Source organism: Dama dama, chromosome 6 (assembly GCF_033118175.1).
Source record: "Dama dama isolate Ldn47 chromosome 6, ASM3311817v1, whole genome shotgun sequence".
NCBI classification, from domain to species: Eukaryota; Metazoa; Chordata; class Mammalia; order Artiodactyla; family Cervidae; genus Dama; species Dama dama.
The window spans coordinates 26853511-26925599 of NC_083686.1; the positions used below are offsets into that span (position 1 = coordinate 26853511).

At 38.4% G+C, this 72089-nt stretch overlaps 2 protein-coding genes and 2 non-coding genes across 4 annotated transcripts; 3 read left to right on the forward strand and 1 right to left on the reverse strand.

Annotated features, from left to right (window-relative positions):
* Positions 1 to 23801: 23801 nt before the first annotated feature.
* On the reverse strand, positions 23802 to 33448 carry AREG (amphiregulin). Its single transcript, XM_061145787.1, has 6 exons — positions 33190 to 33448; positions 31702 to 31932; positions 28848 to 29049; positions 27958 to 28113; positions 25892 to 25991; positions 23802 to 24057 (listed from the first exon to the last, which is right to left on the reverse strand). The coding sequence occupies exons 1-5, from the start codon at positions 33248 to 33250 to the stop codon at positions 25898 to 25900; spliced, it is 744 nt and encodes a 247-aa protein (XP_061001770.1). The 5' UTR covers positions 33251 to 33448; the 3' UTR covers positions 23802 to 24057; positions 25892 to 25897.
* A 2903-nt stretch (positions 33449 to 36351) lies between these two features.
* Positions 36352 to 36458, forward strand: LOC133058937 (U6 spliceosomal RNA). The gene has a single exon (XR_009693445.1). It is a non-coding gene; the product is annotated as a U6 spliceosomal RNA (small nuclear RNA).
* Positions 36459 to 36827: 369 nt separating this feature from the next.
* LOC133058510 (large ribosomal subunit protein uL22-like) lies at positions 36828 to 37422 on the forward strand. Its single transcript, XM_061145204.1, has one exon. It carries the CDS (start codon positions 36860 to 36862, stop codon positions 37412 to 37414), a length of 555 nt encoding a protein of 184 aa, XP_061001187.1. The 5' UTR covers positions 36828 to 36859; the 3' UTR covers positions 37415 to 37422.
* Positions 37423 to 40075: 2653 nt separating this feature from the next.
* TRNAC-GCA (transfer RNA cysteine (anticodon GCA)) lies at positions 40076 to 40147 on the forward strand. Its single transcript has one exon. It is a non-coding gene; the product is annotated as a tRNA-Cys (tRNA).
* Positions 40148 to 72089: the final 31942 nt, after the last annotated feature.

Sequence of the window (72089 nt, forward strand, 5' to 3'; positions counted from 1 at the left end):
CTCGTTACAAACTTGATGAGGATGTTGTTACTGTTGTTGTTGATTTTCCCCACTCTCTATTTTCTTTTTTTATAGTTTTATTTATTTATTTAGGCTGCACTAGGCCTTTGTTACTACATGAACTTATCTCTAGTTGTGGCGAGTGGGGGCTACTCTCCAGTTGCAGTGCATGGACTTCTTATTGCAGTTTTCTTTTATTGTGGAGCACCGGATCTAGAGTGTGCAGGCTTCAGTAGTCGTGGCACGTGGCCTCAGCAGTTTCGGCTCTCAGGCTCTAGAGCACAAGCTCAATAGCTGTGGTGCATGGGCTTCATTCCTCCATGGCTTCTGATCTTCCCACGAGACCCAGAACCAATTGAATCTGTGTCTCCTGAATTGACAGGCACTGAGCCATCAGGAAGTCCCCAGCTCTATTTTCTATCCCTCTTCTGAAATCGTTTAGCTGTCTTTACTGCCTTCTTAACATATTATACTAACTTGTGAAACTTGTCCCATCACTGTGTTACCTTAACTCTTGTTTTTGTTTCTTTAATTGTAACTAGACTGCTGATTCATGGAGACCTTTGAATCCCAAGAAACTCATCACAAAGTATAACATCCTTTTGTTCTTGTGTAATTCTTTGTATTAGCCACCTGCTCACACTGAACATATAGACATGGACCAAAAATGAAAGATAGGGCCAGCCATAGTTCTTTGTCTCAGTCCTTCCTTACTCAACTGAACACTGAAGGTAGAGTGTTGACAGAATGTGGGCATAACAAGGAGTGAAACAAACACAGTAGAGTTAGTTTGGCCCGGTGTTTCTCCTATTCTGGAAACAAAGAATTACATATGTGTGTATAGAAAAACTGTACAATTTCAGTGATTCAGCAAATAATGAAGTAGCTATATTTGATTTTAAAACTAAGCATTGCACAATAGATGCATGAATGGTAAAATCCAAGCTAGTAATATACAATTTTAAATTTTGTTTTACTTAGACACTTAAAAACACCGTGATAGGTCAAAAGGAAGACTGCAGAAGTAATGAAAAACTTTGTATCTTGGTTCCTTTAATGGAACTATTTTCCTGCTCTTTGAAAAAAAGGAGTCTCTCATTTCCTTGCAGCACTGGGCTCCACAAATTATGTAGCTGGTGAATATCGATGTCCATGCAATTTCATTTGGAGCTTGAGAATATTCAGATTACATATGCATCTTATACTTTGTTCTTATGATGTCAACTTACATGACTATACAAAATTTTAGGGTAAAGCCTTAAAATATATTTATATGCTGCATGTTCCTGGTTCCAGCAGAAAGGGGATTTGAGATATAGTTCTTGTTTAGTTCTGTTTTGTTTAGAAAAAAGAGAGTTATCCTAATTATTGTTTTGTTTTCTCCTTTCTGCTATCCCATTTATGTTCAAAATATTATCACATGGGTCCCTACCTTATTACAGCAAGCCTATCACCACTTTACCAACAAAGCTCATCAAGCCAGGACTATATGTGCCCCTCAGATTAAAGGATAACTGAACCACAGCAAAGCCTGCTAGAGTTGAATGGTTCTTATCCCAGAGTGACCTTCACTGCACAAACATATGTAAATATACCCAAATATATAAATTCAAGCTCCCAGGGCTTCTGACCTGCTTTTTCCTGCTCTTTGACATCCTCCTTTTGTAGCTGTTTGTAGGTGGAATATCTCTTATCTACTGATGCCAGGCCTTGCTTCTTGTGCCCGTCCCCGGAGCCCGGCCCCTTTGATGACTTGTGGTCTATGACTTCAAGACTGCGAACCTGGTGCACTCTTTCGAAACCACACCTTTCCCTGGCAAGGCCAAGGACTCAGAGCCATGAGCAAAACTCGAGTTGAGGCGGGTTACATGAGGGCACGTTGCCCTGTTTTAACAACCTGTCAACAACTCAAGTAGAATTGCAGAACATTTTAGCTGGCAAGGTGAAGAGATCAACCTAAGCTGGCAAGTGGCCTAGATTGAAGGGAGTCTTAATTACATATATAAAGGTATAAAGATCATAGGACTTTCTCTCTGTCTCTGCATCAGCCACCTCCCAGTTTTACCAATGCATTTCCTGTAGCTCATCAATTCCCGTATAACTGCTCTAAATAAGATTGAAAAGGTACCAGTAGGCTGAGCTATGAATAACAGGTTCCAGTTGGAGTACAGCTAAAGAAAGAAAATTTGGTTCCTTTCATGATTCACTGCCTGATGGTGTGGGAATGCTCCATTCATTGGAACTGGTAAGTACTCACAAAGACGACACTTCCTGGAGCGGGGCAGGCTGATGGACTGCACTTAGAATCAGATCTCATGTTAAAATGGAATCTTAGAAAATTCTGGATTTTTTATTAAAATAGCAATCCTGATGCGACACCTTGAAGGGTGGCTGACTAGACAGTCTAAGGCTAATTTCTCACATTGATCCAGCATTACTGTCCAGTCCACACCTGTCTTGAAAAACCATCATCTAAAGGAAGAACTTCCAGGCATGCTTAATTAAGCATTGTTTTGATTCCAGAAGCCAGATTATCCTGACCACATTGAAGTAGCTGGGGATGGGGATGTTGGCCTCAACTGAAAAACTTACTATCATCCTTGCAGGGTAGAAGTTGCTGTGCTGTATAGTGGCAACAGTGGTGGACTGCATCTATAGGAAAATAAGAGAGTGAGTCCCAGAAATGATACTGGAGGATACTCTCAGGGTTATATCTTTTCCATTTAAGGTTTTCAGGCAGATAATGACTATAAAGGAATAGGTAGTCATTTAAGAAATAATAGAGAATAGTGGCATTGGATATTTAACCAGGGCAATTATATGAGCAGTGATTTGTTCCAGTCATACTAACCAAGCAGTTCTATGAAAGATTAATTGGGGAGAGGGATAATAAATGATTGAGATGCAGGAAATTCATTGGAAGATTTTGTGACTATTTTAAGCAAGAGATCATTAGTGCTACACAAAAGAAGTTGGGCTGAAAAGTACAGAAAGGATGTAACAAGTTTTATTGGATAAATGAAGGAAAAAGTAGAAGCAATGAATGATTTTATTTTTGGGGACCCAAAATCACTGTGGACGGTGACTATAGCCATGAAATTAAAAGACACTTGCTCCTTGGAAGGAAAGCTTTGACAAACCTATCCAGTGTATTAAAAAGCAGAGAGTCAATTTGCCAACAAAGGTTCGTATAGTCAAAGCTATGGTTTTTCCAGTAGTCACGTACAGATGTGAGAGTTGATCATAAAGAAGGTGGAATGTTGAAGAACTGATGCTTTCAAACTGTGGTGTTGGAGAAGACTGTTGAGAGTCTTTTGGTCTTCAAGGGGATCAAACCAGTCAATTCTAAATGAAATCAGTCCTGAATATTCATTGGAAGGACTGATGCTGAAGTTAAAGCTCCAATACTTTGGCCACCTGATGCCAAGAGCTGACTCATTGAAAAAGACCCTGATGCTGGGAAAGATTGAAGGCAGGAGGCGAAGGGGCCGACAGAGGATGAGATGGTTAAATAGCATCACTGACTCAATGGACATGAATTTGAACAAATTCTGGGAGATAGTGGAGGACAGAGAAACCTGGAGTGCTACAGTCCCTGGGGTTGCAAAGAGTCAAACACAACTTAGCAACTGAACAACAACAAAAAAAAAAAAAAAAAGGAGAACACAGAGGAGGAAGTAAGTGGTGGACAGAAATAAGGAAAACAGCAGTCTTAGGAAAAAAGGTGACTGGTTCTCTTTGGGAAATACTGGTTGAGATGCCATCCCAGCATCCCAACATCAAGGTATAAGGAGGATTTGTCACAAAAAAGAATTAGAGTTAATGAGGCGATCCTTTTTTCTCCCCACTCAGAGAAGATAGCAGTGAGAGTCTGAGTGACTTGGAGTGATAGAGCCAATTCTGAAGAAAAAGAATGTGAAGAATTGGAGAGATTCCAGTGAAGAAGCTCAAGTATTTTCAGAGATGGTCTATGTTCTGAGGGAAAAAATAAAAAATAAAAATAAATAGCCTCAAATCTAGAGTTGAAGGAATATGTCCCCCAGGAAAATATTAAACCAAAGAAATGAAAAAAACTAGAAGATTTACAGAGATGGACGCAGAAACTTCTGGCTTCCTTTCAAAGCGAGACTGTGGGGCACTGAGGTTGTGTATCTGGAAGAGAAGGCAGAATGCTCAGAAGCTTCCGGAAGATTGACAGAGGGTGAGCTGGGTGCTGCCCAGTGCTGGCCACTTCCCAGTTTTGCTCTAGATGTGCACTTAGCCCCACCCAGAGTAAGAAAGCTTGTTTCTAGTCTCTGAAGATGGGGGATAGTCTGTTTCTCCTGTCTTTCCTTAAGCTTGAGGATCAACTCAGTCCTCTCTTGTCCATTGATCAGGGAGCAGCCTTTTTCTCTAGCCATGGTATTGTGTGGCTTGTCTGCTGAACATGTAATTCACCCTGTGGTCTGCTTCCCTGACTCTCTATGGGAAGTGTGGTCTGGCCAGGACCTGAATCTCTGTTTCCCTTGATCTTATAATCACCTCAAACCAACACATCCCTGGGTAATTGGTCAAAATCTCACCTAATGCTGAAAATAGGAAACATTCCAAATTTTCCCAACCCTGCTCATCTTCTAACAGAGCTGCAGACAGGGATATTGAGACCAGACCTGAAGGCAGATGGCAAGCTTCTCCCAGAGCCTGTCCAGCCCCTTTAGGGCAACTTAGTTTCAGCTGATCCCCTTTACCCTGTCTGATTCCCAGCATGCTTCAGTCAGCGTGACTCTGTTCATCCAGCAGATCAATGAGCAGAACAACTTGATCCATGGAAAAAAAACCTATGTATCTGTGGCTCAGAGAAGAAGCAGCCTCCAGTTTGTAAATGATCTAGGACCCCGAAAGAAAGTGCTCAAGCCAAGTCTAGTCAGTAGAATGCACTCAGAAGAAAAGGGTTTCAACCATTGGTGCAATGGTGCAATGGTGATGGGTGCAATGGTGGAGGGGGGTGTATGCTAGAAGGAGGGTCAGAAGCAGTGCCTGGGAAAGACTTTAATTCTTTTAATTCCTTAGACTATTGTGGAACATGACATTATGTTGTATGTGACTGGTCCATTATGTAGTATGGACTTTGTGTGTCCTGGGAGTCCAGCAATGTTGGTGATTTGCACAGTGATATAACTTAGGGCAGGGATAGGGTAAGCAAGAGCAGTGCCTCTTAAACACAATGTGAGTACCACTTCCCTGGAGATCTTGTTCGGAATGCAGATTTTTATTCATTACGTCTAGAGTAGGCCCTGAGATTCTGTGTGTCTAACTAACTCTCAGGTGCCAAGATCAAACACTGAACAATGAGCATTAGAATTATAGCTAGTTATGTGCCAGCCTTTCTCTCCTGCTAAATAAAATGTTTGGCCCCTTAATGGAGAACAGTGACTGTTTATTATTACTTATTGTTAAGCTGAGCTTTTGAGCCTTCATTTTATTATTTACAGTTAGTCATTTAATTTAATTTAAAAGTAGTTAGCTTGCTACTTTTAAATTAAATTCTGATAGAAAAGTGCATATAACCAGTTAAAATCTTGTTTGTACTTAACCTTTTTCTTTCTAAGATTTAAAATAATGTTATTCATTATACATTATTATTTTCTTAGAATGCTGAAAGGGCAGTGGGGAGGCTTCTAAAGAGAATCTTATTTGTATCTGCCTCATGAGTTTGAGTAAACTCTGGGAGTTTGTGATGGACAGGGAGGCCTGGCGTGCTGCAATTCATGGGGTTGCAAAGAGTCGTACACAACTGAGTGAACTGAACTGAACTGAACTGTTACACCTACCATAACATTCAGGGCTCAGAAGCTCTCTGTTAAAAGCCTAAGCACTTCTGCCTGATGCCTAGTTTCTTCTGTATCTGTCTGGATTCTTTTTATAAAAAGATACTCACCACCTATCCATCCCTCAAATATACAAAATATGCTTCCATTCTTATCAGTAACGATTTAAGTACAGAAAATTTCTCTTTAATAAACATTTGGAATTATTATCATTTAAAATCAGAAAACAGTTCAACTTTGCAAATATTGCAACCATTGTCTTTTAGTTTCCGTATCTCAAGAAATCTTGCTCTTTTTATAATCACTAAAATGCTTTATAAAGATGCTACCCTGTAATTTATGTTTTGATTTTTAAATAAATTAAAGATTTGGGAACAGTTGAAATTTGAGCCATTTTTGTTGTTTTTGTTGTTCAGTCACTAAGTCATGTCCAACTCTTTGCAACACCATGGACTGCAGCCAGCCAGACTCCTCTGTCCTCCACAATCTCCTGGAATTTGCTCAAATTCCTGTCCATTGAGTCAGTGATGCCATCTAACTGTCTCATCCTCTGCAGCTCCCTTCTTCTTTTGCCTTCAATCTTTCCCAGCATCAGGGGCTTTTTCAATGACTTGGCTCTTTGCATCAGGTGGTCAAAGTACTGGAGCTTCAGCATCAGTCCTTCCAATAAATATTCAGGACTGATTTCCTTTAGGATTGACTGGTTTGATCTCCTTGTGGTCCAAGGGATTCTCAAGCATCTTCTCCAGCACTACAATTTGAAAGCATCAATTCTTTGGTGCTCAGTCTTCTTTATGGTCCAACTCCCACATCCATACATGACTGCTGGAAAAACCATAGCTTTGTTAGCAAACTAATGTCTCTCTCTCGCTCTTTTTTTTTTAATAGGTTGTCTAGGTTCATCATATCTTTCCTTCTAAAGAGCAACTGCCTTTTAATTTCATGGCTGCAGTCACCATCTGCAGTGATTTTGGAGCCCAAGAAAATAAAATCCGTCATTGCTTCCACTTTTCCACTTTATATTTGCCATAAAGTGATGGGATCAGATGCCATGATCTTACTTTTTTAAAATCTTGATACCAATACAGTAAGATTCCATATGTGTCCATTCTTACCTTCAATTTGGGCTACCTCAAGGTGGCAAGTATCATGAAACATGGAGGCTTTCTCACCTCCTCTCCTCTGGCCATTATTTCCATTTGTGTGGTTTGATGACATATTGTGATGTAACATGCTACTTAGTCAATCTTATTTATTATACTATTCAAAGGATAAGAATTGAGTCTTTAATAAGAATACTGCATTAGCAGTCATTTATATAGAAAAAGAATAATAAGAGCTAACATTTGCTAAAGTCTTATCATGTGCCAGGTCCAGGGAGACATATTTTTAAATTTTATAACTTTTTAAATAAGTTTTTCTTCCCAGTTAATCTCACAATGACCTCACGAAGTAGGTACTTGACCATTTTATAACTTTCCCATTTTCTAGCTGGGAATAAAGTGTTGTATCTTATCCATGAACATATAGCTAGTAATGATAATTCAAACCTGTTCAGCCAGACCATTGGCTTAGGGGTTCAGTGAGTTCACTACTACTTATTGAGTATCCATTGTGTGCATGGAGTTTAATCACAACCATCTTGGGTGGTAATCATCATTTCCTTTGTTTTCAAAGGAAGGTTACTGCACTAACCTAGGTCACTTAGCTGGGAAGGGGGTCAAATTTGAGATGATATTTTAGATTTGAGAAAAAGAACTATTATCTGTTGTAACTTCTTGGTAGAAATCATCCCTTTAAAAACCCAGTCTATACTCTCCCATTGTTATCCCAAGGAAAACAGTGAGAAAAATTGGAGAAAACAGAAGACTAGAAAGTCAATGAACCTGCACAAATCATTGGAACTGAAGTGGTTTCTTTGGACAAGTTTGGTTTAAGTTGGTCAGATCTTTCTTTAAACCCAACCCTCCTTCCTAGTTGATCTCTTTCCTCTCACTTCTTCCTCTCCCATCCCCCTCCTTCCTCTCTCTACAACTCCTTCTACCTTCACGGCTGTTGCTGATGGTTCCATAATTTTGGCCAAATCTTCTTGTCTCTGTCCCATTTTTGTTGTTGTTGTGTTGTTACCTCCTCAGGCCTTGAAACCATTGATACAGGAGTTGTCAAAGGACTTGGGTGTGCCCCAGTGCCACTGGCAATCTCTGCTTTTAAATAGGAAGCTTTCCACTCAGGGACTTCAGTTCTACCCTGAAGAGCTTTTGTTGTGTTTGGAAAGGTAATCTAACTAATCAGCTGGGCCCTCCCAGAACAAGTTTAAACAGCACCTTACCCTGCAATGTCTTGCTAGATCTCTGGACTTTTTCCTCTCACCTGCCTCCTCCAGCTCTTCTTCCCAGTAGAGGTGTGTTGATTACCGCTGAGTTCCTCAAAATGATCACAACTGGGTGAACCCTGAGAAGAAGTTCTCTTGGGGCAGCATTTCTTAAAAAAAGGTGACTTATTTTTTTCTAACCAAGAAGAAGACAAACTTTTAAAAAGGATAGTTTTAATTCATTTTTTTAAATTTCCTGGTACAAGTATTCTCTACTTTTTCTTTAAAGGAGATACTTAAGTTTGAAGGAGCCAAAATTGAAAAAGGACTTAAAATCTATATGGGAAGGGTTTTGTTCCCAGAAAATTGTAAAAACATCTCAAAATTCATAATTATGCCTCTTCTTTCAAAAGTGTTTATGGCATTTATTAATTTCATTCTTTTTCTTCTCAAATGAAGACAATATACCTGATTCTGACCAGGGTTAAAAATTTGTCACTTGGTATCCTAAAATTTGCATATCTTTGACTTAGTTATCTTAAGTTATTGGCACTTTGATCTTTCTATATGCCATTTATCATGTGAGTTACTGACAAAAATGCAAAATATTAGTAACTTTTAATTCTTTTTTTAAGTTGCAGAAAAGTGAAAGTGAAAGTTGCTCAGTCATGTTCAACTCTTTGTGACTCCATGGAATTCTCCAGGTCAGAATACTGGAGTGGGTAGCCTTTCCCTCCTCCAAGGAATCTTCCCAACCCAGGGATCAAACCCAGGTCTCCTACATTGCAGGTGGATTCTTTACCAACTGAGCTATCAGGAAAACCCCCAGCTGCAGAAGGGTATATTCAAATGAGGACCTCCTGAGAAAGCCATTCAATACAGAAATGGAAGCAGAGATTCCTGATCAAAATGGGAACTGAGGTTATACAGCCTTATGGAATTCCCCTCAGAAGATAATTCTGAGGCCTATCCTACTTTTGTGTTCAAATACCACTACAATAAAATGTTTAAATGATGGTACCAAAAAAAGTTGCCATACTAACAACAGGGACAAATAAACTCCAAAGTGAATTCTTGGTTGACAGGAAGCCCGCCATGCCGTGACTTGAAATGTGCATAAATTAATGCATAAATGTTCAAATAAGATTTATTAAAATCTATGTAAGCTTAATATGTGTAAGTTTATAATGCATGAAAGTAGAAGTTGAAAATTAAACGCATGGAAGTTTATGTGTGTGAGTTCTCAGCTACTCACTCATGTCCAACTCTTTATGACCCCATGGACTGTACCCCACCAGGCTCCTCTGTCCATGGAATTTCCCAGGCAAGAATACTTGAGTGGGTTGCCATTTCTTCTCCAAGGGATCTTCCTAACTCAGAATTCAAACCTGCATCTCCTGTGTCTCTTGCATTGGCAAGCAGATTCTTTACCACTAGAGGCACCATGGAAATTTAGGACTGCCTTAATAAAATTGAAAACTAAACTCCATATCGCTTTTGTACAATTTTAGTATCAGGGCATCTGGCATATAGTAGATAATCAGTATATGTTTCTTAAAATGGGTTGAATAAAATTTACTTTTATGCATTTTTATAGGACTACTAGGTAATTTATTCTTTGCATATTGTATTAATGGAATGTGGGATGTATTTATTGTCATTTTATTTGAAGTGACACTAGAATACAAAAAATTGGAGACTAATGTCTCCAGTCTTTGGTAGTGTATACAATGAATGACCACATCTGTGACATTTTTGCATTATACTTCATTCTGTAGTCCCACTATGCTTCAAGAGAAGCCTTGAAGGTTGAAGTAACAGCAAAGAGAAAAAAAGGGCATGGTGCTACATGGTCTGGTAGAAATGAATATTATTTAAAGCAGAGTCTTCTTCTTAGCTTTGAGTGGGGTCAGATTAATCTTTGAGGGATGTAAGTTAAACTCTTTGAAAGAAATGACCATCAAGAATAAGAGTTTGGGGGAGCCACATTGTATATTCAAATGATCTGATGACCACAGCAACACATGCCTGACCATGTGTAATTATGCCTTACTCTTCAGGCACCTGATAATCTAGAAAAATGCTAAAATTTTGTCAAGGTATCGTCCATTCAAATGGACTGTTAACTATGACAAGGCAGCTAAAGAATTCATTTTAGTTTAAGATAAAAGTTTATGCTTTAAAAGGCTATATATATAGCCAGGACATGGAAGCAATCTAGATGCCCATCAGCAGATGAATGGATAAGGAAGCTATGGCACATATACACCATGGAATATTACTCAGCCATTAAAAAGAATTCATGTGAAGCAGTTCTAATGAGATGGATAAAACTGGAGCCCATTATACAGAGTGAAGTAAACCAGAAAGATAAACACCAATACAGTATACTAATGCATATATATGGAATTTAGAAAGATGGTAACAATAACCCTATATGCAAGACAGAAAAAGAGACACAGATGTACAGAAGACTTTTGGACTCTGTGGGAGAAGGTGAGGGTGGGATGAACTGAGAGAACAGCATTGAAACATGTATATTATCAAGTGTGAAACAGATCGCCAGTCCAGGTTGGATGCATGAGACAAGTGATTGGGGCTGGTGCACTGGGATGACCCAGAGGGATGGGGAAGGAGGTGGGAATGGGGTTTGGGATGGGGAACATATGTAAATCCATGGCTGATTCATGTCAATGTATGGCAAAAACCACTACAATATTGTAAAGTAATTAGCCTCCAACTAATAAAAATAAATGGAAAAAAATAAAAGGCTATATATAAATAATAAACAAAAATTAAGAAAGCAAGACACTTGTTCTTTATTCATCGGAGTGTGAGCAAAATAATGCTGCTTTGAATGTCCAGAAGATTTCAATTGGGTGTTGGATATTTTAGTATCATGTTATTGAGTGTCTGGATTTTGTTGCCTTCCTTTAAATTTTTTTTTTTTTTTTTTTTTGGTACAGAGGTACATTATTCGTACCTGACTAAGTCACGTCCAACTCTTTGCAACCCCAGGAACTGCAGCATTCTAGGTTTCCCTGTCCTTCACTGTCTCCTGGCGTTTGCTCAAACTCATGTCCATTGAGTCAGAAATGCCATCCAACCATCTTATCTTCTGTCACCCCCTTCTCCTCCTGCCCTCAATCGTTCCCAGCATCAGGGTCTCTTCCCATGAGTCAGCTCTTTGCATTAGGTGGCCAAAGTATTGAGAGGTACATTAATTTGGATCAATCTGTTGCATTTTTAACTTGTTGTTCAGCTTTATTTGAGCTTTTTTAGAGTGACTTCTAGTTTAGTAATGACATGATTCTACAGTCTCTATTGAATGTCTCGTGTGTTCAGTGAGGTCTTGCTGCAGTAAATGGTATGACATTGAACATCTTCTAATCCTGCTATAGCCCTGGGAATTTTCCACTCACACATATCCAGTAGCTGTTCTTTGCATAGCATGGTGGAATTTTGCTCTAATTATGCAGAGCTTAATATTTAATCAAAAGTTTGAGACCTCCATGCAGATTTCTATACCTCTTTCTCTGCATATGTTTTATCTCTATGCTATTCTGTCCCATAAGTCTCAGCTGTCTCAGACACCCTGTATGCAAATCTATGTTTTCTTAGCTTGGTGAGACTTCCATTCTCTGCTTAGGTTTCCTCTCCCTGTGATGGGACAGGACATTTAGGTAGAAATTCAGGCTAGCAGTAAAGCCTACCTCATTTGCTCTCCTTTTCTCAAGGATCAACATTCTGTATTGTCTATTGTTCATAATTTGAAAAGGGTTTTTTATTTTTTAGTTGCTAATGGCACAAGTTTAGCCCTAGTTACTAAATCATGTCTGAAAATTAAATTCTTCCCATAATTCAGGATCAAAAAGATAATTTTGCCATGGGAAGTTCTGCCATTCCAAAATGCAAAACCACTCATATCCAAGTCATAATGTTTTACATTTATTTTTCCATGATCCTATTGCTTATGGAGAACTTTTCCATAAAACCTAATAGTCACCTAGTCTTATAAATTAGAAGTTATAAATTCTGAGAGATTCTGTAAGTTGTGAAAATTTGTGTTGTGTTTAATTACAATCTATTTTATTGGCTTCCCCTTTTCAATGTTTCTGCACACACACACACACACACACACACACACACATATGTGTATATTTTTACAACAATGATAAAAATGACAACGTATTGCCCAGCTTAAATGCCCACTTTATTCTTCAGATTTTCTTTTTAATTGTTTGGATTGCTTCCAAGAATGTAATCCACACAAAACTATGAATATTTGCCATCTCTGAGTATTTTCACAGGAATGTGATGCTGTCTGTAAGGATAATTTCAGTGGAAAGTTTGAGTATTAATGGGCTAAGAATAGAGCTTCCCAGTGGGCTGACATGGGCTTTAGTAGTTAAGTTCCGATATATTTCCAAGAAAAAAAAAAATTTCCAGTGAGCTTGAGCTGCTAATGATTTCATCCTTTTCTTACGATAGCATAGACCTATAATCCCTTATCAGAAACCTTTGAAATCAATGTGCTATGAAATTTAGAATTTTTCTGTTTTGAGAAAGGTAATACTTTACATATTCCATATGTTTTATAATATCCCCATCTGTGAATGGGCAACATGGAAATCATACTCCTTGATATTTTTGCAATGAAATGAGTAAATATTCTCACTAACTGGAATAAACAAATAAAAACAACCAAAAAAGTTATTATTGGAGATTTTTAGACTTAGCAGTTGCAGAAAAGGAATTAATGATAAGTATCTAAGGTCCCTAAACTTCCCTCAGAAGGTCCCTAAGAAGTCTCTAGGAACAAAATATGTTCAGATATTGATACAGTTGTAATATGCTCATTTACATTGGCTATCTTCCCTGGTGATTCAGATAGTAAAAAATCTGCCTACAGTGTGGGAGACCCAGGTTCAATCCCTGTGTCAGGAAGATTCTCTAGAGAAGGTAGTGGCAACCCATTCCAGTATTCTTGCCTGGAGAATCCTGTGGACAGAGGAGCCTGGTGGGCTTAGTCCATGGGATTGCAAAGAGTTGGACGCGACTGAGTGACTAACACACATATACATTGTTCATTAGATTAAAATGCATGTCAGATGTATATTATCAAGGGTGAAACAGATCACCAGCCCAGGTGGGATGCATGAGACAAGTGCTCGGGCCTGGTGCACTGGGAAGACCCAGAGGAATCGGGTGGAGAGGGAGGTGGGAGGGGAGATCGGGATGGGGAATACATGTAACTCCAGGGCTGATTCATGTCAATGTATGGCAAAAACCACTACAATATTGTAAAGTAATTAGCCTCCAACTAATAAAAATAAATGGAAAAAAAAATAAAATGCATGTCAGAGAAGGTATCATTTATATTTTCATTGGAAACACAGATAAACTTTCATAGAAAACTTTTTTTCTTAATTTATGAGTTTAAGTACCTTTCTACTGAAATAAATGGACAATATTGAAAGAAATATAAAGGAGAAGTAATCCATTAGCACTGGTAATCATACTATTCAGGGTTTTACAACATCTAATCTTTTCATAATACTACTGTTTGAAAAGCATTTACAGATATTATCTGACTCTTCTCAGAATCCTCTGGGGCTTATAGGATGGGTGCTATTATCAACCTCAATTTGCACATAAGAAAACGGAGGCTTAAAAAAGCCACCTGCCTTGTCAAAGGCCTTTCAGGCCTCACAGCTGGGCAAACAGAGTGCTCACTTCACTGTATTTTTCTGTCAATCCAACTGCAGCAAAACTTTATTATAATATGTTTCTCATTGTAAAGAAGCCATTTGTTCTCTCTACATGGGTTAAGAAGCCCTCATTTATTTCTTTATTCATATATTAAAATTAAAGTGTAAAGACTTCCCTGATGGTGCAGTGGTTAAGACTCCATGCTTCTACTGTAAGGGGCATGGATTCAATCTCTGGTTGGGGAACTAAGATCCCACATGCTGCATGGTTCAGCCAAAAAATAATTAAAATGTATTGGGTATTTACCACGAGTTCTAGGCACAGCACCAGCTCCATAGGATTCTAACTTACTTAGCTGTAGGAAATGCCTTTTGGAAAGAAACAGGAACTTGATCAACTGGGAAGGCCAAAATAAAATCAAATTCCTAAAATTTTTATAAGCCTCCTTGGGGAATAATAAACTAGACTTGTGCCCAAGGAACCATTTCAGTACTAGTAGAGAGGTCCCAGATAGCACTTCTAAGGGCCTGTTTTCAGATGAGGCCAAGGTTAAGTGTTGATGTACCTGTCTGAGGTCCTATAGCTCATGACATGGCAAACAGTCTCTTTACCAGACCAACGGCCTCCAACTCAGAGTTCTGTGTTCCTCCCAGCATTCCTTTCAGTGAAGTTCAGAGTATTTTTAAAGTAGAGTTATCTTCTCTCAGTGGAGGGGCATGAACCTTTGTAAATGAGGGGGAAATGGCATGCAGAAGAGGGATGTACGAAGATCCAGACCTGACAATGGACGCAAGCTCCCTAAAGCCCCTTCTCGCCACACCGGCCCCCTTCAGCGAGCACAGGTGCCGCTATACCTGTAGGGCTCAGCGCTCTCAGCGGCTTGGTCTCTGGGCAGTCCTCTGAAGACCTGAGGGACAGATGAGCTGATTGGGATTAAATTAGGTAGTATTTCATTTTCCTTGCCCATGATTTGTCTCTAATCAAATCCTGCCCCAGTTCAGATCGTCTGTTTACTTTTTTTTTAAATTAATTTATTTTTTATTGAAGGATCATTGCTTCACAGAATTTTGCTGCTTTCTGTCAAACCTCAACATGAATCAGTCATAGATATACATATATCCCCTCCTTTTTGAAGCTCCCTCCCTCCCCATCCCACCCCTCTAGCTTGATACAGAGGCCCTGTTTGAGTTTCCTGAGCCACACAGCAAATTCCCATTGGCTATCTATTTTACATACGGTAATGTAAATTTCTGTGTTACTCTTTACATATATTTCACCCTCTCCTCCCCTCTCCCCATGTCCATAAGTCTATTCTCTATGTCTGTTTCTCATTGAAGGCTACTGAATGAGCCACATCTTTGGTCCTTGTTTCCTGCACTGAGGCTATTAGCTCTAAAAGCCTTCATGGAATGAGTCATGTGCTTAAAATGATACTTGAGGAACCCAACAGGCAGTCTGCCAAGTCATTTGCAGGTTAACTTTGACTAAGAGAAATACCTGAGAATTAGTGCCTCACCAACATCAGGCAATTCTTGGAATCGCAGAATATTTTAATTAATGACTTGTTTTACTTACTGTTCACATGGATCGTAGGTAGAGCCCATAGGCACCAATGTCCTGAAATAAGGCCTTGTTGATGTGTCCTCCCCCTTCATGGGTAAAGATTACATAGCTGTACAGTGCCTTACCCTATAGCACATATTAACATATCTGAGATAAAGTGAGTCCCATTAATTGATATGTGTATGAACATTCATGCTATATTCATGTGTGTGTGATGCTAAACTCATATAATGTAAAATGCTCTTTAAATAGTACCATATCTGTACAAGCAATATTCTTTTTCATAAATTCATTCTATCTAGGTGTATATCCAGTTATCAAAGTGAAGCACAATTTCCATCAAATTTTCAGGCAGTAAATAAGAATTCTGCAAGAAAAAAAAAACATGAAAGAAAGTGTTAGTCGCTCAGTCGTGTCCAACTCTTTGTAACCCTAAGGACTGTAGACTGCCAGACTCTGTCGATGGGATTCTCCAGGCAAGAATACTGGAGTGGGTTGCCATTCCCTTTTCCAGAGGATTTTCCCAACCCAGGGATCAAACCTGCGTCTCTTGCATTGCAGGCAGATTCTTTATTGTCTGAGCCACCAGGGAAGTCCCTTTCAAGCTGACAAAATAAAAAATTCAGGAATTATTCCTACCTGATAAGAATAGGCACCAAATGAATTGGAAAAGAGACGCATGGATGTAGAAATAGCTCGTTGATTCATACAGAACTTCAAAGGTCCTTTGTTTGGGACCTCTACAAGAATTCAGGTTGGCCCTCCTGATCTCTGGTTATTTGCCCATCCCTGTTACTCTTCACAACAAGGTACTTTGCACATTTTCAGTGGTATTTAATGTAAGGAAGAGCTTCTCTATGGCTCCTAAGTCCAGTATCATTCTTATCCTGCCCATCTTTCTGCATTTATTTCCGCCTTCATGTCATTCCTTTCTTGCTACTCTAAACTGCTAAACTTATTTACCTTTTCCCTAGTCTTGGAAATTTCCTTCAACTCTCTTCCCATAAATGGAGAAACCTGCTTCTTGTGGTTGTACTAAGCATTCTCATGTTCTGTAGAAGGGTTAGGACTAGGGTTAAAAGAGTTTTTATTTGCTTACAAAACCCTAGAATCAGAGTTGAGTTCTTGAGAATACCGGATAACTTCTGAATGCATTGGAGAGCTAAAAATATGGAGGAACATAGGACCTTTTAAAGTATTTAAATCCAGAGTTTCTTAATCCTTACCTTGCATGGTTAAAAAATTAGCTTGAAGGATTTTGTGGGTGCCCTGTAAATGGGAACAATAAAAAAGTATGAATGGATGCGGAAACCTTTTATTTATTTTCACAAGATTTTGTGATCCCAAAGGGTCCCATAGTTAACCTTTTACAGTGAAAAATTCAGCAAACCAGAATGGCTGGAGATTTGAGATTCCCGTCATTCTCTCCTCCTCCCTTCAGGCTCCTTGACAACTAAAAATAGAAAAAGGTAGTCAAATTGGTCCAGAGAATTAATAGTAAACCTTCTGAACAATGGTAGTAGCATCTGAGCTTCAAATGGGGCTTTCTGCTTCTTCCTTTATTAATTAAAGGCAGGACTAAAGGGATGGACACACCTGACCTATTCACAGGCAGAGAAACTGAATGAAGTTCAGCCTGCTTGCTCACAGTCATAGCAGGAGAAGGAAGAGAGTAAAGGCTGGCAGGCATGGGAGCCTCATCTTTGCAAGTCAGTGACAACCCTTCTGACAACCAAGGGCTTCCCTGGTGGCTCAGATGGTAAAGAATCTGCCTGAATGTGGGAGACCTGGGTTCAATCCCTGGATTGGGAAGATCCCCTGGAGAAGGAAATGGGTACCCACTCCAGTATTCTTGCCTGGAGAATCCCATGGACAGAGGAGTCTGGCGGGCTACAGTATGTGGGGTCGCAAAGAGTTGGACACGACTGAGTGACTAACACTTTCACTTTGATAACCAAGGGCCAAGGGATTTTTGCCTACCACTAATTCACCAAGTAGGCAAGTCATCACATTTGACATCTTATCTTAGGGAGAATCAAGTAAGAAGGCAAAAGAAAAAGTGGAAATATTACAATACTGAAGGGAAGTCACTTTGCCTCTGTCAATGTGGCAATGCGGTATGGGAGAAATGTTCCCAGGTAACAGGGAATGAATGAGGTGTACATCACTCACAATCCACTTTTCACTGGACCCTGTGGAAATAAATTTAGAACCTCAGAAATATAGCTTTTGCACTAACCAGAAGTGAAGGCTGCTAATGTCTGTCCTTCCTCCCTTTCAACATTGTGCCTAAGACAGCACGGCATAGTGTAATTTCCCTACTCTTATTCACCTTTCTCTACTAGGTAACCATTTTTATGTTTCATGTGACCTTTTATTTTTAATTAACATAAATATTAATATAATCTGTGACATTTGTAAAATGTATATTTAATTAACATAAGGAAATGTGAACTGTCTTGGTTTATATCTTATTTGCTTGAGCATTATCTTTGAAGTTTTTTACATTAAAAAAAAATCTACTACTACTAGAAGGGTATCTCATATTTCTCATAGCTGCACTGAATTTTCCAGGGTGCACCCACCACATCTGACTTTTCCATTATCAAGTAATAGACACCTAGATTGCTTCTAATTTCCCACTCTCATAAACAACACAACAATGAACATCCTTATGTAAGTTCCTTTGTGGGCCTCCATGTCTCAGAAATATGTTTACTCTGGGTAATGGGGTATATTTACTTTTAATCTGATCAAGTGTTATTATAATGGCAGTTCCAGGCTAATCTCCAACCAGTAAAGTTTAACTGGTTGCCAATGTTATCCATCTTTCTATTTTTGCAAATTTGTTCAGCATAAAATGACATTCATAAACATCAATTCTTTGGCACTCAGCCTTCTTTATGGTTCAACTCTCACATTTGTACACAAATACTGAAAACTTGTTTCTACCCTTATTTAAATATTTTTATTCTTACGTTCCTTGGGTTTATTCTATTGACATTTTTCTAAATTGTGAGTTAAATATTTAGCTTAAGTTGTGTCCCTTTTAAGATTATCTTATTTTCTAATAAATATACTTTAAATCTACAAACTATTAAGTACTATTTTAGCTATGCCTCACAAATTTTGACAAATAAAACATTTTCATTAGATTCTAAGTATTTTGAAATCTTCTTTAAGATAATTTTTAACTCGAGTTTTTATGTTAGTGTCCAGGCATAAAACAGTTTTTGTTATCCTTTAAAAAAAGGTTCTAGTTGTATTGCAGATGGTCTAAGCTGCCGACCTCCGCACTACCAGCATTCACACACATGTATCCAGAGCAGTTTATGATATACTTGGTCTCTCCAGAGAGTCCTGGAGGAAGCTTGGATTGCCCTGTGCAAACCATCACTATGGTTATAGCAGATGCTCAGTAAATATTTATTACATTATGATTAAATGAACATAGTATACATATGTTTGCATGTGTGTGTTTTGAGAGATAAAAGGTTAAGATGAAAATATTCACACAAAATATTACTAAAGAATTCTGTTGATTTCTAAGTCATAGAAGAAAATAAGTGTCATTACTTTTATATTAGTCACTCAGTCGTGTCTGACTCTTTACAACCCCATGGAGTGCAGCCCACCAGGTTTCACTATCCTTCACTCTCTCCTGGAGTTTGCTCAAATTCATGTCCATTGAGTCGGTGATGCCATCCAAACATCTCATGCTCTGTCACCCCCTTCTCCTCTTGCCATCAATCTTTCCCCAAATTAGGACCTTTTCCAATGAGTCCACTCTGCATCAAGTGGCCGAAGTATTGGAACTTCAGCATCAGCATCAGTTCTTCCAATGAATGTTCTGGGTTGATTAGGATGGACTGGTTGGATCTCCTTGCAGTCCAAGAGACTCTCAAGAGTATTCTCCAGCACCACAGTTCAAATGCATCAATTCTTCAGCACTCAGCCTTCTTTATGGTCCAACTTTCACATCTTTATAAGACGACTGGAAAAACTACAGCTTTGACTATATGGATCTTTGTTGGCAAAGTGATGTCTCTGCTTTTTAATATGTTGTCTGGGTTCATCATAACTTTTCTTCCAGGGATCACACGTCTTTGAATTGCATGGCTACAGTCACTGTCTGCAGTGATTTTGGAGCCCAAGAAAAATAAAAGTCTTTCACAGTTTCCATTGTTTCCCCATCTATTTGCCATGAAGTGATAAGACCTGATGCCATGATCTCAGTTTTCTGAATGTTGAGTTTTAAGCCAGTTTTTTCACTCTCCTCTTTCACCTTCATCAGGAGGCTCTTTAGCTTCTTGTTTTATGCCATAAGGGTTGTGTCATCTGCATATCTGAGGTTATTAATATTTCTCCCAGCAATCTTGATTCCAGCTTGTGCCTCATCCAGTCTGACATTTCACATGATGTACTCTGCACATAAGTTAAATAAGGAGGATGACAATTTATAGCCTTGAATTACTCCTTTCCCAGTTTGGAACCACTCTGTTGTTCCATGTCCAGTTCTAACTGTTGCTTTTTGACCTGCATACAGACTTCTCAGGAGGCAGATCAGGTGGTCTGGTATTCCCATCTCTTGAAGAATTTTCCACAATTTGTCATGATGAACACAGTCAAAGGCTTTGGTGTAGTCAATAAAGCAAAAGTAGGTGTTTTTCTGGAACTCTTGCTTTTTCCTATGATCCAATGGATTTGGCATTTTTTCTCTGGTTCCTCTGCCTTTTCTAAATCCAGCTTGCATATCTGAAAGCCCTCAGTTCACACACTGTTGAAGCCTAGCTTGAAGGATTTTGAGCATGACTTGCCAGCGTGTGAGATGAGTATAATTGTGTGGTAGTTTGAACATTCTTTGGCATTTCCTTTCTTTGGGATTGGAATGAAAACTGACCTTTTCCAGTCCTGTGGCCACTGCTGAGTTTTCCAGATTTGCTGGCATATTAACTGGAGCACTTTCACAGCATCATCTTTTAGGAATTAAAATAGCTCAACTGGAATTCCATCACCTCCACTAGCTTTGTTTATAATAATACTTCCCAAGGCCCTCTTGACTTCACACTCCAGGATGTTTGGCTCTAGGTGAATGATCACAACATTGTGATTATCTGCATCACTAAGACTTTTTTTGTATAGTTCTGTGTATTCTTGCCACTTCTTAATATCTGCTCCTTCTGTTAGGTCCATACCATTTCTGTCCTTTATTGTGCTCATCTTTGCATGCCATGTTCCCTTGGTATCTCTAACTTTCTTGAGGAGATTGCTAGTCCTTCCCATTCTATTGTTTCTTTCTATTCCTTTGCATTGATCACTAAAGAAGGCTTTCTTATCTCTCCTTGCTATTCTTTGGAACTCTGCATTCAGATGGGTATATCTTTCTTTTTTTCTCCTTTGCCTTTTGCTTCTCCTTTTTTTTTTTTTTTCCTTTTTTGCTTCTCTTCTTTACTCTGCTGTTTGTAAGGCTTCCTCAGACAACCATTTTGCCTTTTACATTTCTTTTTCTTGGGGATGGTTTTGGCCACTGTCTCCTGTACAGTGTTACAAACCTCTGTCTATAGTTCTTCAGGTACTTGGTCTATCAAATCTAATCCCTTGAATCTACTTCTCACTTCCACTGTATAATCATAAGGGATTTGATTTAAGTCATACCTGAATGGCCTGGTGGTTTTCCCTACTTTCTTCAATTTAAGTCTGAATTTTGCAATAAGAAGCTCATGATCTGAGCCACAGTCAGCTCCAGGTATTATTTTTGCTGAATCTGTAGAGCTTTTCCATCTTCGCTTGTAATCATTCAGTAGACTTTTATTTTGTTTTAAGGACTAAGAAATTACATGGAATAATAGGCAATTGCCTAGAACCTTCACAGTGACTATGGTAGCCTGAGTCATCCTTCCCAGTGTTGGTGACAACTGAAAATTTTCAATTCAAATACACTTTTCTGCAAACTCATTAGCACCTCATTTGGTAATCTTGAGCATTTTGTGGCTTCAGTTACAACATATATATTTTGACAACTCTCAATGTATAATTCTTCACCTCACTGGATTTCAAACTTGTGTATCCAACTGCTTCCTATTAATAGATATCTCCTGACATCTCAAACTCAACAGATCCAAAGCTGCATTTATAATCACACTTGTAGACCTAGTTTTTCTTCTCATCTGCTCAGTTTCAGATGGAAGGTGAGGGCCAGTGTTGATTCAGTTGAATGATTGCTCAGGTTGGTACTCATTTCTTCACAAATCCATTAAAAACTAGAAAGGATGATTTTATGAAATAGAGAAGAGACATTCTTCATTCAAGTATAACTAAAAAGCCATGCTTTCTTTTAGAATATTCAATAAGCTAGTTCAAGAGATGGCTATTTAAAATTGTGTCACTATCTTCCCAGCCACTAAAGCCAGGAACCTGAAGGCCACTCCAGATTTCTTCTCTCCTCTCACTGTCTTGTTCCCTTGGCTTTGTTTTCAGTAATACATCACCTTATTTCTGCTTTTTCAATCTACAAAAACATCTCCAAATACATCTTGGGTTTCTCATTCCCTCCCTTAACTTCCCAACTGCAACTGTTTTTCTTTTCACTCTTAGAATATTTCAACTGCTTCCAAGCTAATCTTCCTACCTCTGGCTTTGGGCTTTACCTTCACCATACGGTTGACTGTTAACCTACTTGAAATACAAATGATCAATACTATCCTTGATCAACTGGCCTGAATGGTTCCTCATTTAACTCACAGTGTAAGCTAAGTGCCCTGTGTGCCCCTGCTCTGACCAATCTAACTTCCTTTATAGCCTCTCTTGACTTTACCCTTTGTTTCAGTAATCCTGAAATTTATTTTTTTTTTTTTTTGCTGTTGGTACTTTTTTTTTTTTCCCTTTTTGAGACACACTCTTTGATGACTTTGTAATTTGCTTGTGACTCTAATGGTCTCTCTACATAACTCCTACTCATCCTTCAAAGATTATCTCAGGTGGGCCCTCTTCAAGAAACCCTTCCTGCCTCAGTCAGCCTGCTCTGGATAAGAGCTCCTCTAAATCCCATGAATTCCTGGTACATATCGTAATCCAGCTATTTACTGCACTGTATTGACAAGACACTCTCTCCTACCAGTTTGGTGGTAAATGTCTTTTTTTTTGTCTTATATCCCTAGCACTATATTTGAGTCATCAACAATAAATAATCAGTAACTGATGATGAGGAAAATGTATACTGTAGATGTGTACACAGAGGTGAACCAAAGGTTCTCAACACTGACTGTAAATAAGAATCTTTAAAAAATACAGGGACCAATGACCCACCCCTGACCATTTAAGTCAGAAACTGTGAGGAGGGTGGCAGGGTTGGGATGAGGATTGCCACTTTGACATTTAAAACTTAACTAATAATGTGTGAGACTGAGAGCCAGTTGGTTGGATGATCACTGGGCAAGGATTTGGAAATCCCAGTGGCTCAGCAGGTACAGAATCCGCCTGTAATTCCAGAGTTGCAGGAGACACGGGTTCAATCCCTGGGTCAGGAAGATTGCCTGGAGGAGGAAATGGCAACCCACTCTAGTATTCTTGCCTGAAAAATTCCATGCACAGAGGAGCCCTCAGTCCAAAGGGTCACAAAGAGTAGGACATGACTGAGCAACCACATGCATGTTAGAGACAGATGGAAGTGTTAATATTTGAGCCACCTTTCATCCATGAAATTCCATGAGATGATTACTGGAAATATGCTTATTACTGGTGAATAGTCTCAAAATATACCCTGCACAACAGAAAGGTTATTTTTTCACCCAGATAACTTGGTTGACCAGCCAGGGATGACTGAATCATTCCACAACCTTAATGCTTTTGAAAGAACATTCACCAGAAATATACAAGTATTTGTTTAAAATAATGTAAGAAAAGAGTGCAGAAAAAGAAGAGTGGGTTTTAAATGCTTTATATATTTATGTCATGATATTAGGGAAAGAAGTCTCAAATCTAAATACTTCCTGGCACATGCAAAAGGCCATATTCAAACCTTATTCCTTTCTTGTTTATGGTGATGATAATGATGGGCAATATATTTTCTCTCTTTTATAATATCTATGTCTACTGTAACAGAGAAGCTATGCCACATGTTGGTTTTAGAAGCTTTTATAATTTATGCGATTTGCAATAAGTTCTATGTGGAATAAGAAAGAGCAGTTTGGGACATCAGTATTTGTAGGAGGACTGAGTGACTCTAGTTAATAATTTTCCCATTAAGAGTACTTTCTAAGAAAACAGTTAAGTTTTGAAAAGAAACATCAAAACAGTAAAAAAAAAAAAAAAGAAGGGTGGAGGAACTCCTTTTAAAATGATCATTTAAATGTTAGAAAAATACCCTAAAGTCTTACAATCTCAAAAGTCATATTCAAACTCTCAATCTGTTTGCTTAAAAAAAAAGTTTAATGAACTGCAAAATAAATACACTTCCATTAAATATTAAATAAATTATTTACAACTTGAAAAAATACTTTTTATCTCCATGCATCTTTATGTACAGAAATAAGACTTAGAAATAAGTGACAATTGAAAGTTTAAAACCATCAGAACGAAAAGGTTCTGTTTTCTTAGGATTCGCTGAAAAGAGGAACCAATGTATCACTTGCAGTTGTGACTTTGCAGTGACTCCGATCTGATACCCTGTTGGGAAATAAAATGAACTGTTAAAGACAGCTCAATTCCAACATAGCTTTGAGATAAGGTCAAAGAATAATCATCTATCAGAATTTCTGCCAATTTTCTTTTTTTTCTAGGATGTCTTGTGGAAAGTGCTAAAAGCTTTTTAGAGACAAACTAGCCCTTCTGACTTGAATCTGTCTTTCACATCTGCTTTGGTTATATGCTTACTTGGGTAGAAGACTGTATATGTTCAAACCTGTTTCATCTAATTCTGTTTATTAAAACTGCAACACTGAGAATAGTGATGAGAAATAGTCTTCCTAACCAATCTATGAAGCGGACATAATTAAAAACAAAGATTAAGTGGCTCAGTATATTTATGACATACAGTTAATTTAGGATAATTAGTACCAAGGGCATAATAATAGTAGCTACCAGTTAATAGGCAGCCGCAATGTGCCAACACAGCGTATTCCTTTTCCTAAAGTCATTCTGGACCTCCTTTGAGAAATTTCAATTGCACTAAACAACCAAAAATAAACTCTTATTCATGCTGGTGACTTTAGCTTCAGAACATTAAGCCAATTCATTAATAACTTTTGATGAATAAGTATTGAGTATTGCATTGGCATGGATAATTATCTATTTCATGACTTACTGAGCTAATTCTGTAATAGGCTCAGAACGTAATGCCTGTTCTTAACCAATGCTAAAGATAGTGTTCTCCAAGCATCTGGAATGTTAATAAAAAATGGAATGCATAGAAATATGCATATTTAGCAAGTATCTCAAGTAATTCTTAAAGCAATTGAAGGCAGAAAATAATATTGGGCTGGCCAAAAAGTGCATTCGAGTTTTTCTGTAAGATTGTAAGGAAAAATCCTAACATACTTTTTGGCCAACCCAATAACTTAAGGATGTTGACCTCTTTCCAAAATGTCTGAGGAAATGGAGTTCCTTCTTTTGACTGACATTAAGAGTCTCCTTGATCTCCTTGCCTCCCCTCTTCCTCTGGAAGTTTGTTTCATCAGCTGTTGACTTTAGTTATCAATGAAACATCCCTCTCCATATTTTCTCCATACAACATGCTCAGCTCTCTCTCTTTACAAAATTAAAAAAAAAAAAAAGAAGAACTGCAATCTGTACACTAACCAAGTTCCTCTCAAGTGTGAGTCCCCTCCATTCCTACTTCTTTTCTGTGTAAGGATATCCCACTGATGTTTCTACTTCCTCACATTTATAATGCAGCTGCCCTAATGTTGGCTCTCCACCATGTGAGCTCAGCCTATCAGTTTAACCTTATCTTCTCCAACACCATTTGAACTAGATCATCTTTCAAACCTTTCTAGAATAATCTAGCCCATCTCACACTATCGATCTTCCTTTCCACTTATAATCACTTGTCCCACTCTCATCAGTTCTTTGAGGCTCACTTCCAATGCCATCCTCCATCGCATCTTTTTCTGTTCCCTAAATGCAGCCCACTGGATTCTCTCTCTCCTTCACTGGAAACTCTTCATATTCCATTAGTTCCTTTTTTATGACATATATTTTACTCCCCCTGATATTCTTGTTTCTGGCATTTTTTTCTATCTTCAAAACACTAAGCTCTTTGAGAACAGAATTTGTGTCTCCTTCATTTTTCTACCCCTTAGAATAGTAAGGACATGCTCCATTCTCAGTATGGAACTGCAACTCAAGCTGAAAGAATAACACTTCTGTGTAGCCAATGTTCATAGTGTACTATTAAGAAAACGTGCTTTTCTCATTTTCCTTCAGATAATAGACGTTATATTTTTTAAATTGTAAAATATTATTTAAAGATAGCTTTTAAAACTCAAACCTGCAATAATACCTTCAGTTATGCTACAGCATGTGCATTTCCATTTTCTTGTCGAAGTTTCTTTCGTTCTTCAGCGACACCTTCATATCCCCTGAGGTATCGTCTTCGAAGCCTTCAGAGAACAAGAGATTCTACTGTCATCAAGGTTCTATTCATGTATATATTGACTGGGCTTTCACAAGCACAGAGAATTTCTTTCATGAGTCCTTATGGACCACTATACACTTACGGAACCACTCCACCAAACCCAAAACTAAACCCAGCTAAAAATTATCACCAGTGTTCTTTTGAGGGAATCTTTATGTTGACTTTATATAACCATATTCCCAAAGTACTGAGATTTAAACAAATGTCCATTGGGATGCAAACTTTTAGAAGGCATGAAACACATCCATATTTTCCCCCAAAACAGCACAATTTCAGGTACAACTGGAAGAAGATAGTATAGCTTTACCATAAAAGGGCTGTATGCTTGCACAAACTAATGTAAATGCTTGTTTTTTTTTTTTTTAAACAGGCTTAAAAACAAATTGATTTTATTTCTAAATATAATAAATATTTCTAATTTTATTTATTGCCACCTGATACCAAAAAACTCAATGGTCTGAAATGTTTTAGTGTTGTTCAAGCAATTCAATTTTTATTGGCTTTTTAATCTACTAAATATTATTATTAAAATCTTAAGAACTTTTGTTGTGATGTTTGGGAAAAAACTGATTTCAATTTTGAAAAAGTAGCAACTGTGTCTTAGGCTGGTATTTGCCATGTGTTTCAAATACAGGGAAGAATACAAGAGAAAAGGAAAACATACCAAAGTTTTTCCATACTTTTCCAAAGGATTATTAAATATTTCAATTTGAATAATTATGAGTTTTTGAATAATTCTTTCAAAACATCTTCCCTAACTGGCAGTTTCTTCTTCTGTAATTCTGTGTCAAATAATAATGGTGTCTGAGTGTATTTTTCCTAAACACACTTGCATATCATATCGGGCTTGAGGTACCAACAGACCGAAATAATTTCTCAGATGTGCAAAACAAATTTAAACCACACATCAAACTTGACGTGCATCATAAAATTGTGTTTTACCTGGCATTTTATCATTAGCTGATCTGAATTTAAAATAATAGTAAACAATGCCAGAAGATAACCCCTTGTTTCCTGAATGGCAAGAGTAGTAGATCATGTATACAATCCAGTTGTTAAAAGTAATTTACCAAGACCTAAAATTAGAATAATGAGTCTTGCTTTTCCCAAGCTCCAGTAGCACATGAGTCATTACAGAGCCATTCACACCCTCCCCCAAGCTCCTTAATCTACTGACTTTTGTTTGACAGACAATGCCATTTTTACATACCCACCAGTGGCTACTACCTAGGACAGTCTAGTTCTAACATTCATTGGTCATGAAGTGAAGTAAGTGATCTGTTATTATGAGCACAGGGAAGATACTGCTAGAATGAAACAGTAATAGAATTGTCCCTGCTTCCTACGCCATGCCATATGGAGGAAATATTTTGTTTTTGTTTTTGTTTTTTTAGTAATTGAATTCCCATACTGCATTTGACAATAACAAAATAGGCATAAGCTCTAAAAAGTCAGTACCATGCTATCAAATTCCTAACTCAGAATTTTGCATTCTGACAGAAGCAGAAGACATATCTTTTCTCGGCTCCTGGTTTGAAGCTCTTTGTGAATTTTTAGTATCAAAGTAATGTCTCTGACAACCTAGGTCTTAATTAGCTTCTGGGAAGCTTGCTTACGCTTAATATACTAATAGAAGTTATCAGCAATCTGAGATTCGGAAATAGTCATGAGTAGACATATAACATGAAACAAAACCATCAATGTTTAAGTTCAAGAAAAGGGGTTCATATATTAAGTGTCAATGGTGGTCAAAGGAATACATTTAACCATATTCTGTGAACTGTCAATAAAGTGTAAAGATATGGCCAAATATCACGTACCACTAATAGAATAACTCACATAAAATATGATACCACATTAAGATAAAAATGCTGAAAAAAAATCAACCTGGCATTACTTTATTAGGGATTTTAAAGACATGCCTTACTTACAGGATTGTAATAACAACAGCAATAGTTGTGAAGGTCATGGCAGAGACGAAAGCAGCTATAGCTGCTAAAGCAATTTTTGATAAATCGCTGTCGACCAGACTCTGAGTTTTCATGGACTTTTCCCCACATCGTTCACCAAAGTACTCTGTATAACATCTGCAAACCCACATTTTAAAATTATAATCACTGAAAAGATTCCAATAAATTTTATGTTCACTTTCCAGATCACAAACCATCATTAATTCTAGCATTCAAAAAATCAGTCCAGACATTTATTAGTATTTCAAAATGAGGAGATGTAGAATGCATTCGAGCCTAAGGTCTATTAGTATAAGAACAAGTTGAGATTAGTCTGGGTGTGATATTCCAGGAAGACACGCCTTTTCATTCTTTGTACTCCTTGTATGACCAACTGATGAATTCAGTGGCTAGTTATGCAGCTAACACATTCCACTACCATTTAACGTGCTAGCAGCTTTTAGGGGGAAGGAAGCAAGAACAACATTAAGTGAAAACTACTTTAGTTCCTTTTTTATCAAGAGGTTTTGTAAAATACATATTGCAAAATGATGGTTTCCACCAGGGTTCAGCAAACTATGGCCCACGGGTCAAATCCGGCCATTTGCTAGGTCTTTTATAGCATGTAAGCCGAGAAATGTTTTTGTTTTTGTTTTTTTCCCACAGGTTTAAATGGCCATGTTTTAATTGGTTATATGATAACCATACATAATCTTGACCCACAACACCCAAAATATTTCATATCTGCTTCGTTAAGGAAGTTTGCCAACTCTTGGTTTATACATTGAAAAAAAGCAAATGGTTTTCTGCAACTAGGGGTTTCAGACACAGTGTTAGAAATATAGAATTCCACATGATTTAGGGTAACTTACTGGCATGATACTGTTTCCAGTTGCTCTAAAAATGTGCATTTTCCATGAATGCAGAAATTTTGAAATTCTGTGTCACACAGATTTTTCTTCTTTCTGTTTCTTCTATTTTTCCCATTTTTGCCTCCCTTTTTCTTTCTCTTGGGTTTATCTGAAGTCTTTTCACTTTCCGTTTTGTTTGTCTTAGGCTTAACTACCTGTTCAACTAAAAAAATAAAACGGAAAAGAAAAGATTTATTAACAGCAGTCTCTCTTTATGTGGAAGACCATTTGGAAGACATGAGAGAAAAATGTCCTAGCAATGAAAGTTCACAGGGATAACAGCCGTATCGGTCTCATTTTTTAATATAACTCATATACAATAATCGAACAAAGACAATATCTGTATTATGTGGCATTTAGAATTTGAACACATTTGTTATTTTATTAGCTTAAAAACATATTTTGATTTATTTGTGTCAGTATTATTATTACTGATAACAGGAATAATAGGAGTTACTTGTCTAGGAAAATCCATGAAATATTTTAAACATTTGTTTCTACTTCTAATACATACCAGGTTCTTGGTAACAAGCATTAATTTAATTAAACCCAAATCACAGTTGAATGTATTGTTACTATCCATATGATACAGATGAGAAAAAGTGGAGTCGAGGAAAGACAAGTAAATTATATTAAGACAGTAGCTAGAAAATGGCAGTGCTGGGATGTTAAAGCCTATTAATACTCGATTATATTCTGTTTTCTCTTGGAAAAGCTCAGTTCCATTAATTAAAGTGGGGTTTGAGTATATTTGATGATTTTTTTTTACTCATATCAGTCTTGTGCTATCATAGTTGGGAATTGGTGTGTATTACCTGAGGTGAAGAAAACTGAGAATTATACAGTAGAGTTAACTTTCTTCAACTTCCCGATTACAACAGGTTATAATTAATTGATACCTTCTGGGGGCTAATTTCTGTGATCAATCTATTTGAAAAATAGGAGTCCAGAAATATTTGTACTTGATGCTTCATGGCTTCATCCTAGCTCTTCAGAGTCACAGAAACCTTTGTTCAGTGTCATAGCTATGCAGGGTATAGTTTACTCACACATTAAATATAGGAAGGAGGAGCTTCTATGTTAGAGCTGTGAATTTCATCTTACTAATCTCTGCATAGGTTTATCTGAGCAAGTATTTAGTGAGCCCAGAGAAAAGAGTCATAAAGTCATAATAAAGTTAGTCATAATGGTTCTGCAGTGCCCAGTAAATAGAGAACTCCAGAAACATAAGGGAGGGTAGCAAAGCTGGAGCCCTGTGATCAAGGTAATGAAAAATCAAATACTTTGAGTATTTTAGCAGTTATTATATCAACATTAATAATAGTCAAACTAGGAGCAACGCTTAATAGGTGGCTATGCAATTTTTGTGTTGAAACTTCCCTCTGAAGATAAGAAAAGTACCCCAAATTAGAACAGTTCCTCTAACAGAAACATTTTAAATTGATATTACAGCACTTTATCAGATACATTACACATTTTAAACAGAGACAGTCACTATGCTGAAGTGCTACAATAGACATTATCTTCATGGCTCAATTTTCACTGTATTTTACAGTGCATTCTAATTTTGGCCCCTAGCCATTTTCATTCATCACCATCAATTCATTTGGTCTTACGAAATCCTAACTTGAAACATCTTTAAGAGAAAAATTTCTATAGTCTTAATGGTCTCATCTCATCCCCCTCCCAAAATAAGAATTAGAGATGGACCCCTTTCCCACGTTATGTAAAAGCACATAAAGGAGGTGTGGAGCAAGGGAGGAAAATGGAGTATTTGATAAAACTTTTCCCACCTGCCATTGTCTTCATGTTATCACTTGCTATTCCTTCACCAGTTCTGGGAGCTAGACAGAGGGGAGGAGTCAGGGAAACTAAGATCAGGAAAGAAGACGCTTTAAACCCTGCCTTCATAATGGATGCTCCTAGGATATTTAGATCTGATTTACTGATGACCTTGTCTGCCCTCAAACTCCAAAGTAATATGAGAGTAATGAACAATAGTGACCTCTTACCCTGGTACCCTCATTTTAAGTAAATGCTCTTTTTGAAAAATCAGATAATAGCAGAAGAGAAGAAATTGTAGGTCACTATTATTTAACTGACAAATGAGATTTGGGGTTAAACAGAGATGTTAGTGATATAAAATCCATGCATATTTGTTCTTTAATATTTCCAGAAAGTGATATTACTATTATTATTACCAATCTCGCAACACAATACACAGTGGCTAAGATTCAATCATTCTTTTCCCATTACATCTTTCTGTTCCCTTACCTGGGTCTCCTGCACTGCAGGCAGATTCTTCACCAACTGAGCTATGAGCGAAGCCCTATTTGAGTCCAACTGCAGTTATTTAGAGAAAAATGGTGGTGGGGAGTGGCTATAAAAGCTGAGATATAAAGCATATGGGATTGGTTGATGTCTATATTGGTTTCTCACATGGGGGAGTGGTCATGTGGCAGAGTATCTGAAATCCAACAGATTGGAGTTTCTCATCTGGCTGTGGAACTTTGGGCAAAATGCTTAACCTTCTTAAGCTTCAGTTATCACATCTGTAAAATGATAACAATTCCTACCTCATAAAGTTGTGAAGATTAGACTTACCAGACATGAAACGTTTGTTAGAGCTCCAGACACAAAGGTTGTGCCCACTAAAAGCTCTATTTGAGTTTCCAGCTTAACTAGCGGGATGCACAACAGTCATACACACAAGAAAGCCACTGGAAGATCCTGGAGAGGCTTTTCTTTTGAAGCAGCTTTGCTCATACAAACCACATATCTTATAGGCTATACTGTCATCTTATCCTCTACTTACCTCTGACTGAATCATCTACAATGTAGCCAGATATCTGTGGTTCATTATCATACTCTTCTGAATAGTCATAGTCGATCCCCGAGGACAGTTCGCCACCAGGAGGCGTTTCACTTGCAGAGGAAATCTCACTTTTTGAGGTCACCTCAAATCTGTCGGCACTGTGGTCCCCAGAAAATGGTTCCCCTTTTCCAGAGTAGGTGTCATTGACGTCTAATCCAGCAGTATAATGGGCTATGGGAGCGAGAATAAGAGGAGAAAAGAAAAAGTAAAGCGGGGTGACTGTTCTCTCCAGTCAATTCTGTTCGGGAGGAATGTTTATCTTCAAAGCAGTGACTGCACATGTGTTGTTGTTTGTGACTGAGTCACTTATGAAAGCTGCTTCGTACTCTGCCGACAAGGAAACTCAGCTGTCCCAATTACAGAGCTTCTTTCATTTAGGTTTTCTTTTCCACAGATAATCTACATTAATTTCCACATCAAAAACCCACCAAATAGGCAAATTAATGTAAAATAATTATTTAACATTTAATATAATTATTTAAGGGGCAACATCTAAATATGACCATAACTTCATATATAGAATAGAATGTTACCTGTTCCATTTTAATAAACAGATTCTAGAGATCAATCCAGTATCTTCTTAACACATGCTTACCTTTTAAAAAACAGTATGCGTATCAAATGTAAAAAGTAATATGAATAGTAGTTGTTAATAAATTTTCTTAGTGTCATTGTTTCTTATTATTGCTCTCACTTAGAGAAGAAACTAGGGACTAGGTAGGACTTGGGGGCCAGTTTCAAGCCCCTGCTTTATCCTTTGTTGTTTAGCGGCTAAATCATGTAGGACTATGTTGTGACCCCGTGGACTGCCAGGCTCCTCTGTTCACGGAATTTTCCAGGCAACAATACTGAAGTGGGTTATCCTTTCCTTCTCCAGGGGATCTTCCCAAAGTAGGGCTCGAACCCGCGTCTCCTGCTTGGCAGGCGCATTCTTTAGGTCTCAAAACAGTGTCAGAGTGGTGCTTTTAAGTGGAACTTCTCCCTGGGACGATGCCAGGCCCTCTAGAATGGTCAAAAGAAAATCACTTGACAGAGGAGATGGAGAATTTAGGTAGGAGGTAGAACTCCTAGGTCTGGGACTCTACTCTTCTCCAAGATCTCGGGAAATCACTTTACCGCTCTGGACCTCTGTTTATCTGTCAAAGGAAGGGTCTGGATCACAGGATCTCTAAGCTCTCCCTCCTCTGGACTAAAGTGAGAGTACAAAGATTCTCAGGCACCCTCCTGCTGGCCTGGAACCTCTAAGACACCCGGCCTCTTCTCTGCCTCCATAGGAGGGGCCGGTATGTGGATTACCTCCCACCGGACCGGGGGACACCCGGGGTGGGGGGGGGGGGCGGTTGGAGAAGCATCAGCAAAATCCAAGGGGCGACCGGTTTGGCCGCGGCGGGAGAAGCTCCGGGCAGCTCAGAGCCGGGATGTCCTCACCTGAGCCGAAGACGAGGAGGGACAGCACCACCGGCGCCAGCGGCAGCAGCGAGGCTCTCATTGGTCCCTCGGAGCGGCGGCGTCGCGGTCTCTGGGGCAACTCGGCCGGGAGCTGCGGGCGGGAAGAGGCGGTGGTGGCCGAGAGCTGGGACGCGGGGGGCCGCGTGGCCGAGCTCGCAGGCCCGGCCAGCCTGGGGCGCTGGAGGCAGCTCCTGGAGCTCGCCTCGGGATCCCTGGGCGCGGGCTCCCTGGGCTCGGGCTCGGGCGCCAGGTGTGCGAACATTCCGGAGGTGCTGCGCGCACCTGCCGCTTTATAGGCCGGGCGGCCCCGGGCATCGCCCGTGACGTCACTCCGCCGCGGAGGGTGGGGGCGGGCGGCCTCCCGGGAAGAGGTTACTACCCCAAAACCACACACGGATGCCAGGCGCCCCACCTCCCGGGAGCGCAGAGAGCCGCTGGAAGGAAGTGAAAATTAGACTTCTTGCTGCAAGCTGAAAAAAAAAAAATTACCAGATCCATACAAGGGACGGGAGTGGAGTTTGGGAGCTAGGAGCTGACATTCAAAAGTCCCGGACTTTCAACCTATCTGAAAATCCTCCTAATATACTTTGGTTGATCGTAATGTTACCACAGACAGGAATTAACTAGGAAAAAAAAAATCCATTTTAAAATGTTAAAGTACCTTAAGATCAGGAGTGACTTAACAATGGCCCGATGTCTTTAACAATAACGGTCATAATATGACTACAGAGCCCACCTCCTATGACAAGCTGCTTTATTTACCTTATCTCACTCGGGGGCCCTTCCCCACCCACTACTGTGATGTGGTCAGAATTTCCAACCACCTCCTGTCCAATTTCTTTTTGCGGCCCAGGACCCGTCCTTGTCAAAGTTATTATTTATTGATTTTTTTTTTTTTTGGCAGAACAATACACTAAAAATATTACCAATACCACCTCACTCAAAACCTAGGGAGGTCTAAGTATCATTTTCCCTGTTTTACAAGAGGGACAAATGTCAGCTTTACAAGGCAGGGAGGACTTCACACAGCTGGTCATGGCAGGAGCCAGATAGATTCATCTTCAACCTCATCTCACTCTTAAACTCTCTTTCCACTCCGATAAAGGGATTTAGACTAAACTTCTCTTTGAAAAGAGAATTTCTACCGGAGAATAATATTTAACCTAAAGGAATAATCTCTGCTGATAGCATATTGGCATTGGATGAAGAGTGGTGGCCAAGATTTTCTTCTGGAATCCCAAGACAGAATGGGCCAGCTTTGAGAGTCCATTTAGAACCTAGCAGGGCATTTTAATCATGACAAGTAGATAAAGTGAAGAGAGAGGGAAAGAGTTGATTAATTTGACTAACTTCAATGTGGCGACAACTCCAGAACTTGATTTTTCATGACTTGAAGAAGAAAAAAAAGCATTGTTCTAAGTATTTCTTTGTCCTGAAGGTACCTATCTCTTCTGTGACTGTTCCAGTAAAATAGTTCTTTTTAGGAATGTGGGTCACAGTGGCATGTGTCCTAGTTCTGGGAAACTTTTTAAAAGTTGCATATTTTTTAATGACATGTCATAATGATGTAGGCTAAATAGTACTATACATTTAGTAGGATAAAATAAAGAGTCATGACTCATGTCTTTGCTCCTATTGGACATTTGTTGAGAGCATATTTTGTGTATTTCACTTGTTTTCTGTTTTATGCAGGGAGATAATTAAACGATGACCAGTTCGCAGTAGCTCAAGGAGGTAAAAGTCAGATGCAGAGCAAAGTAGTTCTGTTATATCAGATAAGAAGGATTGAGTGCCACGAAAAACCAGGATACAGTTTAGTTTTGTTCTGTGTATCACGGAAAGCATTGTGGAAAGATGGAGAGGTCACTCAATGGTCTTCCCAGAAGCAAGTGTAAATGAAAAGAATACCTGAAGACTAGGTGTGACCGAGAGTGGAAATCAGATGAGAAAGATGACCCTGCCCATTCCAGGGTGAAGCAGGGGCCTGCATGGTCATCTTTTTTTGGTGGATGAGGTGACTGTGATTCAGAGAGACTCACATTCTTACCAGCAGATTTCAAAAGATGGTGGAGATTTTGTTTAGCATGCAGATTGTTGCCTAGACTGGTATATCTTTCTGCTCTCATAGGTTTTAATTTTGTTCTAGTCCTTCTCTTCCTCTCTTCTTACTCTTCCTTCTTATTGAAAGTAAAAGTGAAAGTTAAAGTCGCTCAGTCGTGTCTGATTCTTTGCGACCCCATGGACTATACAGTCCATGGAATTCTCCAGGCCAGAATACTGGAGTGGGTAGCCTTTCCCTTCTCCAGGGATCTTCCCGAGCCAGGGATCGAACCCAGGTCTCCTGCATTGCAGGTGGATTCTTTATCAGCTGAGCCACCAGGGAAGCCCTTCTTCTTATTGAGGTGAATACACCTATCATCAAAAGTGTTTCACTTTGAAGTGAAAGTGGGCTCTTTACATTGGAAATTGTTTTGTCTTTTTCCAGTTGGAAATTTAGAGGGTGATAATTTACATTGGGGTGGAACAAAACATAGCATCATAGGGACTGAGTGCTTGGTATGAACATGAGATTCAAACCAATTGAGTTTTCATATACAAATTCCACCATATAGTAAATTACCTAATATCTGAAAGACTCTGGATTCCTCATCTGAAAATAAGAATAAAGATACCCACATGCTGTTAAGCAGATTAAATAAAATACATAAACAATAACACAGATCCTGCTTGTAGTGAATACACAATAAATTAATAAACTTGACTGTTATTAAATATCATTAACCTTAACATTGTGATAGTTACATTATATTAATCATACTGAAGAACTAAGTGACCCTTAGAAATGTAGCTACTCACAGAGTAAGTGATCAGTAACCTCCTCCAGTGTTTTCAAGTCATGAACTTTGTACCCACTTTACATTAAGATTAAGCATTTTGACATTATAGTGCATCACAGGATATCATGGAGTGTCATAATAGTTGCATCACAAAGGCAGCACCCCTTGATGACTCATGGCATTCAGGAATATATGCTTGAGAAGGAAACCAACCCCATGGAAGTGTGGGATTCTTTACATTCTGATTGCTAAGTTGAGACCAGGAGGAGCAATTTCAAAAAACCCAAGTAAAGAAGCAACTCTTGTGCTCGCTTCGGCAGCACATATACTAAAATTGGAGCGATACAGAGAAGATTAGCATGGCCCTTGCGCAAGGATGACACGCAAATTCGTGAAGCGTTCCATATTTTTTAAAGGAAAAATAAAAAAAAAAGAAAAAGAAGCAACTCTTTTTATCCTAATAAACTGATGATTCCCTCATTGGTTTGATATTAAAGGTAGCCCCAAAGGCAAATGTTCCTAGCCAGTCACACACTCTTTTGGTTCCTAGTATCTAGAGCCTGATGATATTTTATATGTAGAGTGGAAAGCAACTCACTTTGACTCTGCTAAAAGATACTCTATAGAACCCACAGTAGAATTAGTTTTTGTTCATATAGCTGATCTTGAAATTTTACAAATAGTGTCAGGGTCTGAGTAAATATTACATCATGGTCATTTTTATGAGTCAACACATGAACTCCCAAACTAAAATTAAGAAATTCTCTAAAATACTTCCTTTTCCAGTAAGCGGCCTGAGCTGACCCTTAAAAATGGTGCGCTATTCACTCGACCCAGAAAACCCCACAAAATCATGCAAATCAAGAGGTTCAAATCTTCGTGTTCACTTTAAGAACACTCGTGAGACTGCCCAGGCCATAAAGGGTATGCATATCCGAAAAGCCACCAAGTATCTGAAGGATGTCACTTTAAAGAAGCAATGTGTGCCATTCCGTCGTTACAATGGTGTAGTTGGTAGGTGTGCACAGGCCAAACAGTGGGGCTGGACGCAGGGTCGGTGGCCCAAAAAGAGTGCTGAATTTTTACTACACATGCTCAAAAATGCAGAGAGTAATGCTGAACTTAAGGGCTTAGATGTAGATTCTCTGGTCATTGAGCACATCCAAGTGAACAAAGTCCCCAAGATGCGGCGCAGGACTTACAGAGCTCACGGTCGGATCAACCCCTACATGAGCTCTCCCTGCCACATTGAGATGATCCTTACTGAAAAAGAACAGATTGTTCCTAAACCAGAAGAGGAGGTTGCACAGAAGAAAAAGATATCCCAGAAGAAACTGAAGAAACAAAAACTTATGGCCCGGGAATAAATGCTGCAGAAAATAAATGCAAATAAAAGTTAAAAAAAAAAAAAAAGAAATTCTCTAAAATATAAGCAACACTTCATATAGTATTAACAGATACATTAGCTCCATTTAGATGTCTATAATTTTCTACTTTTCATCTTCAAAATATCCACTCTAAAGAGTATGTAATTTCTAGGTCCTTCAAAAAGAGACCTTAAATGAACTTGATCATTTTAATTTGACAGAATGAAATAAAATTTCTTGCTCTTTGTATCCTTCACATGATGACTCTTCCAGAGCAAGGACCAGAAGATGGGACTGAAAGTCATAAATGATTTGATACAGTGGGAACTGAGTAAACACAGTATATAATTACAACATACATTGATATATGTGCAAAAATCAGTCCTCTAGGTAGTTCATTTATTCATCAAGTATATTTTGAGAACTAGATATTGGGTTAGAACTTTAAATTAGTCATACTGTCCTTATTTTTAAGGTCTTTACATTCTATTAAAGAGAAACACATAGTAACCAAGGAAACAATACACAAAATAAATTTTAAAAAGTGCTAGAAAGAAATAGAAAGTGTGATATAGAGAACTTGAATGGTGGAAGAAGATGATATTAAGAAATGCAAGGTAGCCCCTATTTAAGTAGTTCATCTTTTCTCCCTAGAGGAAACATGGCAGGATAAAATGGGGAGGATTATCCTGTAGAATGATAATAACAATATGTAAGAGCAGAGAGAGACTTGTGGGCTTCCCAGATGGCGCTAGTGGTAAAGAACCCATCTGCCAATGCGGGAGACCTAAGAGATGCAGGTTTGATCTCTGGGTCAGGAAGACCCTGTGGAGAAGGAAATGGCAGCCCACTCCAGTATTCTTGCCTGGAGAACCCCATGGACAGAGGAGCCTGGAAGGCTATAGTCCATGGGGTTGCAAAGAGTCGGACACCACTGAAGTGACTTAGCACATACACACACAGAGATGCATGAGACAGGGTACTCAGGGCTGGTGCACTGGGGTGACCCAGAAGGATGGGGTGGGGAGGGTGGTGGGAGGGGGGTTCAGGATGGGGACACATGTGCACCCATGGAGGATTCAAGTCAATGTATGCCAAATTTTTTTTATTTTATTAATTAAAAATAAATTCATAAGCAGTAATGAACAATAGAGACAGGCATATACAAGAAGAATGAGGAATACAGAGGCCTTAAATTGGACCTCACAGGTGGACCATTTTAGGACATTGTAGAAGAGTCTATTCCCCTAATCATTTCTTAAACACCTTTCTTAGCAGTGCTAGACAAGAGCTGTCTTTAGTTCTTAAGCAAAGGTCAGCTGATCGGAATCATCTGAAAACCTTTACAAAATGTACTCTCCATTTTCTTCTCTTGATTCAGTATGTCCAATATGAGTACCTGGCCTGTGTGTTTTTAAAAAAAAAAAAAACTTTCAGGAAAATTCTGGTGTGTGCCTCTGACTAAGACTACTCCACTAGGGAATACATAGGCAAGAAAATCAAGGTACATTCAGAGAGATTATAAAATGGTGGGGCTGCATATTCATAGAGATGGAAGACTTGTTTGAAACATGAAGGATGGAGAAATGAATTTCAACAGGAAGCATGTAAGTGGAATGAAGACATTTATCTTATATCTAAGAAACTCATCTTACAAATTGATTTAGATACTTTTAGTAATAAATAGGGAACTATTTTAATGTAATAAAATATGTCTGAATATATGAAAAAGAAAAAATCCACTTTGCATATAGTCCTTCAAGACTCCGTTTCTCACAAGAATGGAGTCACATCTACACCAGATTATTATGGGCTCTCACTAACTCAATTCTGAATGTAAGATCAGAAAACTAGACGTCCATAACCATCATCATACACTGAGTTAGGAAGCATGCATAATTTTAGTATGCTGTCACTTCTTTATGAATTTAGGATTTTAGGATAAGATTTGGCATTTTATTATTTCTGAAAAATCTATTGAGGTCAAATGGTTGAAGTACATTAGAGTCCTATAGAAGATTTTTATAGTTTACCCATTTTAGTCAGTAAATAATGATATCCTTAATTCATTATTTCCAAAATTGTGTGTGCTTAATCTTCCTTTAATGCATTTCTACTTTCCTTAGCTTCTTGCATTTTATTTTATAAATTATCATTCCAGTTATCAAAAATTCAATATTGTGTGATGACCACTTTTTCATAGATGTGGAACTCTTGTTGTTATTGTTCAGTCGCTTAGCCATGTCCAACTCTTTGCAGCCCCATGGACTGCAGCACGCCAGGCTTCCCTGTCCTTCACCATCTCCCCGAGTTTGCTTAAACTCACGTTCATTGAGTCAGTGATGTCATCCAGCCATCTTGTCCTCTGTCATCCCTTTCTCCTCCTGCCTTCAAACTTTATTATATCTGATAATAATAAGACCCAGCATCAGGGTCTTAATGAGTTGGCTCTTCATATCAGATGGTCAAAGTATTGGAGCTTCAGCTTCAGCATCCATCCTTCCAATGAATATTCAGGGTTGATTTCCTTTAGGATTGACTGTTACTTGCCTTCTTTTACTTAAAAATTGACAGCATATGCATACATTTAGTAATTCAATGGCAATGTTATTAATGATACATATTTGATGTTTCTATTATCACTTTAGATAGTCTCCCGCTTCCCTGGTGGCTCAGAGGTTAAAGTGTCTGCCTGCAATGCAGGAGACCCAGGTTCGATTCCTGGGTTGGGAAGATCCCCTGGAGAAGGAAATGGCAACTCACTCCAGTATTCTTGCCTGGAGAATCCCATGGACAGAGAAGCCTGGTGGGTTACAGTCCATGGGGTCTCAAAGAGTCGGACACGATTGAGCGACTTCACTTACTTACTAAGCATTCATGCATTTTTAGCAAAGCTAGGTTATATTACATATAGATTTTGTTGTATTTTCCCATGATCACAACAGGCTTTTTTCCCTGAGTTCAGTAAGAATAGCAGTTTTTAAAGACCATAAGTGAAGAAAAGACTATTTTGCTGAATAGACCACTCATGTACAGTCTGTCCTAGGCAGAGACAGATTAAACCACAAATAAAATGACCTTTGTATGTCATACTTCCCAAAGCTTTCTGAATGTATGCCCTGAAATTATGTGACCAGAATAAGAAGAAGGCAATATGGAAAAATACATACACACGTGGAACTCATGGATAAAGGAGAATTGAAAAGATAGCCATACATTTTATAAACATTAAGTGCATTTTTAGTAAGCTTCCTGAAAGCAATATTTTCATCCTAAACCTGGATTTTGGGCGTCCCAGGTGGCGCTAGTGGTAAAGAATCCTCCTGCCAAAGCACGTGAAGCAACAGAAGTGGCTTTGATCCCTGGACAGGGAAGATTCCCTGGAGCAGCAAATGGCACCCATCTCCAGTATTGTGGCCTGGAAAATTCCAGGGACAGAGGAGCTTGGTGGCTACAGTCCGTGGGACTGCAGAGGGTTGGACACAACTGAGCACCCCTGGACTGATGTACTCCCAGATGATTTTGCCATCTGCAGAGGATATAATACTATTTCACTCCTAGATTTCTTTTCTTCCACAGAAACTATAAAAATCATTCCTTTTGGTCACTTCTTAAGGTAGCAGACTTTCCAAGAAGATACTTTTAATTCGCTAAACAATTTTGAGATCCTCAAGCACTATCTCGTGTGACTATAGAAAATATATTTGACTTTTCAATAGTACAACTGTCCTGAGCAAAAGTTAATAGTGGGGGAATGTTACTTACATGATAGCAAAAATTTTTGAAGAATTTTTTTAAGAAATATAAATGTGATCAAATGTTTCCATCTTAAAAATAGTATTTACTAAAATTCTTACATTTATTGAAATAGGAAAAAAAAAAAAACAAGACTTTGAAGATATGTTTTGCCTAAAATTGCTTATTTGAAGAAACCCATTTAGTCTGCACTTTTAAAAGTTACTTTAACTGCCAGATAGTTATGGATATAATAACTTAAAAAATTAACTATATTTTGTTTCTCAGTTTTCCTAATTTGGAGATTTGAAAATATGTCTATACATGTTTATAAAATTTGCTTCATTTTTTTTCCTTACAAATTGCAATCTGCACAAAATGATTACTGTAATGGTATTGTAATGGTAATGGTAATGGTAATGTAATGTAATGTACGGGGAAAAACTAAACAAGTATTGTGGCTTTATTTCTGCATTCATAGATTTTGGGAGGTAGCACACACACAAAAGGAAAAAGAAAAGAAGAGTGTTAAGTCTACATTTTTTAAAAAATCCATTGCTTATAAGAGTAAAACCAAGAAAGTTTTATAGACATATATTAACATTTTTATATAAAACATTAATAAAGCAGTGTGTTCAGTATGAAACTTTTAATAATATATTTACAAATATCTACATACATGTCATATATAAATAGGTACATGTAGATATACCTGAACAGAAACATTCTGAAAGGATATAGAAAGAATGTCAACAATGTTAGTCTGGTTAAGGAATTCATTGCTCTGTATGTTCTAAATATGTGTGCAAGGATCAAATATTACTTCTTTTTTGTTTTCTAAATTAAAAACTCCAATCCAAGGCAAGAGAATGATTTTCCAAGCAAACTGATGTGACATGATTTCTATAATCAGTTATTTTGTTTTTTCCAATTAGGATGTCAGTTTTGAAAGACAGTGATCACTGGAGCTGTCTGCTTTTCCCCACTCTTCCTTACCCTTAAACAGTTGCTCCTGCATTTGTTCTGTCCTTTGCTGGGTGATATCCAGGAGGTGAAGTGAAGAGGTTAAGACTATAAGATCTGAAGTTGAAACCACTGGATTTAAGTACTGTCTTCTTCTTTTTTAAATTTATTTGTGTTTAATTGAAAGATAATTGTTTTACAATGTTGTGTTGGTTTCTGCCATACGTCAACATAAATCAGCCATAAGTATACATATGTCCCCTCTCTCGTGAATCTGCCTCCCACCTCCCACCCCATTCCACTCCTCTAGGCTCTCACAGAGCATCAAGTTGAGCTCTGTGTATCATAAAGCAAATTCCCACTAGCTAGCTATTTTGCACATGATAATGCATATGTTTCAATGCTATACAGTCTATTTCTTACCAACAAGGGCAAATGATTTAAATGCTTTTGTGGATTTAGCTTTCTGATCTCTAAAAAAGGAGATGACAATAACCACTCCTTAATCATAGGACTGTTGTGACGTTTAAATGTGATAATGCATGTAAGACACTTGGAATGGTATCTGACCTTTCATAATTGCTCAAAGATCTTTTGTAATTTTCTTATGATTAATATTGACACAAATGAAAAAAGTACTGGAGAATCCAATGAAAAAATTTCAATGCCTATTTGTGGATGGGGATAAATAATTAAACATTGTTCTAACTGATTTCATAACTTGAAAACCTCTGCTTACTGTGACAGATAAGCCTTTAAGAATTTGAAACTTTTTTAGAATGATGAAAGCAACATGAGTGAGCCCTGTTATTAAGGTCCTGTTGCAAATAGCTTGCACTGCTGACTTCAGACGCGTGACATTTCCAGAGCATTGGATGAATGAATGTGTGTGCTGTCGTGTCTGACTCTGTGAGACCCCATGGACTGTAGCCCACAAGCTCCTCTGTTCATGGAATTGTCCAGGCAAGAATACTGTAAAGGGTTGCCAGTTCCTACTCCAGGGCATCTTCCAACCCAGGGATTGAACCCTTGTCTCTTGTGTCTCCTGCATTTGGGAAGTGAATTCTTTACCACTAACGCCAACTGGGAAGCCCTTTCCAGAGCATTACTTGTTTTTAAACATGCAAACCCTATGTTTTTTCAGCTGTGCAATATTTTCCTGCTATATGATGTCTTCATACCATGATACCATGATTTCACAGCAAAATCAGGCCATTTCTGCTGTGAGTACATTGTTTGTTGGTGAAATTTCTTTTTTCACCATAAACTAACCCAACTGAGCAATTTTTCCATACCAACTACCCCATCAATAATTTTGTCCTAGACATTACTCAGTAACCATTCCCATCTCTTTCTTTAGTAATAGAACCCTGCTGTTATTCAGGTGGCAATATGTACAATTTAAATAGAACATTTCCCAGGTTTCCCTGAAAATAGTGGTGACCATGTGACTAGGTTCTGCGAGTCATGTGTGGTGAAGTGTAAGCAGAGTATGGGTAGAATTTCCGGGAAGGCTTCTTGAAGGAATTTGGTGAAGTTAGGTGCCACACTCTTATTGTTCTCTCTTTATTCCTTTCAGTTGCCTGGAATGTGGACACTTGGCAGCATCTCCCAGAACTGTACTGAACCATGAATTGACCCTGAATCGGAAGGCATGTGCTAGAATGGTGGGAAAGACAGAAAGAGCTGAATCCCTGATTTGGAGCGGCTGCACCACCTCTGTACTCTTTACCTTAGAAGAGAAAACCTACCTTGATTAAGTGGCTGTTATTTAAGGTTTTCTGGTATGTGGTTTTCTGAGCCCAATATGAAATGATTTGGTAATCAGGCACTCTCGCATTTATAGCAATATTCCCTTCCATAGCAATGCCCTCAAGCTAAAGACCACAGGAGCACAGCTGAAGGGAGGGGGAATGCACACTGGGGTACATGGGTATATCAATAAAAGACGGTGTTGAGTCAGTGTTAGAAAGGACAGAGAGGATCTGGACTTGTGTTAAGTAATTTAGGGGAGGGCATTTTTCTCTGAATGGGAAGCTGTCAGGAAGTGGACATAAATCTATGGTTGAATATCTTGGTCTTCCAAAGAAGCAGGGAGGCTAAATCTGTTCATTGTGGAGGCATCCGCAGTCATCCAGGGAAATCAGGATAAGAGGATGTGTGGTCACTGCTGTGGCTTGAACCACATTCATGTCTTGCCTGTGTTCAGGTGTGATTGTGAAATGGTCTTGATTTTGCCATCATCCATCATAGCCATACAGTGGCCGTATTTGATGTTGCCGCTGTGTGAAATTTTTAATGTTCAGCAGGAGAACATCAAGGCCAAAGTGAGAGTAGCAGGCCAGCTCCTGCATGTCCGGAGCTGCCTTTCCTTTGTCATCTGTAAGAATAGTTGGTGTGGGTTAAGGGCTCAACTGTTGGTTGAATGAACCGAGTGAATTAACAAGTGTTTAGTGAACAAATTAAGAACCTCCAGTTACTATTTTTATTTCACAGTGACTTATGTAACATTTGGATACGCTTACATCATTTTCTAAAATAAATTTTCCACATAAGAAAGCTGCATAAGGACTAGATTAACATGGTCTCTAAAGCTAATGAAAGAGACACTTGAAAAGATACCAAGAATGAGAATTACCATATCCAACATGGGTAATATGTGAAAACAGGGGCAGGAATATATTCTCTCCATCTGTTTACCACTCTTAAATCCTAGCACAAGTTTATATGCATTGCATGTTCTCAGCAAATACTTAACATTATATGGAGGTCCTGAGATAAGAACAGAATCCATTAGGTGTTTCCTATGCTAAAAACTGAAACTATCAGTTTAGGTTTCCATTTCCTTTATAGATGCCTCTGACAGGAAAGAGTACATTTAAGCTGCAACTATTATCATATAATTTAGATAACATATATTGAGAGTCTATACTCTAAGTACATTTTAGATGTCATGTCATTTGGTCTTCATAAAATCCTTTAAAGTATGTTATCATCCCCACGTAACAGATGAGAAAATCAAAGGTTCAAATAACTTGCTAGAAGGTTGCACTTTTATTTGGTAGAAGTAGGATTCAAACCAAGGTCTCTTTGACTCAAAGCTCATGCATTTAATCATTATTGTATATCATGGTTTTTTTAATGTTTTTATTTTTGGCTGTGCTTGGTCTTCATTGCCCCGCGTGGACTTTCTTTGGTTGTGGTGAGCAGGGTTTCTCTCTAGTTGCAGTGAATGGGCTTCTCATTGCAGTGGTCTCTCCTCTTACAGAGCACTCTCACAGGTTCTAGCGTGTGGGCTTTGCTAGTTGCAGGGCACGGGCTCAGTAGTTGTGGCACACAGACTTAGTTGCCCCACAGCATATGGAATCTTCCCAGACCAGGGATCGAACCCATGTCCCCTGCATTGGCAGGTGAATTCTTAACCGCTGAACCATGAGGGAAGCCCTCAACAAATGTTTTTAAAGTTACTTGCTCGGTAAACCAAATACTAATGATATCATAATGTAAAAGAACCTAGAAATAAAATTGACTTTAAAATTTTTCTAATTGATAGAGCAGAGAGCAAACATATAAAATAACTCTAAAATAACTGAAAATAACTAAAAAATCCAAAGGACTAAAAAAATCTAAAAAATCCAAACAAATCCAAAAAAGCTCATAGGACTACATTCACTGTTTTAGTAAAACTGAAAGACAAATGTGCCAGTATCAGAAGGGTGATATAAGAATGTTAAAGTTGGCTCTGTCCATTGGAACACATTTCCAGGAAGGATTTTCTCTAGCCCAAGGAGTTCATCTCTTTCATTCTGATAGCTGACACATCATTACTGAAAAAAGAGATATATCTATTTCACTCAGTCTAATGCCCGAGTAATTTCTGATTAGAATTTGTCTTCGTAGCTTGTCCAAGGTCAGTGCAGGTCAGAAGATTCCTGGAACCAGGCATATCGGCAATCACAGTTCTCACTAGAAATTACTAAATTGACATCTGGATTTCTGCCTCACTCTGTGCAAGTTTGGTTAGACTACCTCTGAAAGTCAGATTTATCCTTCAAAAATGGCCATGATGGTGTTCTGAATGTGTAAGTCATTCATTCGTTCAACCTATTATGTATCACCTGCTACATATTATATATTATTACCTATTAGGTATTATTCTGCATTGCCTATTATATCCCAAGAATTGTGATAAGGATGTAAAAATGAAAAACAATTCTTCTAAACGGTTTACAGTGCAGCAGATGGAGACAGAGGAGAAGCAGATGACTATAATGCATTGTGGTAAGTGGCATGATCTAAGGAAAACTCATGGTACCCTGAGATCTAGAGAGTGTGGGAAAGGAAGCCTAGACTTAAGAGCTGTAGCAAGGCATCCTGGGAGAAATGATATCTGGGAAGAATGAACTGGCCTCGTCAGCTGAAGGCTAGGCGATTGCATAGATGAGTCTGCTGTGGGAATGGGGTGAGGGTGAGGAGAATGCTAGTGTTCCAGGCAAAGGTCACAGCACTCTCAAAAGCCCTCATCTCGTTGGGACCCAGGCATCAGGTACTGACAGCTCTATCTGTTTGGGCCCGTGTCAGCCGCCTTACGGCATCACAATGAAATAGATCACCTGAGACATATTTGATGTTTCATCCTTATAACAACAAATACTCTTCTTCTCTGACCTCTTCTCTTTTACCCCAGCCACATAGACAGACAGGAAGCCAAAGCCCAGCAGTCAGCGGCACTCCTCTGGACTTGATCCCCTCTGACGTCATCTGGCTTTGTTTCCTGGTGTTTAGAGAAAGCCTGTGGAACCGTTGCCGTGGCAGTTCTATTAAACATGAGTCATTCCAGACACCTTCACATGCGCAGCACTCTTCATTGAGGAGATCTCAGTATGTGTACTGTTTGCGAACTGCAGAGAGTTCAGGGGTTGGAACCTGCTCTTGGAAGCCTCAGATACGTTTCTGTAAAATGGAGGAGGGATCAAAGATTGGCTTTCACAGTGCATTCTTTAGGATTTCAACATGATAAAGGTGAATTTTAGCATAGAATAGTATTGAAAATAGTATAGCTAATAGGGAATATCGACATACCCTACCTATTAAAGCTTACTTGAGTGCCTTTTAATACTGATCTGTGTTCTTCTCAACACAAGGAACGGAGTGATGGATAATGAGGATGAGATTCTGTGATGTCTCCTTAATCTGTAACATGTCTCCATGGATTTGTTTTAAGAATATTTCAGCTTCTTATATACTCAAGATGTCCAGACTGTATCTTGGAAAAAAATAAATTTATGAAAGAAAAGACACATTTTATTAAATATAAAACCAAAAAAAAAAACCCCACACAGAACTGAGTGAGCCACCTTAAATTTTTTTTTGGAATGTCAATGAATTAAAAATAACTGACAATGACAGAAATTAAAACAAGTTGTCTCATTCATCTCATTGCTAAATTTTCAAAGTAGTTATGGGAGGTGGCTAGATCAAATCAAGAATAAAAATGTGAATTAAATAATTCAGAAAGGCCTTCTGTCTCCACTACCACTTTCCCATGCCATTTCTCTGATGTTATCACTAGGGTCATTTGGTTTTTGGCTCTGCTGGTGGTTTTTGTAGCTTTATATATTACAGTATTAGCTCTATTCTTGACTTATTAGTTTTAGGTATTGTTTAGTTCTCCAGTGAAGGAAAAGAAATGTAATATTTCACACTATCTCCCAATCCCATTTGGCCCTCAATTTTTTTAAGTTACATTGCAATTGTACTTTGTCAGTTGCCTTCATGACTTTACAACATTCTTAAAGCACTGTTTTGGATTTGTTGACTTTACATAGAGAATACTGACTCCTTTCAAGTAAAAAATTGAAATGTGTTCACTTTACTCTTTTTTCACTTTTCTCTTCTTTGTCTCCTTCCAATGATCATTATTTAAGCTTACCTCATTTTATAAATTTAAGGTCCTATTCCGTTACTATAGTTAGTGTCATTTTGAATGTTTATATACATGACTTAAAACTGAAAATACATAGGAAGAGATGTCATTTGCATTTTGCCACTCCAAAGAGGACTTTCCTAGCATCTGTCAGTCTATCTCAAAGTGTCTTCAACTTTCTTCTCTTCTTGTAGGTTACAACCAGCTGTTACTCTTTCTTGAATGGCATACCATCCTCTTTCATGTTCTCCTTATTTAGCTTTTTCTTTCCCTGGAATATCTTTTCAACTAAACTTTTCCTTTTTTTCTTTTGAACTTTTTATTTCATACTGGGGTATAGCCAATTCACAATGCTACAGTAGTGTCGGGTGAAAAGTGAAGGGACTCCATTCTCCCCTAAATCCTCCCCCCTCCTCATCCAGGCTGCCACATAACATTGAGCAGAGTTTCATGTGCTATACAGTAGGTCCTTGTTGGTTATCCATTTTAATATAGCAGTGTGTACATGACCATCCCAAACCCCTTAACTATCCCTTCCTTTTGGTAACCTTAAGTTCATTTGATAAGTCTGTGAGTCTCTTTCCACTCAAATAAACTTTCTGATATAGGGTGTGTGAGCTGTTAGTTGTCCACATTCTTATACATCTTAAAATGTATTTTCTTTTCCATTTGACTGTTAGCTGTGTATCAAATTCTAATTTCAAAATAATTCTACTCTGAACATTATAGACACTGCCCATTGCCTTCCAATGCCCAAGAGGATCACCGTCATCAGTCTGACTCTCACGCCTTTCAGGACACCTTTTGTTTGTCTCTGTGAATGCTTTCAGGATTTTTCTCTTAGGACATTTGGTTATAGATTTGAGATATTATTTATAAATTAAAAAGAAGATCAGCATTCTCTTTTAATAAGAATTGTTAACACTTTTGTATTGTATCCATTTTCTAGTTTTGATATAGTTGAGTGTCACCTGCATGATGTTAGGAGATGATTTGAGATACATTCCTGATCAGATGCAATGATTTTTTCCACAAATGATTGTTATTTAAACCAATGACCATCATATTATTGTTTCTTTCTACATGTCTCTTAATACCTTTCCATCACAGAGCTTTAACTGACTTCAAAAGCACCTCAAGATAAGGAGGAACTGTGTGGGATGCAAAGAAAGAGCCAGACTTGGCTTTCTATAAACCTACTGTGTACTATGTCTGAGTCACAACCATCTTGTTGACTGTTTACTTTCCCTGTTGTCAGCACGATAGAGCTAACACCAACGGCTTGGAAGTGAGTTACACGCTATTCTTAGTTTATTACAATCAGCTCTTAATAACTTGGGACTCATTAGGTACTCTGTGAACTGGCTTCTTTTCCTTATGTGGCCTGGAAATGGCCTTGTGCTGGAGCATTAGAGCCTTTTAAAACCAGGACTTTTATCCCAGTGTCAGAGTGTAAATAAGGGAAATGAAGAAAGACAAAATTCAGAGGACAATTGTGATGCTTAACGCAGGTTTAAAAACTTGATCAGTCTTTAGTGGGCCTAGAATTCTGTGGCCTCTGGTACTTTCTCTTAAAATTCTTTGATGTTATTAGAGTGGAGCTTTAGCTTTTGGCTAAAGTGTTGATAAAGACGATAATTAGTTTAAAAAGGGGTATCTTGATTCTTAAAAGAGAATCTAACAATTTAGAGGGGATTATACTCTTTATGTTTCTTTAATGTACATTCATCTAGTACAGAATATAGCTAATCAGTGAAATGCAAATTAAAACTGCAAAAAGCTATTGCTTCACATGTTAGAATGCCCAGTATCAAAACCACAGGCATTAAGTGTCATCAAGGATATGAAGGAAAGAGACGAGTTTTGTACTGTTGGTGGGAATGTAAATTGATAGGGCACTATGGAAAATAGCATTGAGGTTCCTCAAGAAATTAAAACTGCCATATGACTTGACACTCCCACTTCTGGGTATATATATGAAGGAAATAAAATCACCATTTTGCAAAAAAATCTCTTTTTCATGTTCAATGCAGCATTACAAACAATAGCCAAGATGTGGAAACAAGTGGCCACTTTTTGATGGCTGAGTAGATAAAAATGTGCTGTGTGTGCATGTGTGTACATATATGTATCACATACACACGCACACTGTGCTTAGTAACTCAGTCGTATCCGATTTTTGTGACCCCATGAACTGTATAGCCTGCAGGGCTCCCCTGTCCATAGACTTCTCCAGGCAAGAATACTGGAGTGGGTTGCCATGCCCTCCTCCAGGGGATCTTCCCAACCCAGGGATCAAACCCAGGTCTCCTGTATTGTGAGCAGATTCTTTATATCTGAGCCACCAGGGAATTCCATGCACACAGATATGCTCAAGCACAATGGGATGTTACTTGGTGACAAAAAAGAAGGAAATCCTGCCATTTGTAACAACATAAATGAACGTTGAGAGCATCATGCTAAGTAGAAAAAATCAGACAGAGAAAGACAAATACTGGGTGATATCACTTATATATGGAATTTAATAAGGCAAACTCATAGAAGCAGAGAACAGAATGGTGGTTGCCAGAGGTTAGGGTAGGGGTAGGAGAAATGGGAAGATGTTGATTAAAGTGTACAAACTTCCAGTTATAAAATGAAAAAGTTCTGGGAATTTAATGTACAACATGATAGGTATTAAAAATTAAAATCCAATTAAAATAAAATCCAATAGGTATTAAATATACAGAATAATGAAATAAATATCAAATATTATGAGCATTATTGAGTAGTGGATTTAAGAGCATGACTTTTGGAGAGAGGACTTCCCATGTAGCTCTGTTGTAAAGCATCTGCCTGCAATGCGGGAGACCTGGGTTCCATCCCTCGATCAGGAAGCTCCCCTAGAGAAGGAAATGGCAACCCACTCCAGTGTTCTTGCCTGGAGAATCCCAGGGATGGAGGAGCCTGGTGGGCTTCTGTCTATGGGGTCGCACAGAGTTGGACACAACTGAAGCAACTTAGCAGCAGCAGCAGCAGCCAGTATACTTGCCTGGAGAATCTCACGAGGAGCCTGGCAGGCTACAGTTCATAGGATAGCAAAAGTTGAACATGACTTAGAGCTATCTTCGGAGTGAGAGACCAATTTCAAATTTTGGTATTTCTTTTGACTACATTTATGACTTGGGTAGTTAATCCTTTATTGTTTTCATTTACTTGTCTGCAATATGGTGCTATTATTGTGCCTTGGATTATTGTTAAGTTTGATTGAAGTAGCCCATGTAAAGCATGGAATAATTGTAAGCACTCATGTATTATTTTTTTTAGATGCTTTTCTTCCTCTTCTTTTGCTTGAAATACATCTTTTCACTCTTTAACTAACGTGTTTCAGCGTTTGACCTGGAGATCAGTTCCTCTAACAAAGCCTTCTATGACTATTGCCCCTGAATCCAGATTACATGTTCTTTCTACATATGCCCAAGGCACAGATTATTTCTTCCACCATATTGTACCACATTGCAGTTCCCTGTGACTGCCACACGTTGCTAACTGCACTGAGATCTTAATGAGGGCAGGGGCAATAGTATGTATCTCAGTTGAACCTTAAATGGAGGACTCTCTATTTCTCCCAGGGTTTAGCACATTGCCTGGCACATAAAAGTACTAAATGAATAATTATTCAATATTTATATAGCTCATTAAAAATCTTTTTCATCTCTACTTATACAGTCAATTGATTTTCCATCAAGGTGCCAAATAAATTAAAGGAGAAAAGAAAGTAGTTTTAGTGAATATTGTTGCAGCAACTAGATACACACATGGAAATAAACTGATTCCTTATTCCATACATAAAAATAATTCTAGATTCATTATAAATCTAAATATGGAACCCAAACCTTAAAACTTGAATTGCTATCTACTTTAGTAGTTACTAGCCACATCTGTCTATTTAAATTTAAAAAGCTTCCTAAGTCATTGCAGGCATATATAAATTGCTTAATAGCTAGATATGCCTACAGATTACAAACTAACACAGAAAATTCAATCATCAAAGAAAACTGTATTAGATTGTGATATTTTTTAAAAAATGTATGAAAACAAGACCTTGGCATAGGCAAAGATTTTCTGGACAGGACATAAAAAGTACTAAACCATAGGAGGAGAAAAGTCAATATTTTGGACCTCAAAATTTTTGAGTCTCTAAAGTCACTATTAAGAAAATGAATAGACAAGCTACAGACAAGAAAAATATATTTTTATTGTATGTATATCTGACCAAGAGTTTGTTTTCTAGACCACATGAAAGTCCAATCAAACTGATAACACAATATCATTATACCCTTTAGAATGGCTAAAATTGAAAAGATCGACAATTCAAAATACTTTTGTTGGTGTAAATGAATGCGATCTCCCCTATATTTGCTGGTGGGAGTGTAAATCTGGTGCAAGTACTTTGGAGAACTGTTTGGCAATTTTTAATAAAACTGAATACACGTCTAATTTATGACCCAGAAATTTCATTCCTGTGTATTTACTGAAGAGAATGTACAAAGTTGTGCTGAACATCCATCTTCAAAATTGTCCCAAACTGGAAAAAAACCCAATGTTTTAGCAACAGAAGGATGGATTTTAAAAAAATGGTGGTATATTTGTATAGTAGAATGACACTTAGCAATAAAGAATGACACATACAGTAACAGAGGAACTTCAAAAGCATTTTATTAAGTGAAAGCAATGAGACAAAAAGATTTAAATGTTGTATTGTTTCAATCTTATAAGGCCCAAAGAATAGGCAAAATCAATCTATAGAGACGATTCAGAAAGTAGATGCTCTAGGAGAAGGGGAAGGGATGAATTGATTGGAAAGGGGATGAAGAAATTGGGGGGGGGGTGAATAATAAAAACATTTTTTATTTGGATTTGATGGTTACATGGATGTATTGTCCATGTCAAAACTTATGAAACTGAGATCGAGGTCCAGAGTTAAACCCTGGATGGAGATGCAGAAGAGACACAAACTCAGGGTCTCAAAAGTTTGAACAAGATAAAGGTCTAATTACTGAAACTAAGTGTATAGTTACCATAATCAGGGAGAGCTGGTCCAGCACCAACCAGAGAAGGACCAACAGCAAATATGGCTTCACGTTAGCCACCAAACAGGTGGCCAGGGACACTTTATGTCCCCTCAACCTCAGTAGAAACACAACCAATCATAGTATATAGTACAGGATGGGCCTGTTATGATGAACAGTGTCTTTGAGAGCAAAGAGCCTCCAGTTACATTGCGACCTTAAGCTTCGATTCCACACTAAAATGGCCACACTTATGCTATGTGCCCCTGCCCAGGTTAGGGAACAGTCACTTCCCTTTTATCTCTCCTTTTCCTAAGGGCTGTATTGGGAAGAAAGAGTTAATCTACTCCTTTCCAAAGTTTTCCATTTAAAATTAAGTTTCACCTCCTAATTCTTTCCTTCTATCACATTTTCTTCGCATTCCATACCCCAACTTCTTGCTAACCTTACTTAAAGATATGACTGTTTCCTAAAAAAATCTATAAAAATAGCAAATAAAAATTCATGGTTAAAAGTTGTTCAGCAAAGAATATATAAAGCAAACTGAAAGCAAGAAATTGCCTGAAAGGAGTGTGGTATCTATAGTAAGAAACACAGAATCTAAATTCATCTTGAGCCAGGGTGCAAGATATGAATGGAGAAAAATGGTCCTCTTTTTAGATTTATTTTCTGTAATAAGAGATACAGTTGTCTGTGGAAAGCAAACCAAAAAAGATTTTTTAAAAATGACAAAATCCTGGTGTCCAGATCCTTAATATATGTTTTCTTATCTGTCCTTCTTTGCTTCCTGCTTCCGTTTTTGCTTCTTCTTTTCCTTCTTCTTTTTCTTCTTCATAGTGGTAATGTTAAATTAAGTCAGAGTCACAGTGGAAATGAGAGCTCAGGGAGAAAAGCAAATAGGCAAAAGAAACAAATGATTAACCTTATCCTCCATATTTCAAGGAATTCTATCATTGCTACAAGCCATCCTGTTTAGCTACTGTGTGATGTGGAGTAAAGAGTGGGGATTGTCATAATAGAGTGGGTTTCCTTTCCACACATCATAGAAGAAAGCATTAGTTTTGGAATTAAGACCAGCTTCAGTTGAACAGGCTATTCAAAACCTTAATCTCAGTTTCCTCATCTGATAAGTGGGGATGACAAGAAATATTTTATAGGGTGGTTTCAAAAGCTTCGCTTGCACCTGATCCATGTAGATATTCTGTGTGCTGCTCCTTTGGACGATCTAGGTCCAACAGTTCCTTTTCAAATAGCCATTGTTTTCTTTATTGTCAACACATTAGGGCAAATAGAAGATGACTTGGTAATAGAAATAAAAGCATTTTCTGCTTGTAAAGTACTGCACAGTGTACAAGTGTTTTCCCATGCATAGATTAAGAGCATCTCAGGAAAAGAAATGAGAAAATACAGATGAAAGAGATCCCTTAGGACCTATTCATCTTCTCAGTTTTGGCCCATAGAAGGACCAATCTGTATATTATATTCACCCAGAATTTTCTACTTTTGTTTGCTTCATGTTTTTTGTGACTAGTGAAACAGTCACACCATCTAAACTTTATTCATTATTTCCAATGAAATTATTCTGTCAGTATAATTTACATCACATTTGTTAAGCTTATTCTTATTTAATAAATATTTATTAAATACAAATACATTTTAAAGCACTTGTGCCAGGTGTTTTTCCAGACATTGGAGATAAGTAGTGAGCTAGACATATGAGGTCCCTGCTCTGATTAAAATATAGTGACAGACAATAAACAAGTAGATAAATAAAGGTAGCAATTTAAAATGTTGGTAAGACTAAAGAAAATAAAGTGAGTTAGAGAAGGCTGAGGTGATAGTGGCTAACTGTACATTGAGTTAGATTGGATTAAAGAAGTACATTGTACAAGTACATTAGTACATTGGGTTAAAGAAGTTCTCTTTGGGTATGTGTTTGAGCTTGGATGAGTGATAAGGAGAAAACCATGCAAAGATTTAGGAGGAAAATGTTAGGAGGACAATGTTTTTAGAAGGACAAAGATTTAGGAGGACAAATGCAGAAGGAAAAGCAAGTGCAGCGTCCCTGAGGCTGGTTTTGTTTTAAATCATAACACACCTCTCTAGAAGCCCTTAAGAACAAGCATATGGGGACTTCCCTTGTGGTCCAGTGGTTAAGAACCAGTCTTCCAATGAAGGGGATGTGGGTTCTATCCCTGGTCGGGAAACTAAGATCCCACATGCCACACAGTAACTAGGCCCAGGTGCCACAGCTACTGAACTCAAGTGCTCTAGAGGCCATACACCACAACTAGAAAAGGCTACATACACTGCAACTAAAGAAAAGCCTGTGAACCACAATGAAGACCCAGCACAGTCAAATAAGTAAATTGCAAGAACAAGCATACATTGGCACTAAGTATCATACCAAATTGCGTGGTCTATGAAAAAGATAGAGTTACAAACATGTCCAGGTACACATTCCCAGCTGAATAAAATGGGCTAAGTTTTTTCAGCCTCCAAGTGAGTAATCTATGATCTATGACCCTCGTCAACAAGCAGAATCAGGTTCACGTATCTCCAGAGGAGACTTGGTGGATCACTTAACAGAGTGAGTTCTATTAAATTTTATTCTTTGACTTTTCCTACCATTTGAGGAAGGATCCGGAAGAATGTAGGGATGGACGAGTTCTGTTCACATACCCTCCTCTGCTTTCACTCCCACTTCCTTTCTTTCTCTCTATAGAGGTACTTGTGACATCCTGTATGGATAAGGAAATGATGTGTATCTTCTACCACCCACTTAGAAATACTCGGGGGCCATTGGCCATGATTGTTATTCTCTCATCCCCACCTGCATCTCTAACCCCGTCTACCTGGCATGAGAATAAGGTAATGGAAAATGTGATCTAGTGGTCCCCAAAGTGAAACTTGCTCATCCTTGGACGGTTATATTAAGGGTGAGTTTTTTTTTTTTTTTTCCACTGTGTTCTGCTGTGTTCAATTGTTTCTTACAACAAGTATCATTGGGAAGATCCCCTAGAGTAGCTTATGGCACCCACTCCACTATTCTTCCCTGGAAAATTCCATGGGCAGAGAAGCCTGGAGAGCTACAGTCCATGGGGCCACAAAGAGTTAGACCCAAGTGGGCAACTAAGCAGACACACACATAAAAAGTTATAGTTTTCTTATTTTAAAATGTATGTTGTCTCATAGAACTAGATAAAAATCAGAAAACAACATTCTGTGGTGGCTGCATCAGCCCCCCTAGTTGTAACATGCAAAAAGGGGGGTAATTTGTACTTGTGATGGCCAGGTAGCCTTGCTTTATACAGGTGTAGGCTATTTTTGCAACCCACCTATGCTAAAATCTTCACTTAGATACAAGGTGGTGGATGGGTGGGAATAACTCTCTCCATTTTTTTTTTTAAAGCATTCTTAAGAGAACTATTTTCAATAACAAAGATGTCACCGTGTGTTTAAAATAAATTTTGATTCAGTCACAAATGTGAAAAACACCCCTAGCACAAAGAGAATTAAACTTGTAACAAGGCCTAGGGAAAAGATAAACAGTTTGGGAAAGGATGTGATATCACTCATCTCTTTAGGAAAGCACTTCTCTGTCTTAGAGCTCCAGGCAGGGGAAACGGGAAGGCGGGGCGAACATGGACGCGTTCCAGAGGAGATGGTGGGTCATGGAGAATGAATGAGTCAACTGGCATCAGAGGGCGTGGAGTGAGGGATGGGGAAGAGGCAAGAAAGGAAGCAGTGGGGCCTTTGAACACCCTCACTCCCACACCTGTGTACCCACACCGGGGCTCCTGGGGTGCATGAACAGCCCTCAGTGTCAGAACACGGTGACTATGTTCCCCAAGCAGCCAAATCACTGCCAGAAACCGGCCTGACTCTGGGGAAGACTCTGACGCACCAAGTTTAGAGAGGTGATGAAAGTAGAAAATCACTGCCGTAGATGAGCCTTGTAAAGTGTCAGCGTTTTGGTCTTCTGTTTGAAGAGGGTGGGAAGGAAATGAGAAATCACTTCTTGAAAAGAAGCAATGCAAAGAAAGTAGGTGGCACTGACTTAGTTGTTGTAAGAACCCACAGAGGTCTTTCTATATCATCTGTGTGGGATATTTGAGTTATCCAGTGGACACGGAGGAGAGAAGGGCCATCATTTATGTGAGTATCTACTTCTGCACCTCAGGTCACTAGTATTAAGACCCCTGATGTTTGCCCAAGTCTTTTATCATATCTTGCTCATCATATTTACATTCCTGGCATTTAAAAATCCTTTAAACTTATGTAACACTTGATATTTCAAGGATATTAAAATTCTTTAAGAACTTTCTTACTTAATGCTTATGTACTTTTAATTAAACAAATGGAAGCACCATGTAAATTCGTATGCCATACATAGTAGCTAAATGTTATATAGCTATGTGAAACAAAAAAAATGGACAAAATATGAGCACTTAATTGTGCTCTAATTAATGTTCTATCTTTTTGACACTTTTTTTTTTTTTTGAAGTAAGGCAAAAAATGCTTGTAAACAAAAAGACTGGCTTCACCATTATCCTCTTAAAATTTCCAGAGTGATCTTAAACCATAAATGAAATTATTTTACTGCTATGATTTGGAGTTCTTCCCACTAGAGAGAACAAAGAAAGAAACTAACTAAAAATCCTAACAACTTTGTAGCCAAAAGCACTTTGCAATTTTACCCTTGCCTGCCTATCCACACTAGGGTGGTCACCATACACCTTTCTGTTGGTATTTAGTCGCTAAGTCATGCCTGACTCATTTGCAACCCCGTGGACTGCAGCACACCAGACTCCTCTGTCCATGGGATTTCCCAGGTAAGAATATGGGAGTGGGTTGCCATTTCCGACTCCAAGGGATCTTTTCCACCCAGGGATCAAACCCGCCTCTTCTGCATTGCAGGCACATTCTTTACTGCTGAGCTACTGGGGAAGCCCCATCATACACCTTGGTGTATACCTAATTGTCTTAAAGTCATTATTAGGAATGCATTCTGTTACACTCAAAAATATTGTTTTCTAGTAAGTTAGGTAGGTGGTCACTCATCTCAAATTTCATTTCTTTGCCCCTTCTAGTTTTTTCTACATTTGAGCTACACTGGTCATCTAAAAATGTCAAAGATTTCATGAGGAAGCAAAACTCTTTCATGTCTTAAGGTCCTTCTCCAAGGCACCCTTCTGCCTGGAACACATTCCTCCTTTTTGAGTGGATAACACTTAGGCATCTTTCAAGTCTGCTGAAATTCACATCTACACACCCCAGTATAAATCTTTGAGACTCTTTTATTGCTCTTCTCATTGCAATGTCAAGATTTATAATATTATCTTTGCACATGCATTTTTTGTGTGTGTTTGTCTTCTCCACAGGACTCTGAGGCAGGGACAAGACTAGTTCTCAGCTGTTTCTCTAAGGATTCCTTCATAAGCATTGCTATGGATCTGGTTTTTTCATGGCAATACCCTATTCCCATCAGTGTCTAGACTATAGTGGGCACTACATGCATTTGTTCAATAAATAAAAGGATACAAAGTCATAGCATTCCCTCATGAAATTATTTTTCAAGAATTCGATTAACATCAGTTTCTATTGAACTTTAACTCTGTGTAAGGCATGAACAGAATGGTTCAAGAGTCATCAGCATCAGTCAGCACTTGGGGGAAAGGCTGAATCTCAGTCTAAACCTTCTGAATCCAAATCTGCTATTTAACAAGATATACAGGTGATCCCAATTGTACATTAAAGTCCAAATGTACTAACTTAGTGCACACTTATGTAATAAACCTGGAAAAACAAGAAACTAAATGACTACTCATTTCATTTTTAAGGAACCTTCCTGGGCTGTCAAAATAGACCAATTCCTATTTTAAAAGTGGGTGACAATTTTGCCAATTATTCTGGACTTCTTAAATGCTATCCTTGATCTTTCTTGTAAATTATATAACAAATTAGATAACTCTGTTAGTCGGATTTCTGACTTTCTTTCTTTGTACATTGTCCTAACCTGAGCAACTATGATTTGGGATCTAGTCCAAAATAAACATAAAGATATACAGAGTACTGAAATTCTGCAGTGGTTTTAAAATAAGTATAATTTTCTCACATAAAAAATATTAGTAATTAAAGTTAAAATCATTGTGATGCATAATCAACTCATTCACATTAGTGATTCATGTGTCATTTTTGCATGCCTTCAAAGGCCCAGTGAACTTTTGCACAAAAAGAAGTTTTGCCTTTTACTTACTTCTCTAGAGTTTATTGATTTCCTGTTAACCGAGATTTTGAAACATCAACTGAGGTTTGCTCTAGAATAAACAGACAATTTAAGGAGGACCCAAGACAGTATATGGAATCCTAAAGGTGGTCAAATGAACTCTGATTCAAAGCAAATAATACTACAAGTTCCAAAGTTGATCTGGTATTCTCATTAACTGTGGGGCCTTCTTTATCAGCCAGAATGCCACAAACAGGGCAGAGAAGGCAAACTCATTCTTACATGCCAAGGCATGTTGAGCTCAGCATTTAGCATGCCAGGTAGCTGCCAAATACAAATCTTTGCACAAAATCTGAATAAATATAGTTGTCACTGTAATCATTACAATTTTTGACTCTAATACTGAAAAAATAAGGTAAAGTACAAGTTTGCCTTCCAGGCTCCAAACCCAGAATCTAAAAACATCAGGTCATACATGGATTCCTCAACTGAGTGTTTGATTGTAGTGTCCATTGATGAAGTAGGATGCTTTAGCTTGCTACTATTTGATTCTGTAAGTGCCCAAGTAAACAGAGAAGAAAGAACTAAGTTTCAATAAAGCGAATTCTGGACACTCTCCAAGTATAGAAGTGGCTAAGGCTTCAGGATGGAACCAGAAACCTGTGGAAGGCTCGAATATTCTGGAAGGGTCTAATATTGCCAAGGCAGCACAGTGGAGAGTTTACAGCTTAGGCTTTGGAATCAACAGGACTTGGCTGAAATAGTGGATTGCCTCATTTGTACTGAGCTTCAGCTCTGAGTAAACAATAAAAATTACTTTGGAATGATTTTAAAAGATTAAATCAAACCATCAGATAATACATAAGAGTTACTATTAACAATAGAAGAGGATACTAGAATTAAAATAAAACTAAAAACAAAAATTGAGGCTTTGCTGGTGGCTCAGTTGTAGAGAAACTGCCTGCCAATGCAGGAGATGTGGGTTCCATCCCTGGTTTGGGAAGATCCCTTGGAAAAGGAAATGGCAATCCACTCCAGTATTTTTGCCTGGGAAATCCCATGGACATAGGAGCCTGGCAGGCTATATACTCCATGGGGTGGCAGGATCGTCGGACATGACTTAGCGACTAAACAGAACAATTAACAAAAAATTAAGCTTTCCAGGAACCTCAGAGCATCCACAATGGCATAAACTAGCTATATTTTAACTCCATTCTTCCCAGAGGTTAGCTTGGGACAATTCATTTATTCATTCAGTGTGTATTGATTGAAAGTCCACACTATGTTGTGCCCATAGCTGGGATGCAAAATGAACTCAAAGAGCTTGTGAAATGACACTTGGAGTTTAGTGGAGATAAGCATTTTTTAATAATAGTCATACCTTCAAAAGCTATTCGAATTGTGATCGATATTACGGAAGAGAATTATAGGATGCTCAGAAAATACACCAAGAAGAGCTAACATAAATGGCAATGTCAGGGAAGTTTTCTGAGGGGAAAAAAAATGGCAATTCCCCTAAAATGTGAAGAAGGAATAGGAGCTTGCCAAGGGCAGTCCAAGCAAAGAGAACAGCATCAGTATAGTGTTGAGTTTGACAGAGTTTGCATTATTGGAAGAGCTGCTTAGGCAAAAAACGGCGGGAACTCAAATGAAGCTGGACCATGCAAAGCTCTGGGGGTCTTTTATCCTGGACACAGGGGGCTTCTGTTCAAGGGTTTTAAGCAGATGAATGATGTGGTCTGACCACCCTATCTTCCATTGGGGGATAAAATAGAAAGTGACAATATTGGAAGCAAGGAGACTGGTTTATTAGGGGAGTGTCTAAAGACATTGGAATACAGATTTACCTTTATTTTTAGCACATTCTCTGTGCAGACAACTTCGTTGGAGCATGAAATGTATGGGGCAAGTTTTATGAGTTCACGTTCTAGTTCCCTTTAGACCACTTTCAAACATGTGTTTCCTGAGGGATTAACTGACAACTGTGTATGTTGGCTCATCCACTTCCAACAAATATTTATTAAAATTTCTCATGGGTTGATGACCCTCCTAGGCACTGGGAATCAAGCAGTGAACAAAACATATGAAAACATTGCTCTCATCGGTGTTCTATTCTAGGGCAGAAAAACTTAAGCAAGTAAACAATACCTATATAATGGATAAGATGATAATTACTTTATGAAGAAAAGTAAATACAAATGAAAGTGCGGGAAGGTGATACAGTTTAGGGTGGTCAAGGGAGATCGCTCAGATATGGCAATTTTTCAGCACAAATGAATAACTATTTAATAACTAGAAGATGATTTAATAATCTATTAAATTAAACTATTTAATAACTAGAGGCCATTTAATAACTAGAGGATGATCATTTCAGCCATGATTGATTTGATGCAAATGAAAGACAATATGATTTGATGCAAAGGCCCTGAGGTGAATGTTGTGCTTAAAATTTTCAAGAAAGAACCTGGACTGTCAAGATTAATATGATTCCAGGCTTTCCTGGTGACTCAGCTGGTAAAGAATCTGCCTGCAATGCAGGAGACCTGGGTTTGATCCCTGGGTTGAGAAGATCCCCTGTAGAAGGGAAAGGCTACCCACTCCAGTATTCTGACCTGGAGAATTCCATGGACTGTATAGTCCATGGGGTCACAAAGAGTCGGACACGACTGAGCAACTTTCACTGTCTTTTCTTTTTCAATGTGATTCCACCACTATCATCATCGTCATCATGTAACTTCCTAGAGGTTTTATAAGACTGGCTGTTGCTGAGCTCCATCAGAAGTGGTCTTACATTAGGCAGAGCTTGGAGTTCAACAAAATTCTAAATGTCTAAGTAATTCTAGGTTTTATAAAACTTTGATTTTAAAAATGAGGAAAAGAAGTCTTTTTAAGGCAGGTATTTTTAGTCTTTTATGAATAAAAATAAATTGAGTTACTTATTAGATGTGCCAGAAACCTCCCAGATAGCTTCTTGATGCAAATGGTCCAAGGCCTGTGCTTTCAAAAACGCCATTTAGGTCCATTTTCGTGATTGAGCTCTCACAACCCTTATAGTTTATAATCACTTTCATCGCTTCTCGGCTATGCCTGAACTCAAAAATGGGGCATAAAACATTAGAAAAGTGACAAACCAAGAAGAAACAACCTTAATGAGAAACCATCTACTACCTGAAAATTGATGGTGAAGGGAAACCAGTAAGTTCAAATTCATTGTCAATTGAAGAATGAGACTGATGACACATTAATCATTTTTATTCACGGAAACTCACTTTTCTAATTGGCCTCAGAGACATGTCTTTTTCTATTAACGTAGCTTAGGAGGAAATTCTTGAAATAGATATTCTTTATAAAATACCTGGGATCCCTAGAAAATATTGTTATGATCTATGATATACCAAACATAATTTACATAGCATTGTTTATCTTCAAGTATTAGAGTGTACAAATATGCCTAAGCTTTAGATAATTCTTCACAATATTTTCACATCTCAGTTTGTAATGATGATTATTTGTGTACTGGAAATATTCAGAAATGCCAGTTAACAGAGGATTCTGGTTAGTAAAATGCTGGGTAGTATTACTAGAAAATTAGTGTAACTATATTTTTCCTTTAAACATTAATATTTGCAACATAATAGAAGTGTGCTTTCAATAAAATTTCCCTTACCTTTATATCAAGAATCAATTAATATTTTCACCTTGCTTAATTATTTCATGGTAACCAAAGTCTCTTCTATACAAGTTTCATGGCAAGATGATTACATCTTATTAGTCAGTTTCCAAGCTGTAAAAGTAGCTGCTGGATCTTCATCCTGTTCAGCCTTGGAAAAGGAAAGTGATACCTCATGTTGGTCAGCTGCTTGGATATGTATGTTGTTTTCCCTTCCCTTATAATTAGCTCTTTTTATTGCCTCATTTCAAAAGGTTATTAAGGGCCTGGGTGACAGGTACTGTTTTTGAAAGTATATACCTGAGATTAGCATTTATAGAAACATAGCAAGGGATATTAACAAAGAAAACACTAATTTTAGATGAGACTGTAAGATTTTGATCTTCAGGTTTGCCACTCTCTGTGCGAATTTTTTCAGAGTGCTTTTAAAAATAATTATGGTTATTATGATAAACGATTTTAGCTGGAAGTTGAACTTGAAAGAGGACTATTATTTTTCCTTCTGTGTTTATCACCTCTCTATTTGGCCTCAAAACTCAAAATTAGTTTTCTCCCCACCCTTACCTCCAGAATTCAGCTCCCAGTAAAATGGTAATTCTTTAGTCAGTTGTTTGCATTAAATATTATCTTGGCTCCAAGTTAAGCACAGGATTTTTTTTAACAGAATCACTGCCATTGCTCCATTAGGCCTGCCAGTACTCCTAAAAGACATTTGGTTGTAAGTGCAGTGAGCCTGAATTCTAAAATTCAAAGCAGAACTTTAATAGCTGAAGGCAAGTTTATCTGGGGCCAAACCCCATCCAGCCCTCTTCAAAGTCAAGGCGCCAGTGCCCCTCAGGAGGAAAGCAATACTCCTCCCCCTTCTCAGGTGCAGTTTTGGAATCAGACGGGCCAGTGAAACTGATTCTCAAGTTTCCTATCTTCAGATCATATGATAACTCCCATCCCGTGGTGATGATGATGATTTCCCATTTCCTTTGAAAGGGGAGCACAGAATTTAGTTTTTGCTTAAAAGGATGATAAATATGGATCTGATTCTGCAGCTATTTGGGAGAGGGAAAGTTTATAATACCAGCAGGCTTTTGGAGGCTCCTCTTAGTCATTTTTACAACTTCCTAAGAAAAAGCCACTCTTATTCTCCTCAGTATTGTCAATGGGATTGTGCATGTTAAGGAACATGCACATTTATCATTTTATTTTAATTGGCTATTAAATGTTTTCTCCATGCTAAGTCTTCTCCTTGGCACAGATATCCATTTTATATACTGCAGATATAAATCACAGTTCAATAGGCAAAACACTCTCTGACATGAATCACAGCAGAATCCTCTATGACCCACCTCCCAGAATATTGGAAATAAAAGCAAAACTAGACAAATGGGACCTAATGAAACTTAAAAGCTTTTGCACAACAAAGGAAACTATAAGTAAGGTGAAAAGACAGCCCTCAGATTGGGAGAAAATAATAGCAAATGAAGAAACAGACAAAGGATTAATCTCAAAAATATACAAGCAACTCCTGCAGCTCAATTCCAGAAAAATAAATGACCCAATCAAAAAATGGGTCAAAGAACTAAACAGACATTTCTCCAAAGAAGATATACAGATGGCTAACAAACACATGAAAAGATGCTCAACGTCACTCATTATCAGAGAAATGCAAATCAAAACCACAATGAGGTACCATTACACGCCAGTCAGGATGGCTGCTATCCAAAAGTCTACAAGCAATAAATGCTGGAGAGGGTGTGGAGAAAAGGGAACCCTCTTACACTGTTGGTGGGAATACAAACTAGTACAGCCACTATGGAGAACAGTGTGGAGATTTCTTAAAAAACTGGAAATAGAACTGCCATATGACCCAGCAATCCCACTTCTGGGCATACACACTGAGGAAACCAGATCTGAAAGAGACACGTGCACCCCAGTGTTCATCGCAGCACTGTTTATAATAGCCAGGACATGGAAGCAACCTAGATGCCCATCAGCAGACGAATGGATAAGGAAGCTGTGGTACATATACACCATGGAATATTACTCAGCCGTTAAAAAGAATTCATTTGATCAGTCCTAATGAGATGGATGAAACTGGAGCCCATTATACAGAGTGAAGTAAGCCAGAAAGATAAAGAACATTACAGCATACTAACACATATATATGGAATTTAGAAAGATGGTAATGATAACCCTATATGCAAAACAGAAAAAGAGACACAGAAGTACAGAACAGACTTTTGAACTCTGTGGGAGAAGGCGAGGGTGGGATGTTTCGAGAGAACAGCATGTATATTATCTATAGTGAAACAGATCACCAGCCCAGGTGGGATGCATGAGACAAGTGCTCGGGCCTGGTGCACTGGGAAGACCCAGAGGAATCGGGTGGAGAGGGAGGTGGGAGGGGGGATCGGGATGGGGAACACATGTAACTCCATGGCTGATTCATGTCAATGTATGACAAAACCGCCCCCCCCCCCAAAAATAAATAAATAAATAAATCACAGTTCAAACAGAAGCATCAGGTACAGTCCTTCCAATGGGGAAGATTACCTGGTAACCTGAGGCTTCTGCATCAAGTGTTAAGGTTTCAGGTTTCTGTTCTAAACATTGTTAATACATTATTTTGATTGCAGTTTTTTTAAAAAGATCCCTGTGTGAGGATGCTTAAAGTAATAGAAGTTGTTCATTTAAAATGATAGAAGGATCAGTGCTTCCCTGGCTGTCTAGTGGTTAGGACTCCATGCTACCAATGCATGGAGCACGGATTCAATCCCTGGTTGGAGAACTAAGATCACAGATGCCCACTTCATGTGCAGCATGATGAAAAAAAAAAAAAAAAAAGCAAGATATAAGGATTGCAACGATTCCAGACAGACTGATTCTTGACTGCTAGCAAAGGGAAATACACTTGTCTCTTGAGTTTTGGGCTTGTGCCAGTCTGGAGCTCTACTGTGGCATGTCAGTACTGATGACAGGCACATGGAATAGTTCTGGAAGCTGAAATCGTAATATTCATTCATCTCCTGGAATGTAAGCGCCATGAAAACAGCAGCTATGAGCATAAGTTTTACTGTTTCTGTAAGACCTAGAGAGAGTCCAGCACAGAATTATTCATTAGTATTCATCCAAGTAAATGGAATTATCCAATCATTTATGCAACATAAATTTGTTGAATATTTACCAAATATACATATTTATTGAACACTTGTGTGGAATACAGTGATAAATAAGATAAAGAGGTGAACCTTAAGGACTTCTCAGTTTATAAGAGGAGCTAAGTATGAGAAATCTGTATGCAGGTCAGGAAGCAACAGTTAGAACTGGACGTGGAACAACAGACTAATGGTTCTGGTTCCAAATAGGAAAAGGAGTATGTCAAGGCTATATATTGTCACCCTGCTTATTTAACTTATATGCAGAGTACATCATGAGAAATGCTGGGCTGGAGGAAGCACAAGCTGGAATCAAGATTGCTGGGACAAATATCAATAACCTCAGATATGCAGATGACACCAACCTTATGGCAGAGAGTGAAGAGGAACTAAAGAGCCTCTTGATGAAAGTGAAAGAAGAGAGTGAAAAAGTTGGCTTAAAAGTCAACATTTAGAAAACTAAGATCATGGCATCAGGTCCCATCACTTCATGGCAAATAGATGAGGAAAAAGTGGAAACAGTGGCTGACTTTATTTTCCTGGGCTCCAAAATCACAGATAGTGACTGCAGCCATGAAATTAAAAGACGCTTGCTCCTTGGAAGAAAAGTTATTTCCCACCTAGACAGCATATTAAAAAGCAGAGACATTACTTTACCAACAGAGGTCCATCTAGTCAAAGCTATGGTTTTTCCAGCAGTCATGTATGAGTGTGAGAGTTGGACTATAAAGAAAGCTGAGCACCAAAGAATTGATGCTTTTCAACTGTGGTGCTGAAGAAAACTGAAGAGTCCCTTGGACTGCAAGGAGATCCAAACAGTCCACCCTAAAGGAGATCAGTCCTGGGTGTTCATTGGAAGGGCTGATGTTGAAGCTGAAACTCCAATACTTTGGCCATCTGATGCTAAGAGCTGACTGATTTGAAAAGACCCTGATGCTGGGAAAGATTGAAGGCAGGAGGAGAAGGGGAGGACTGAGGATGAGATGGTTGGATGGCATCACCGACTCAATGGACTTGAATTTGAGCAAACTCCGGGAGTTGATGACAGACAGGGAGGCCTAGTGTGCTGCGGTTAATGGGGTTGTGAAGAGTCGGATATGACTGAGCGACCGAACTGAACTGAACTGAACTGAAGTATCAGTTAAAATAACATTAGAAAATAATAGACAATATTAGACAGGTATTAGTTTTGTATTTTTCAAAATATTTCCATACCATTTAATATGATCCAATAATGCTTTGGCCACCTCATGCGAAGAGTTGACTCATTGGAAAAGACCCTGATGCTAGGAGGGATTGGGGGCAGGAGGAGAAGGGGACGACAGAGGATGAGATGGCTGGATGGCATCACCGACTCGATGGGCATGAGTTTGAGTAAACTCTGGGAGTTGGTGATGGACAGGGAGGCCTGGCGTGCTGCGATTCATGGGATCGCAAAGAGTCAGACACGACTGAGCGACTGAACTGAACTGAACTGAACTGAACTGAATGCTTTGGAAAATACTCTGAAATGTAATGCATGCTAAATAAATGTGAAAAATTATTCCAGTTATTAATGGCTCTGTTGTCTCTGAAAAGAACCAATGTTGGGATCACTGCAACTCCTTTGTCATGGATTTCTACACGTGTCTAAACAGAATACAGGCAGTTTATAACATCATCATCTTGTCCTGGTTGCTTATTAGAATCACATTTGAAATTCTCTCTCTGGATCAATTAAGTCTGACTCTCCAAAGGTCCTGTGCTGACTGACTTCATTGGTTGAAATCATTATTTGTAATAATACCTGCACATAAGCAAGCATTAGCAGCACATAAACAGCTTCTAAGAATCAAGCCTTAAAACCATGACATTCTGACTGATATTTCTGGAGTAAGACCTAGGCATAGATATTTTTTTAAAAATCTCTTGGGACTTCCGTGGTGGTCCAGAGGTTAAGAATCTGCCTGCCAATGCAGGGAACACAGGTTTGATCCCTGGTCCGGGAAGATACCACATGCCTTGGGACAACTAAGCCCTTGTACCACAACTGCTGATTCCATATGCCCTAGAGCCTGAACTCCAAAACAAGAGAATTCACTGCAATAAGAGAAGCCCATGTACAGCAATGATCACCCAGCACAGCCAAATAAATGAAGAGTAAAAAAGTTTTTTTAAATCTCTTAAATTCTCCTGTAGTACAGCCAGGGTTGAGAAACACAGAGTCAGGGAATAACAAAAAATTATATCTAATTGCGGGGAAAATACATTTTTGTCCCTGGCTATTGTCACTAATCATCTGTGATAGCAAAGTAATATCCAGTTTAAAGAACTGCTCTGTTTAATTTTTCCCACTCATAACTGGTAATGAGGATGATCAGAAATGGTTTCTATCTGTTAACCTGTGCCAGGTTGGGCCTGGGCAGGCAAGGAGACTGTCCTGGAATTCCTGGCCTGTAAACTGGTGTGGTCCTTCTTAGTCATTTCTTCTTGACGGAAAAAGCCTGGGCATGAATCGCGTGCAAGCTTGTGTGATCATTTCAACACAGATGTCACTGTCTATACAAACCACCATCTGGGAAGGAAATCTATTTACTCCTTGCACATCTTACATGGATAAAACAAAACATTGTGTGAATTCAACTTTGGTCTGTAAATACTTCTTCTGTATAATCCATGACACAGTTTGGTACTTTCCTGAATTATCAGTTTCTCAGAACTATTGACATAAATGGATCCTTCTGCTGTATTATATCAGCTGTTCAGAAAAACAAAGTATTAACAGAATTGAAAGTTTATTGAAAAACTCAAGATACTTTCCATTAAAGGCAAATTTATCAACCTTAATGTCAAAATTTAAATACTAGTATGCAGCTTTATCAGTCCTGGGTGTTCATTGGAAGGATTGATGCTGAAGTTGAAACTCCAATACTTTGGCCATCTCATGCGAAGAGTTGACTCATTGGAAAAGACCCTGCTGCTGGGAGGGATTGGGGGCAGGAGGAGAAGGGGACGACAGAGGATGAGATGGCTGGATGGCATCACCGACTCGATGGGCATGGGTTTGGGTAGACTCCGGGAGCTGGTGATGGACAGGGGGGCCTGGTGTGCTGCGATTCACGGGGTCGCAAAGAGTCGGACATGACTGAGCAACTGAACTGAACTGAACTGATGTGGCTTTTACAATTTTAAGAGAGTCTATGTGATTTAAACATAGAAGAACAGAGAGGTCAATACAAGGTGAAGGAAAAGGTGGAATAGTTATAGGAAGATTAATGATTCTAACTGAAATCAGCAGGAATGCTAGTGCTTTGAGAGAAAAGAACTGACTCATCTCTCAACTCTTAATTCACTTTTATTTAGATCACTTAATATAAAGTTTTCCTTATGCTTTCAAATAATTTCACATTTCCGTTCAAATGAGTCACATGGATGGTAGCCTAGGGCAGTTTATTTTGCTAGATCTTTTTTTAAAGTTCAGCTCCACCTGGACAAAATCTGACAAGCTATTATGGACTCATGACTGCAAAGATCTTTGGGAAAAGTAATTTTGACGATAAAAGGAATGCAAGACAGCATTGCATTCACTGATGACTTTGTTCAAATCTTTTACACATCCTCTAACAGATCATGGCTTCAAACACAACTCAACTGCTACCTTGGCAGTGACACTTTCCAAATTAAACTGGGGAAACTGAAAGTCAAACTTCAAGGGTCAGCTTCTCCTGGCTATCCTTGGCTTCTGCTGAGAACAGGCCTTCTTTTGGTAGAAGGGAAATTAACAAGCATATGCTGAATATCCATTGGATATATTATCCCATGTAGTTCTCATCACAATCCTAGAAGCTAGGGGAGATAATTATACTAATTTTAAAGTGTAGAAAGCAAAAGTTACTAGAAATAACTAATATTTATGTCTGTAAATTTTTACAGAAGTAAATACATAATTTGAAAAAAAAGAACAACTGTATCTATATTTTAGACTATTTGTTTGTACCAAAGTGATTCCATACCAGTATGGTACCAAATGACTTGGTATCTAAGTGAGTTACTGGTATTGAAAAAAAAAATTACAGACATAGGAAAAAAGAAAATCTGTAGAATATTAGACTCTAAAATATACAATGTAATGTTAAACATACTTGAATAAAGGGGTTTTTAAAAAGCATGCATCATATATTCTACTATCTTGGAAAAACTTGGAAAAGCTAACTTGTCCATTGATATTCCTCTTCTTTTTGAATGACTTTTGTTTTTCTCAGAGCTGGGCACAAGTTAGGGTTGTGTTCATTGTCTGAGCTGACAACCCAAAGCCCTTCATTAGCACATGTCTAGGAGTCAAAGAGGGGAATCGAGATTAAAGTTCAAGCTCCTTATTGTAACTGTTAACAGCAGCTCTTGTAAAAGGTGTTGGGTGAGGCATGGCACTGTGGTTGGTGGTGCTTTGCTGCTCTTGGGACAATCTCAAATCTTTAATATGGCATTAAGGTCCTTCCTAACTGCCCGCGTCATGAATGTTATCTCCCACCACCCACCTCCTCTGGACTAAACCGACTACACAGACATTCTTCCAGGATTTCAAACATGACAAATCTTTCCTATCTTAGGCTTTGCTTAGATTCCTTCTTCTATTTGGATGGTATACCCTTCTCCTCACTCCTTCCACTTAATTGAAGCATGATTAGAGCTCCATTCAAATATTTCCTCCTCGGGGCACTTCTCTAATTGTCTCTGAGTTGAAGTGCTCCTCGTATAGACCATCACAGCATCTCTGGTTCCTCTTCTGTAGCACTTCTGTCTTCTTTAATGATAATGATGATGATAACATTTATTTAATATCAATAACAACTTAGGGAGCTATTAATGTTATTATTCCTACTTGCACATGAAGTAACTGAGAATTAGTGATATTGAATAACTTACTTAAGGAGACTCAAGGCCTTCCCTGTAGCTCAAACAGGAAAAAATCTGCCTGTAATACAGGATATGCGGATTCCATCCCTGGGTCAAGAAGATCCTCTGGAGAAGGGAATGGCAATCCACTCCAATATTCTTGCCTGGAGAATCCCACGGACAGAGGAGCCTGGTGATCTTGTAGTCTGTGGGATCGCAGAGTCGGACACAACTGAGTGACTAACACTATTACTACTACTCAAGGAGACATGAAGAGATAAAGAAAATAGGGAAAGCGTTTCACTCAGTCGTGTCCGACTCCTTGTGAGCCCGTGGACTGTAGCCCACCAGGATCCTCAGTCCATGGGATTCTCCAGGCAGGAATACTGGACTAGAGAGTCATGCCCTTCTCCAGGGGATCGTCCCCACACAGGGATCAAACTCCAGGTCTCCTGCATTGCAGTCAGATTCTTCATTGTCTGAGCCACCAGGGAAGCCCAGTAAGTGATAAGCCAGGATTTAAATCTGGGATTTTAACTCTAAGCCACACTCTTGAGCACTTTATTGTTACCTGAGTTCTACCCTCTTGTCTTTTTTTCCCATCCATATCTTGTACCTCACATAGTGCCAGGCACATCTTGTCACTCATACATATTTATTGAATGTGGAATAGATAAGTTGAGAAAAGAGTAACAATAAAATAACATAAAATAAATAAAATGAAATAAAATGAAAAGGCCTTGACATCTGGCGTCTCACAGGTAGGCCATGGTGTCCTCCACTGAACACAAACTACGTCCAACAAATATGTAGAAGAGTCAGACAGGGCCACACCATGCCTATGGTGGAGCATGACAAAAGTAAGGCCACATTCCAATCATATGACGACAGAGACAGTATGCAATGCAATCACAAAATATTCAAATATACCCTTCTATCTCCAATAACATGAGTGGCTGTCATTTTCTGACTAATGGCAAATTTAGCCTTGCATACTTCCTCCTGACTGTTAAATAAAAATGTGTAGGATACCTAGTTAAATTACTCAAGCTTTCTGACAGCACCCAATTCAGGAAAAAA

Bases quoted from the DNA above. Each gene is read 5' to 3' on its own strand.
- AREG (XM_061145787.1), bottom strand. From the start codon at position 33,250: ATGAGAGCCTCGCTGCTGCCGCTGGCGCCGGTGGTGCTGTCCCTCCTC. The intron at 28,114-28,847 runs GTAAGTTACCCT...GTGGGTTTGCAG, and splicing joins CTGGAAACAGTATCATGCCA to ATGTTATACAGAGTACTTTG. The intron at 25,992-27,957 runs GTAAGTAAGGCA...TGTTCTCTGAAG, and splicing joins GCTGTTGTTATTACAATCCT to GCTTCGAAGACGATACCTCA.
- LOC133058510 (XM_061145204.1), top strand. From the start codon at position 36,860: ATGGTGCGCTATTCACTCGACCCAGAAAACCCCACAAAATCATGCAAA.